This window comes from Siphateles boraxobius, unplaced genomic scaffold (genome assembly GCF_051911475.1).
Source record: "Siphateles boraxobius isolate OS27281-9 unplaced genomic scaffold, OSU_SipBor_1 86, whole genome shotgun sequence".
Taxonomy (NCBI): Eukaryota; Metazoa; Chordata; class Actinopteri; order Cypriniformes; family Leuciscidae; genus Siphateles; species Siphateles boraxobius.
The window spans coordinates 6,675,361-6,740,261 of NW_027509215.1; the positions used below are offsets into that span (position 1 = coordinate 6,675,361).

General features: G+C 38.9%; 4 protein-coding genes across 6 annotated transcripts; 1 reads left to right on the forward strand and 3 right to left on the reverse strand.

Annotated features, from left to right (window-relative positions):
- Positions 1-15,214: 15,214 nt before the first annotated feature.
- On the reverse strand, positions 15,215-18,792 carry xcr1b.3 (chemokine (C motif) receptor 1b, duplicate 3). Its single transcript, XM_077221782.1, has 2 exons — positions 18,705-18,792; positions 15,215-18,096 (listed from the first exon to the last, which is right to left on the reverse strand). Exon 2 carries the CDS (start codon positions 18,091-18,093, stop codon positions 17,056-17,058), a length of 1,038 nt encoding a protein of 345 aa, XP_077077897.1. The 5' UTR covers positions 18,094-18,096; positions 18,705-18,792; the 3' UTR covers positions 15,215-17,055.
- A 359-nt stretch (positions 18,793-19,151) lies between these two features.
- Positions 19,152-20,660, reverse strand: xcr1b.2 (chemokine (C motif) receptor 1b, duplicate 2). The gene is made up of 2 exons (XM_077222350.1): positions 20,544-20,660; positions 19,152-20,387 (listed from the first exon to the last, which is right to left on the reverse strand). Exon 2 carries the CDS (start codon positions 20,385-20,387, stop codon positions 19,299-19,301), a length of 1,089 nt encoding a protein of 362 aa, XP_077078465.1. The 5' UTR covers positions 20,544-20,660; the 3' UTR covers positions 19,152-19,298.
- A 1,865-nt stretch (positions 20,661-22,525) lies between these two features.
- On the reverse strand, positions 22,526-26,068 carry xcr1b.1 (chemokine (C motif) receptor 1b, duplicate 1). Of its 2 annotated transcripts, none has more exons than XM_077221774.1 (2): positions 25,939-26,068; positions 22,526-25,610 (listed from the first exon to the last, which is right to left on the reverse strand). In XM_077221774.1, the coding sequence occupies exon 2, from the start codon at positions 25,608-25,610 to the stop codon at positions 24,555-24,557; it is 1,056 nt and encodes a 351-aa protein (XP_077077889.1). In that variant the 5' UTR covers positions 25,939-26,068; the 3' UTR covers positions 22,526-24,554. The 2 variants fall into 2 exon arrangements, with proteins under 2 accessions (XP_077077889.1, XP_077077888.1); XM_077221773.1 differs by having other exon boundaries at positions 22,526-25,702.
- A 534-nt stretch (positions 26,069-26,602) lies between these two features.
- fyco1b (FYVE and coiled-coil domain autophagy adaptor 1b) lies at positions 26,603-59,852 on the forward strand. 2 transcript variants are annotated; one of them, XM_077221936.1, is made up of 18 exons: positions 26,603-26,754; positions 27,243-27,343; positions 28,643-28,749; positions 29,851-29,976; positions 33,873-33,979; positions 37,283-37,426; positions 42,626-42,701; positions 43,756-45,855; positions 45,926-46,018; positions 46,493-46,599; positions 46,713-46,880; positions 47,043-47,186; positions 47,524-47,717; positions 48,515-48,635; positions 48,982-49,077; positions 49,841-50,051; positions 56,477-56,586; positions 58,487-59,852. In XM_077221936.1, exons 2-18 carry the CDS (start codon positions 27,292-27,294, stop codon positions 58,563-58,565), a joined length of 4,035 nt encoding a protein of 1,344 aa, XP_077078051.1. In that variant the 5' UTR covers positions 26,603-26,754; positions 27,243-27,291; the 3' UTR covers positions 58,566-59,852. The 2 variants fall into 2 exon arrangements, with proteins under 2 accessions (XP_077078051.1, XP_077078052.1); XM_077221937.1 differs by lacking the exons at positions 26,603-26,754; positions 27,243-27,343; positions 28,643-28,749; positions 29,851-29,976 and adding an exon at positions 30,042-30,160.
- The last annotated feature ends 5,049 nt before the right edge of the window (positions 59,853-64,901 follow it).

Consider the following 64,901-nt stretch of genomic DNA (forward strand, 5'->3'; position numbering starts at 1 on the left):
CACGATCTCTTCATGAACCTATTGAAGCTTCAAAGTGGTAGTTGAGTAGCTGTCAATGAAGTGGCAGAATCTCTCAGATTTCATCAAAAAGATCTTCATTTGTGTTCTGAAGATGAACGAAAGTCTTACAAGTTTGGAATAACATGAGGGTAAGTAAATGATGACAAAAAAATTATTTTTGGGTGAATTAACCCTTCAATACTAGATGAGTTTACCAGGGGTGCGTTCCCTTTACAACAACGTAACAAGCTGCTTAACTACCATAGTATGATGCATCGTTGAAGAAATCAACTAGTTAGTCACGACCGTTTCCCGAAACCGTATTGTTGCAAATTGTTCGTTCAACAACATTGGTTAATGATGTCAAGCAGCTTGTGGAGTAATAAGTAGGTGCGATTGCACTTCAGCTTTTTTGCTTCGGAGCCGAGCACTTTGATGCTGTGTTCTCTACAACAGAGTGTTTTCAAGACGAGCAAGCTCTCAACGGGTCCTCTCCAGGCTGGTGCAAGCGATACAGCACGGCAGCATGATCGATCTCTCTCTCTCTGTCTCTCTCTCTCTCTCTTCCTTTTTGTTTTCTGTAAGAGCAAAAACAAAAAAGCTGTTTTTACAGCTAGTAAGGTGCGCCGTGAGAGTGCTTAAAGACTGTTTTCACGGCTGGTAAGATCACCAGCAAGAGAGACAGTGCACGACAGGTGCACATTCCTGTCTGTGTTCGCTGTGACAGTTCCCCTGCGTGTTTCAGTACCAAGGAGAGCAGACCCTAAAAGAGCTTACATGGGTAGAGCGTGTCTTTTTAAAGATGTCACTCTACCTGTGTTTCTGGATGCGGTCGTTACCTGGGATCACGGGATGGTCACGAGCGCTGTATCGCGTGTCTGGGCATTGAACATGCTGAGGCAGCGTTCTTGGATGAGTCATGAACCCATTTTGGGAAGATGACCATCTTGGAGCTACGGTCGAGACTCTCGTTCCTACAAAGGGCCGGAGTCCCTGCGCCTCCACCGCGATCTAACCCTCCTCCGAGGCAGTTGTGCGGGTGACCTGTGGATCACGGTGAGCGTGCTTCCTTCAGCGAACCAACCCTCATCCCTCCCACGCTCCGCAGCCAGTAGAGCCGCCAACGGAACATGCTGGTCCATCCACGAGGTGTGTACCAGTCGTTTCCTTCGGCGCTCCCCATGATGAACAGATGTCGATCGCTGCATCGGAGGGTTGGTCAGACTTCTCTGCGGATGACGATTGGCCGCGCTGCCCCCTTAGGGTGTGGCAGCGGTGCCCGAGTCGTTTGCCGCTTAAAAAGGCCGCTACAGGGCAGGGACGTGCTGGTCCGTACAGACAACACTGCGACCGATGCGTACATCAACCAACAAGGTGTTCTACGCTCCCGTCGTATGTCGCAACTCGCCCACCATCTCCTCCTCTGGAGGAGACCCCAGACCCTGTGCAAAGTCAGGTAGGATGAGGAGCAGGTCCTACTGGTGGCTCCCTATTGGCCCACCCGGACCTGGTTCCCAGAACTCATGCTCCTCGTGATAGTGCCTCCCTGGCCCATTCCTCTGAGGAAGGACCTTCTGATTCAGAGAGGGGCAACCATGTCCAGACCTCTGGAAACTCCATGTGTGGAGGTTCTAGGTGACTTAGGTTCTAGGTGGAGGTTCTAGGTGACTGACACGGAGGTTCTAGGTGACTTACCCCCAGAGGTACTCAACACCATCACTTCTGCACAGGCGCCGTCCACGAGATGTGCGTACGCCTTGAAGTGGAACCTGTTCATCGAGTGGTGTTCTTCTCGCCGAGAGGCCCCCGAAGATGTTCGATAGGGTCCATGCTTTCCTTCCTGCAGCAAGGGTTGGAGCAAAGGCTGTCTCCCTCTACCCCCAAAGTACATGTTGCCACTATTTCAGCATATCATGACCACATAGAATGGCAAAATAGTTGGAAAGCACGACCTGGTCATCAGGTTTTTTAGGGAGGCGAGACGGTTAAACCCTCCTCAACCCCCCTCCATACCCTCTTAAGACCTTTCCCTAGTGCTTCAAGCACTCCAGGATGCTCCCTTTGTGCCTTCACAATCAGCAGACTTAAAGCTTTCCATGAAGACTTTGAATGCAGTGGCTATCAAGAGGGTAGTTGACCTGCAGGTATTTTCGGTCAACAAATCATGCCTAGAGTTCGGGCTGGGTGACAACCATGTTGTACTGAGACCCCGGCCTGGCTATGTGCCCAAGGTTCCTATCACTCCCTTCAGGGTCCAGGTGGTGAAGGGGTATATTGAATATCAAAGGGGTATATTGAATGCCAACATTTAAATCAAAATTGGACATACATTTTGATATAAGCCAATAATCAATTCGAGATTGCCTTGATCCATTTTTGTTGGCCCAGGTAAACTCCAAATTGTTAGGGTATCTTTCTCTCCAAATGTCCACCAATTCAAACGTATTTATTAGTCCTAACAGTGCAAGGCTAAGACACACAGTCCCCTTTGGAGGATATCTATCCAAATAATTATTAATTGATACATTAAAGTCTCTTCCTGGTATGAAAAAAAGCATTAGGGAATTTATTCAACCAATGTGTAAGTTTCTAATCTAACTTGTCAAAGAAAATTTTAATATCCGGAGAAGTATTGTACCCATATACATTTCCCAGAATTATTGTTTGTTGGTTAAGTGAAATCACTAATAAATGAAAGTGGACCAAACTATCTGGATCTGACAATATATCCCCATCAAATGAATTCAAAGTGTTCAGTGCCAAGAGCTTTCCGTTTGACACTATCCCTGAGCCCTCTGGCATTAAAAGATATTAATGACAATGACATAAACAACTAACAATATAATGAAAGAAAAAAACTAAGTAACTGAATGAACCAAAAGAGTACACCTGTTCAACTCACTTTCCTCAAAAAGTGCAAGCAACCACAAAAAATGCCCACCCGGTGCTAAAGTGTTCATAAATAAGTTCAGAAAATAACAAAGTTTAAACTTAAATTTCTGTTTTCAAGTAGTAGTAACCATTTCAAAGCCGAAAGTAAAACAGATAAATAACAAATTAAACCAATATTTAATCAAAAGCCTTTCAATTAAATAATATTTATCTATTTTTATAAAGGGGAGGCTATAGCTATTGATATTGATATGAAATAGTCTTCTTAACACCATGAAGATGTTAATACATGTATTTTTTTAGGGCAAAAAGAAACCCCAATAGATTTGACTTTAAGCATCCATTCCCCTAAAAAAAAAAAAAATTGATATGTAACGCGGATCCTAAACAGATCGCACGCTAATCACTGAAAGAAACAGTTGCATATGAATAAACGTTACTACTAAGTAGGCCTGTTGGCTATGTCTTTAGCGGTCAGTCTTTTACCCTCAATGACAGCGAAGGGACCGTGAAAGCCAGCTCTGTTCCCTTCCCTCCTCGCCTTCTCTACTGTCGGCCACAGAAGAGTCCTTGCATCCTTGTCTTTCTGCGAGAGATCCTGTCTAAAGAGGTCGATGCTCGATGATCATCTGCTTCACGTTCTCTCCTGATTTCTCCGGAATACCAGCGACACGCAGATTCCACCTTCTCTTGTAAGCATCCAAATCATTAGGCCTACATCTATCACGAAGTTCGACGTTTTCTTTCTCCAGTTTTCCAATTTTCCTTTGCATTTCGTCAGATTTTTCAACGCTTCACCTGTTCACCGTGGAATTCGAGAGAGCTGATTATCTGTTTAATAGAGTTTGAGTTCTCAATGTCCGTCTTTTCAACTCCTTGAATTCGGCGCAGTTTCTTCGTGCATGGCCTCCATTCTCTGCATGAATCTCATTAGCATAGTATCACTCACCACTGGACTATCAGAACTTGGTTTGCTTTTTTTGGCGGGAATGGGTTTCAGGTGTATCGGTAAAGGCACGAAACCACCAGACTGTCCAGCAAATGTCTCCATAGCAGTGCTTAGAGTTCTCCTTGCATAACTGTGCATAGCAAGATGAGTTTCTACTTTTTCTTCCATATTCTCAAGTCAGCGCAGTCTATGGTAGCACATTGATAACTAGCTAGAAAAACAATTGCATCTGCAGAGCTTAACAAAAAATGTACAAAGAAAAAAAGGCTGTTAAAGTATGGCTATTCAAAATTATTTCTGAATATGAACAGTGATTTGAGCAAAAGTTTTTAAGAGCTACAGCAAAACAGTCTTCTCACACCACCATCTTGGCCTCTCACCTTGCCCTACAAAAATATGTCTTCCCTGCAGCACTCTATTACGTAGCGGAGGGCCCTTTCGGAACAAAAATATATAATAGGAATATACTGCAAAATATAATGCAATACATTACATAATACATTTCCATATATGGGAAACTAGTGCTTATATTTTTCAATAAACTGCAATATATGCATTGACCATGTATGGCTATATATTAATACATATAAAATATTTATAAATGAAGACAAAAATAGCTTTACATGTAATATTCACAAAGTTTTATCCTTTATTGTGTACATAGATTGTACATACATGTTCTCATATAAATGTGAATGTATGTTCACAAATATACACACACACACACACACACACACACACACACACACACACACACACACACACACACACACACACACACACACACACACACACACACACACACACACACACACACACACACACACACACACACACACATGCATCCTTTGCTTCTGACTGTTAAAGGAGAGCAAATGTTAAAATTAAGTGTTATTCAATGTGTTTTGCTCAATATTAATTTAGGGGGAGATCTGTTAGTGTTTGATGTTCCATTATTGTGGAATTTAAATGGTTTTCTGGTATGTGTGAGTTTTTGGGCTTACCATTGTGCTGAAGAGTAGAGCCTGTGGTTAGGTTGATGATTGGCTGAACTTCGCTTGGACTATTATTACTATATTTTAAAAGTAATGGTTATGCACAACTCAGCACAGTGATAGTCTATTGGCTAAATAGGACACGCATGTATACTTGTGCTTTTGTTAACTAGCTTGAAAATATGAAACATCTATGGTGTAAATAATTAAAAAATATATTACATTTTATATTTCTATATATGTGTGTTTATGGTGCATTAGTAAATATATAGTGAGTATTATTAGTGAATAATATTAGTGAATACTGGCACAAATTTCTCAATACATGAAAAGCGGCAATTCCTCATGTTTTATTGTAATATATTAACACAATATATTATTCTGTATATTTTCAAATATACTGTTAAACCATTTAATATATTGATCATTCATATATAGGGATATATATTGTCTTTTAATAAGGGGTGGAGGGCCGGAGCTATCAGACTCTGACGTTGAAAGACAAAATAACCTTATAAAATTCATACACTATTCGGTTGAGTAGGCTACATAGTGCATAAGTATATAGTGTATAAGTGCGTTATTTGGGGCATTGTGACATTTGATTTGAACTAACTCATAGTTTTCAATGTCTTCCTTCAATTACAGGCCTATATTGGCTTTTTTCACCTTCTATATGTCTGCCAGGAGAAAATCGTAAGTCCAAACATTTAGAACAGTAAAAACGTGTGATATATGTAATGTCCATATTACAAAAGGTGCAGGACGAGTTTGAAGTCCCGGAGCGTTAGGTGTTTGTTCAAATCCACCCTAAGTACGCCTCAGCAAGCGCTAATAAATTAGACGGTTCTGGTTATAATGAGGAAGAGATTAGTATAAAAATCCTTTAGAGAACAGATGTCTATCGGCTTCAATCAATGCCACACCTGGTTATTAAAATGCATCGTTTCATAAGCAAGACCTTTGAGTGAGCAGAGAATAATTCCTTTGATATTTAGAAGAGAAGAGTTTTGTTTTAGTAAGATGAGTCTCTAATTCTCTGTTCTGGCTGTTAAATTAAAATCATGTAAATAAAGAGTTGTTGCTGTTACGCAGAACATCATAGGTGTAAAAAAAAACATGAACAAATGAATAAAGTTTAATCCTATATTCCATAGCTCTCCTCTCTGACTCGGTAGAGTAGCTGTGCAGTGTGACTCATGTTTCTGGTTTGATCAAGGATGATTTGAACACTGTGTTTCACTCCAATCTGCTCTCAATTAACCCTGATGTCCTCCGAGGTTTGCCTGAGGCATATGCACCTCTTTCCCTCTCATTTACAACAAGGACTCCATATCTACAAATTTATATTTAAAATCAATTTCTAATCGACTTTATTTGTTTTTAGAATTATTATATTTAGTAAATATATAATAGTAAATAATATAATAATGTAATTTTTTGCATCTGTATCTATTTTTTGTATCTATATTTTTCTCCATATATACATATATATATATATATATATAATTTTATGCAGAATATGAGAATAAGATTTTTTATATTATATTATATTATATTATTTAGTAAATGTAAAATAACTAGTAGTACATACAATGTAATTTTTTGCATATATACAATATATATCGCATATTATACTATACAATATTATTCCTATATATATATATATATATATTCTCCTATAAATATATATGTATATAAATTATATTATTTATATAATACAATATAATTATATGTTATTCTTTTGCAGAATATGAGAATAATATATATTTTTAGATCATATAAGAAAGCTTGTCACACTTTTTACTCCAGTGAACATTTCATCAAACTTCATGGTGGAACATGTTGTCACACTGTATGGGGTAAGTTGTCACAATGGGACCCTGCCATTAAATTTCATGCAGTAGTATAGGTCATGAAACATGAAGAAACATAAACACAGCAAAAATAGGCCATCAAACCACTATTTTGTCCAACAGATATTACAATTAATCAATTTGATAAAATTACCAATTTAATGTGATACATGTGACATTTTACCCGGATCTAACATTTGCGAAAAATAATATCAAGGAAGGAAGACTGGTTATCTAAACTCCTGTCAGAAAACAAGGACATTAAAAGGCAGCAAACGAAACGAAAAATCAAACTACGTTAAATAAAGACAGGAGGAAAACAGGTAAGAAGAAGAAGGTCTAATGAGACTACTGAGCAGAAAACAACATCTGTTTGGCTCCTGGCTACAATCTGAGCACACATTTGCCAGAGAGGTATACAGTATGGTAAAGGACCGCATCTTTCAAGAACCTTGTAAACAGACGCAGTGAACAGGTTTGTCTTTTCTCAACTTTTCCGACGATGAGAAACTGTTTCCGTTCAAACTGTGAAGATTTCAAAGGTCTTTGAAGGAATTAACATTATTTTGCACGCTAGACAGGTGAATAGCAGGTGTTTCTTCATCTACTTGAAGCCCTGAAAACACTGAGGAACGTAAAATACTGTATAACTCATGCCATGTTATGAGCAAGACATCAATCACATGGTCTCTTCTGAAATGTTGTCCATGTTTGGTGAAACAGCACGATCAAGGACATTTAGCGAGGAATGTCAGTGATATAAACACTGTCATTTTAACACTGCTGAAATGTCAAAGCAGACGTGTTGTCAGACAGTGCTGGGCATGCAAATATCATCGCATGGAGAGATCAAAAATCTTATGCTCAGTCTGCTCACAAATTTTATTGATCAAAAATACAGTGAAAACATGATGCCATTTAAAATAACTGTTTTCTAATTAAATGTGTTTCCTAATTGAATATGTGGTAAAATGCTATTTATTCCAGTGATTTAAAGCTGAATTTTCAGCATCATTACTCCAATCTTCAGTCACATAAACCTTCAGAAATCATTCTAATATTCTGATTTGCTGCTCAAGAAACATTTATGATTATTATCAATGTTGAAAACAGTTGTGCTTCACATTTTCACATTGAATTCTTTGATAAAGAAAAAGTGTAAAAGAACAGCAATTATTTTAAATCTTTTGTAACAATATACATGGGTGAAACTCGAAAAATTAAAATATCGTCCAACAGTTCATGTATTTCAGTAATTCAAATTAAAAGGTGAAACTAATATATTTAGTATATATAACTATATACATATGCATGATTATGCTTTTCAGAGGGCCGACATTTCTGTATTTAAAATTCTTTTTTTTATTGATTCCATGTAATATTCTAATTTTCTGAGATTTTGAATCTGGGGTTTTCATAAGCTGTAAGCCATAATCATCAAAATGATAACTTTTGCACGATATTCAAATTTTTCGAGTTTCTGCTATAAATGTCTTTACTGTCACTTTTGTCCAATTTAATGTATCCTTGCTGAAGAAAATGATTAAAATCTTTCAGCTGACCCTCAACTTTTGAACAGTTTGTACAGAATATTATGGTTGAAGTTATGAGTGCCTGGTTTCACAGACAGGGCTTAGATTAAGCCAGGATTAAGCCTTAGTTCAATTAGAACATTTAAGTAGCTTTATAAACGTGCCTTACAAAAAAAAAAACATTACTGGTGTGCATCTTGAGACAAAACAATGACACTAATATTTTTTAAGATATATCAGTGCAAGTTGCTTTCAGTAAAACAGCTCAAACATGGATTTTAGTCTGGGACTATATTGGCCTTGCTGTGAAACCGGCCAATAATGTTCTGGTACAAAGACTTATGCATATTCAACTTGATTGAATTTGTGGTAAATCACTCCAGAACCGAGCTTAGTCTGTATCTTGTCTAGGAGAGCCGTCTGTTAGAGGATTGTGGTTTGGGAGTTTTATGGGATCAGATCAGGACAGAGACGGTGTGGGAATCTCAGTTGCACTGAATGAGATATATAAGGCTATTAGATAGATATCACACATAATCACGTTAGGTGTTATATTAAAGACACCTTGGAGTATATCTGTGATATTCAGAACGCACAGACGCATTCATATGAAATACTCCAATGAATAGCAAAGCAGAGAGCTGTCAATCATCCACTTGTCATCTGGGCTGGATGGTTTACTGGCAAATAATCTATACATTTATTCACTGTGAATTGACATTATTCCAAGGGTCCGCAGCAGGGGGGTCCCCCCTTTTTTTGTGAAAAAGATGAAAACATCCATTAAACAGAGATAAAATATTAACTTTGATAATTGTTATGTTATAAGCTAAAGTTCTGCTAAATTGTTAATGGCTTATTCCACAATAAAATGTAAAGAACTTGCTCAAGTTCATCCTCATGCATTCCAAAGCATGACTTCCTTTATTCTGTGGTACACAATGTCTAAGCTGCTCTTGGATACAATTAAAGGGAATGGCAACCATAGTAAGATTTTAAGGCAAGATTTTCAATGAATATCTTTTGGCCTATTTTTCATACAAACCCATATTTAGTGCACAAGTATTGGTCCTATTAATGGTGTTTTTATGTTGCTTTATGTCCGTGGTACTTTTACTTTAATATTTCTGCTAAATTAATTATGAAAAAAAGAAGTGAGTCCAAATGGTATTGGACAAAATAACTCTCTAATAAAAATGGCATTTGAAGAATCATGTAATTCAAAGTGCAAATTGTCTCACTTGTTGACCTCTATTGCCACCTACTGCATACTAACAGGAATGAACCATCCTGAACCTTAGTTTGCAACCCAGAGGGTTACTAAAAACTTCTCATAAAGCTTTCTCATTTCTTTCTTTCTTTTTCTTTTTTTCTTTTTTACTACACATTGGAAAATTAACCTTCTCAATATTCTGCCATACACTTGGTTTCCCATCTGCATTTTTCTGTCTCTGTTCCTCTTTCAGAAAATCTTTGACACTTTAGTCATGATAAGCACTTCTCCGAACACAAACTCAAGCATGCACATATTACTGTAATACATGCAGTTCAGTTCAATGACACTCTTTTCTCTTTTTCAGAGCTATTATGTTAAATTAAATAACACATGAAATTAATAAAGACAGCTACTTAAATACACATATGATAAACATGTTTTCATATACTTTGTGGGGCTTAAAGGCAAAAATGTGGAAGTTTGTATTTGTATATACAATAGGCTATTTTATGATAGCTTCTTTTAAAAATAAGCAGTAAAGCCTTTTTTTTTTAGAAAACCATAAAACAAAAAATTAAATCACAAAGCAGACCATGTAGACCCTCTTGGCTGTGTGCCAAGTATATTTATAGATATTTTGACCGTTTTATGACATTTAAGGTTAATTCAAACTGTTAAATGTCAACTTTTTTAATGTATAAATCAAAATGAATGCCATTTAGATTACATTTCTATTCTTTTTATAAATAGATTTATTAAGTTTTATTCATCTGTGACATCTAAGTAACACTTTCAAATACGATTCAATTTATTAACATAAGTCAACTACATTACATGATACATATAACATGAACTAACAATGAAAAATACTTCTAAGCATTTAATAGGCTAATTTAATGTTCATTTCAACATTTACTAATTACATTACTAATACATTTTTAAAATCTAAAATCTGTTAATATTATTTAATGGACTGTTTAATATCATTTAACACAAAACTAAAAGACAGTTGTATTTTAATTAAGTCAAGTCAAGTCACCTTCATTTATATAGCGCTTTTAACAATATAGATTGTTTCAAAGCAGCTTTACAGTGATAATAGGAAATTAAAGTAACAGAGATTGTTTTGGCTTTACAGCAGGTAAAGAATAAAGTAATTGTCCAGCTAAAATTAGTTTTGATTGATTCACTTCCGTTGCAAAGATCATTAGTTATTAACTTAGGGGGCGCTTACACGACACCGTTCTAACAGAAAACCCTTAACGCGATCCGGCCGCTCATTCGCACAACAACAGTGACTGGCGGCTCGAGAATGCAAACCTTGAAATAGGTTCCAAGTTGCAAGCGTTGAAAATTTTTGGAAAAAAAAGTTCTCTCTGCAAACTTCAGAAACGCAAACCTGTGAGAACGCTGACAGCGTGCACATGTGTATTACGTGTTTAGTCTATAGGTATGAGCGTTTGAATATATATGTGCACAGGCGTGTAGTCTTTCTTTACAAATTGACCTCAACAAATTACTTGTCTGGCCTTTTTAATTATTTATCGCTTAGCTTAGCCACGTGAACCGTAATTATTTTGACAGCGTTTTATCTGTACAGAGGTAAAGGGAAGGAGGCCTTCACAGAGGAGAGACTAGTTGACACTTCAGAACTGCGTTGTCGTCGTGTCTAGGCGCAGGTCCTTCATCAGATCTGGATCCGGTGGACTGCGGTAAACCTTGGGATAAACTGAGAGACTAATATTAGCGTAGTCATCCAGTTCTCTTACAAGAGGTTCTCTCGTACTGCGTAATATTTTACGCTATGGGGAAAACCTCTTTTCCGCAAGATATTGAAGCCAAAAATTATCCTTAATTTTGAAAATTAAAAAAATCGCCGAAATAGGCGTGGCCTTGACCTATAAATATAGCTTGACAGGCTGACACAAACTGATTTTCATCTCTTCAGCGAAGCTCTCGCATCGCTGGATCCAGAGTGAGAAGCCGCGCCGTTGAGATAACCCTTCTGCGGAACGAGCCTCTGAACCTGAAGCCGCTGGCCTTCACCTCGCCGCCTTCAGTTGCTGTACTTGCTACGGCATCTATATCCTTTACCTCTGCTGAGAGTGTTTGTTCGCCGTCGCAACTCACACTTCTCTATCCACTCTAAAAGAGCAAGGGTCTTTTTAAAGATGCCAAGTTTCTGCGGCTCGTGCCGAGCCACACTTAGCGATGGGGACCGCCATGTCATCTGCGTTTCCTGCCTGGGTGAGGATCATGCGGCTCTCACGCTCCAGGACGGCGGATGCCCTCACTGTGAGCTGATGCCTATAGTGACTCTGAGGACTCACCTGGCATCCTTCTCGGAGCCCGCACTTCTGCCCGCTGGAGCGCCGCACCGCAAGAAGCGCCGTGCTCAGCGCACCCCCGAGCCTTCTCCTGCCCGCCAAAGCTCACCGGTTCGCCGCCAGCTTCGCCGGGATCGCTCGAGTCGCTGACCGATGGACAACGGCCGTCGTCCGCCGCCGGTTCCGCCATTGAGATCGACGAAACAGCCGAGGCCTGTTCTATCCTGGCATCGGACAGTGAGGATTGGGCGAGCTCCGTGGACCTCCCCCCCACTGCCCGCGAGCCTTCTGGGAAACGGGCTGGCATCGAGTCAGTGCTGATGCGTCTGCTCTCTCAAGCAGTCGACAACCTTGCCCTCGAGTGGGAGGCGCCCGCACAACCTGCACGCAACCGACTGGACGGATGCTTCCTCAAGAAGGACCACGCCCCGTCACAGTCCAGACCCGCGCCTTTCCTTCCTGAGCTTCAGGAGGAAGTCGCGAAGTCTTGGAATGCCCCCTTCTCGGCTAGGATGCGTACCTCTGTCTCTGCAGCATTCTCCACTGTGGATGGTGTGAAAGATAGAGGGTACCTTTCTCTTCCTCCAGTGGAAGCAGCGGTCGCATCCCATCTCTGCCCGCCCTCTGCTGGACGACGTGCTCAGACGGTGCTACCCTCTAAAGCCTGCCGAATGACTTCCGCCATGCACGGTCACGCTTACACCGCCGCCGGGCAGGCGGTGTCAGCGTTACACACTATGGCCATATGTCTCAGAGCGAAAGGGGTGTATACAGCAGATATTTTCTGGTACCGATAAAAAGACGGGGGTCTCAGACCCATTCTAGATCTGCGACAGCTGAACAGAGTGCTTGTGAAGCGCCAGTTCAGAATGCTTACAACCAGGAAAATCCTCACGCAAGTTCACCAGGAGGACTGGTTATGTCAATAGATCTGAAAGACGCCTATTTCCAAATACAAATAGCGTCACGTCACAGGCGATTCTTGAGATTCGCCTTCGAGGGCCAGGCATATCAATACTATACATAAATACTATATCAATACTATACATACATAATTCACCAGGGCGGCATCAGGCCCCGAAACCTTTACGGGCTGACGGAACGCCTCCTGGTCTGGGCTCAGCACAACCTGCTTTCACTGAAAGCAGCACATGTGCCTGGTCACCTGAATCTGGGCCTGCAGTGTCCTTTGGATGTCAAAGCGCACTCCACGAGAGGCGTGGCCTCGTCATGGGCGTGGTCTTGCGGGATTACCTTGCAAGATATCTGTACGGCGGCAGGCTGGGCCTGGCCGTCTACATTTATAAGGTTTTATAACCTAGAGGTTCCCGCCTTACAGGCCAAGCTTCTGTCGGTCTAGAATTCAGCACTATCTGCCCTGCTGCGCCGGCGCAGAATGCTGAGTTTTGCTTGTGCATCGCTCACTGATCGATAGAACAGCTCCATGGGTATTAAAAACCTGTACTGCCACCCAGTTCAGGCTGAAAGCTTTCACCCTGGCTGCGTGGTGCACTATTAATATGGTTAGCTCCCGTGAAATGCTATTTATAGGGAATGACGCTTCTAGCCTCTCTTCCCTGACTCTCTGTGAGTCTATGGTGATTATGCACTATATGAGCCCCGGGCTTCTGCCCTTGGGACTTTGGTGTTGGATCCCAGTATGCACGGCGTGTTACACTGTGTTCCCCATAGCTTAAGATATTACGCAGTATGAGAGAACCTCTCGTAAGAGAACGTACTCGTTACTAACGTAACCTCGGTTCTCTCTAGAGAGGGAACGAGTACTGCGAATCTTGCCGTTCTTACAAGGCTCTGGATCGTTTCGGCGATGAAAACCAGTTTGTATCAGCCCATCGAGCTATATTTATAGGTCAAGGCCACGCCTACTTCAGCGGGACGTGACGTAATGGGCGCAAAGCGCCCCCATTGGATATAGCGTCATGCATGGCCTCTCTCGATAGGCTGCTGCTGGTGCCGCAGGTCAGCCAATAGGCACGCGAGACGTCTTGCCTATGCCTGCATGCTGCCGCAACGCGTTTTACATTGATTCAAAATTAAGGATAATTTTTGGCTTCAATATCTCGTGGAAAAGAGGTTTTCCCCATAGCGTAAAATATTACACAGTACTCGTTCCCTCTCTAGAGAGAACCGAGGTTACGTTAGTAACCGAGTACGTTTTTAATCAGCTTTTTATATATTAACTAACATTTGCAAAGATTAATAAATGGCTATTGCACCAAATGGACTGCTCATTGTTAGTTAATGTTTGTTAATGCATTAACTAATGGGATCTTATTGTAAAGTGTTACTGAAATTTCTCATCTGATTGTGATTGGTTGATCCTTGACTGCTGATTAATAAAAACTCTAGATCACATTTCCATAGGGGAGAATGCCTGGAAAAAGCTATCCATTATCTGTTTGTTATATACAATAAATTGAGAACTTTTTGAGCCAATCATCTGAGCAGTAAACGTCATGTGACTCACTTTGGAAAATAGATGATGTGTTTGACTTTTGAAATCGCATAGCCTACTTTCCTATCATATAGTTGGTGAAAACAGAATGTGACAAAAGTAGTAGCCTGTGTCCGAATTCACACTACTCTAGTCAAAAAGTACCCAGATGACCTACTTCTTAGGGCAAGATACTGAAGTTTGCACATGATGGATCCTATGAGGCCACAGAAGAAGATTTATGAATGACAGTGAAGTGAGCAACTGATGCTGACCGTGTAGGTCACATGAAAACGACAACATGAATAAGTAATTACTTAACGCCCACTAAAAAGGTACTTTACATATGAATAGTATGAATGTAATCCGCACATACTACATTCGCCATGTTGTCATTAGGGCTGGGCGATATGGACCAAAAGTCATATCCCGATATATTTTGGCTGAATATCGATATACGATATATATCCCGATATTTTTTTCGCAAAGTGAGAGCAAATGTTCAGTCAAAGTCAAAGCCAAATATAGTCTTCACTGTATAAATTATACATTGATTCGTATTAAAGCTACTATTAAAGTTCTCAGTCAAGAGCAGTGAGTGATTTCCTCTGTGTTTTTGTTGTTTTATTAACATTAAATAGATAGTTCTCCCAAAAATTTTAATTGTCATCATTTACCCCTTTTCCACCAAAAAAGAACGGGTTCGGAACTGGTGCTGGTTCAAAGTTGGTTCGGAGTTGGTTCAACTTGCGAACCTCCTCAGAACCTGTTTGTTTTTCCACTTCTAGAGCGCCCAGCGAACGACGTCGTTACGTCACTGTGTACGTCGCTTTACGTCTCAGCTAAAAACGCTTGCAAGTACAACATTACTTTGGGATTATCTCTAACTCGTGAACCAAGAAGGTTTTAAAAACAATTGAAATATGTAAGTCTTTTAATCTTTTCCTTTGACATGTAATCTTTTCTGATTAGTTATGTACACCTGTCTTGTCTTTTTTTTCTCTCCGTTTATTTGTTCTATTTTGTGACTGTTTTCTTCTTTGCTTACATAATGTTTTCAATAAAAAAAAAATAAAAAAAGCTAGAAACACTTGCGCCAACTTCAAGCATAACAATTACAATGGCGGACTACATCGTGTTTCTGCAAATGTTTCTCCTGGCTTTGCGGTCAGAAAAGATGTTTAGGACACATCTAAACCCGCCCCCAGCCCCCGACGTAAGCATTACGTGGTAAAAGAACGGTTCTCTGGTTCTAGTCCAGCAAAGAGTTGGTGCCGGTTTGGAACCAGTTTTCCTGGCCGAGAACCGGTTCTTTGGCTGTCGAAACACAAAGAACTGGTTCGCGCTCAGGCACCGGCTCCGAACCGGCTCTCAAACGCTTTGGTGGAAAAGGGGTTATTTACTCTCTCAAGTTGTTTTAAACCTGAATAAGTTTCTTTGTTCTGTTGAAGTTAATTGGAAGAATGTGGGTAACCAAACAGTTGATGTACCCCAGTGATTTCCATAGTATATTTTCCCTATGGAAGTCAATGGGGACCCACATTCTTCAAAATATCTTATTTTGTGTTCAGCACAAGAAATAAATTAATACAGGTTTGGAACAACATTACAGTGAATAAATAATGACAGAATTTTTATTTTTGGGCGAACTATACCTTTAAGGACAAGCAGCTGCATGTTTACTACTAGGGCTACTGTCTCTTTAAGACCTGTACGCGACGCTTCTATACACGCATTTGGCCTGTTCCTCTGTGTTAATATTTGATGTGAGTATTTGTCGCGTTGTACACTAATGCTGTTGTTGAGACGGAGGCGCCAGAACTGCTACTGATAGAATGCACAATATACTATATATTTCTACAAAAGCAGTCAGCAGCTTGCTTGGAGCAAGGATCATAGCGCAAATTTGAACTATATCGATATATGCGATATGGTCTAATTCCATATCACATTTAAAAATATATCGATATATTTTTTTATATCGATATATCGCCCAGCCCTAGTTGTCATTATCATGTGACCTACCAGTGTCAGTTACGTCGCTTCACTGTCATTCATAAATCCTCTCCTGTGGCCTCATGGGATACAATGAATCTCTCCAGAAGTAGGTCATCCGGGTACTTTTTGCCTACTCTTGAGTACTGTGAATTTGGACATACTTCTTTTGTCACATACTGTATTTCGCCTACAATTTAGAAGGGTAGGCCTATAATATATAGGCTAGTAAGATTTCGGATGGAGCCATAGATACTATATAGAATGTATTTTTTTTAGCGTACATAAAGTAATTACTTATTCAAAATGTGTACCTACTCAAGAGAATATGCGATTCACAGTCACAGTGGCTACCGGTGGATTTAAGGATTTGCTGCTTGCTGTCATGGAAAATGTTGAAAAGTTGAAAACGGAGCAATTAAATCTGACACTTTCTGATTCCCATAGTGACGCTCACACTGCGTTTGTTACATTATCACAGATTTAGTGGACTAGATGCAATATTTGTCAAAAGCACACACAAGTTTCAAATGTTTCCATGAAGCCACAGAAACACTTTTTATTCAGTTTATACTGCTTAATGCAGTGCCTATGAGAAGTGAGGTAGGCTATATATTTTTTATCAGTTTTATTTTGATAAACATGACACAGTATAGCATAAGATTACATGAAATGTGTTTTTTTACTGTTATATTGTTGATGGCATCGGCGCAGTCTCAAGTCGGACAAAATTTCGAACAGGCATGCACTGCTTAAAGTCAGACCATGATGGGTCTGCACAGCGCCACATGAAGTCAAACACACCTTATGGTATCATGACACTTGACCCTTGATATGATCAGAGATGAAACTGCCCTGAGTAGCTGCTCTGATTGCTGAAGGTCTGAGTGCTGATCCTCTGTGAGAGCCGACGAAAGCCTCCGGCCCGTGGCACGTATCTCCTGAACTTCTTCCCTCCAAAGATGTGGACGAGCGGGTTCAGACAGCAGTGGGAATACGCTAGAATATGAGTGATACTGTAGATAATTTCCCAAGCGTTTCCCATCTTGCTGAATACAGTGATGCCTAAAGACCTCAAGGAGACGAGGAAGAGGAAGATGTTATACGGCGCCCAGCAGATGAAGAATCCCACTGCGATGCTTAAGATGATACATAAAGCATGGTTTCTGTTTCTGATGTGGCTTTGATGGATGCTAAAACCCATCCGGGTGTAGCAGAACGCAATAACCAGGAATGGCAGCAGGAAAAAGAGAATTATCTGGGTGAAATATCCAAACGACTCCACAAACATTGAGTTGTAAATGGGAACGCAGAAGACGCCAGCATGACTTCCCACAGTTTCAGAGAAGATCATTTCAGGCAGGCTGAAGCCCACCGAGATCAACCACACCACCGCAGACGAGGCGTGTGTGTACAGTCTGCTTTTGCCGACAGATGAAGCGAACACCGGATGCACGACCGCCACATATCGATGGACAGTCATGATTGTGAGGAACATCATGTAACTGTAAAGGCCCAAGAAGATGCACCAGCTGAACAGCCTGCAGGCCAGTTTCCCGAAGATCCAGCCCCAGATGTGAGACGCGGTCCAGGGCACCAACGTGAAGGTGAAGATGAGGTCGGACACTGTGAGATGAAGGAGCAAGCAGTCCGCAGAGCTGCTCAAACCCACCTTCTTCAAGACCACCCAAAGCAAGAAGCTGTTTCCTGGTAGACTGATGCAGATGATGAGACTGTAGCAAAAGGCGCTGATCATCGCCAATGAAAAATTCTCTTCCTCTAATTTAATCAAAGGATAATCCACATTATCCGCATATGAGTAGTTCCAGTAATCATAGCTGAAATTATAGTCTTGGGGCAAAGCGTCTATATTCATCGTCTGTAAAAAAAGAGTACGTTTTACAAGAAAATACTACTAATACAGTCTTTTCTACTAAATTCTGTTTAATTAATACAATGCGTCACAATTTTGGAGTGAAAATTGTTTAAAAGCCATTTTTTTATTATAGAATGACAGCAACACAATTTGCAATATAAAAATATAAAAAAGTCTGGTCTGCCATTAATCTGATTATACTTATTTATTCTCTAATTTACTGTATGTCATGCTAATGCTGTTTTTTTTATTACATGAATCACAAAATTATACATTTATAATCTTTTTTTTACACAATTCTTTTCCATGCAATAACTATTTACAATGATCAAAAAGCACTATAAAGCTAACCTTTTACAGCTAATGTATATTACAAATCTTTTGAAGCCAGAAAACCCCCCCCACAGATTTTAGGAAAAAATACAAAATTAGTACTTATACAAAGTTATAGTTTGGAATGTGGCACATGAGTCATATGACCAATGCTATGGTACTATTTGAGAGACTAAATGACAGAATTTTTTATTTTTTGAATAAACATTCTCTTTAAAGCCACTAGTGAAGAATGCAAGTGAAGAGAGAAAGAAAGCAAGCTGTAAAACAAGAAATACCTTGATTGTTTGTGGTGATTGTTCCTTAAAATATTTGGCTTGTCTGTCATAGAGATACTGATGAAAACATACTTGTTCATGTTTCACCCTCCAGAACGTCCCGCCCACTCATTACCAACCAACTCATTAACAAACATCTTCTCTAACAGATACATTCATCTTAAAGTAAATCCCTGAACACAGTAGGGATAACACAAATAATGTCCACTATCACTCTTTACATTTCTAATACAGTGAAAGAGTGCAAAAATAAACATCTATACCAGGAGTTTTGCTCTTTCAAATATTATAAAATCTGAATAAAAAAAAATGTATAAAGAAACCTTTAAATAAACATCCATACGAGTTTTGCTCTAAAATGTATCTCCAGGAATAAATAAATTCATATATATATATATATATTACAGTTTACTTCATGATTATTCTAAATTCAGTTTTTTTTTAAATATTCTTTAAAAATATCAGTATATATTTTTTATATGTCTATGAAGTCATTTTCAGGGGAAAAAGCAAGATTTGTTTTAAATGAAACTAAATGTACTAAAATGTTTCTTTGGAAATAAATAAATTCATCATGTTTGCAAGTCTCCATTTTTATATTGTGTTCAGCTCTGTGGCGTTTGTTTGTCTCACGTCACAGTTTTCAACAGCTCCATTTGTGTACGGATGAATCCTGGAGTCGCTGGGATCCGTGGGTCCTCTGTAGGGCCCCGACTGCCTGAGCTCAGGAGAGCAGAACAAAAAGCTGGACAAGAGATTTCTGTACTTCCCTCTGAGAATATACAGCGCTGGGTTTACGCAGCAGTGAGAAAATGCCATAATTCTGCAGACGACAAACGCAATATGCAGCTGGTAATGTTTGCAGTGATCAAATTCATAGATGGACATCAACACGATGATGATATGATAGGGACCCCAGCATATAAAGAAAGCTATAACAATAAACAGCACCAATATCACAGTCCTGTATTTCTGCCTGGTCGACGTTGACATGAGAGTTATAATGATTTTGGTATAACAGAAAACAATGAGGGCAAATGGGACGAGGAACAGCAGAATGAGTTGTGAAAAATATCCCACACTATCATCAACCGTATTTGTGCTTCTACAAGCATAAGTGTTGAAATGGTCTTTTTCTGCCTTTGAGGCTATTGAATCTCTCAAGCAAGCAATCAAACTTATGATCCATGCACCAACACAGGCAACTTTTGCACATTTGAGCCTTCGACTCCGTGTCAGCCAAAAACTTCTCACCACCACGACAACAAAGCGGTCGAGGGTCATGGCTGTGAGAAGAATAAGACTTCCGTAGATTCCCACAAAATAGGCCCCAGTCATGATCTTGCAGGCGACGTCACCAAAAACCCAGTGATGAAGAAATTCCACACACCAGAAAGGCAACGTCAGTGTGAACAGAAGATCGAAAAGTGCCAAACAGAACATGAAAAGGTTGGTGACCCTTTTCAAGTCTTCGTAGCAAGTGAGTGCACACATGAGAAAGCCATTTCCAAGGATGCTAAGGCAGAAGACCGTGGCGTAGCAGATGGCTGTGGTCTTTTTATAGTCATCAACTTCACACATTTTGATTAACCCATTGTCAGTCCCGTTGTAGTCATAATAGTAATCAGAATCATAGCTGCTGGTTGAGTTGTTGCTGCTGCTGGTCGAGTTGGACGGATCCATCTAGCACGAATATAAATGAGTATTTTACAACACTGTGCAATTTTTCATTTCAATACATTTCAAATCAAACTATTACAGTCATGCACAATCAAAAAGCTATGCAACTGTTTCTTGCATCTTCAGTATATCAAGAATGAAAGAACACGAAATGCCTACCTCAAGGTTTGTATTTGACCGGGTTGAATAACTTCTAAAGGAAAAATGTCTAAGTGACAATAGAGATCACACTTTTGTGTAGTCATTTCCTTTTGCTAATGCGAGCAGTTTCACAATGAATAAGTGTGTGGCTTGGCATTGAAGCATGTGTTCTGGGAAGTTTAAAACACTCTTGGTTTACAGATAGATTGGTCTACAGATCCTAATACACTGTAAAACAAATTTTTTTCAAAGTTGTGAATAAAACAATTTTTGGAGTACAAGAAAATACTATTTCAGTCTTTCAAAATTTCACATTTAATTCAATGTGTTACATGCCATATCTTTGTTTTTGTTTATTACTAATAATTTCTGGGTGAAAATTGTTTTTACACCATTTTTTCGCCCCAGTGTATTTATGCTGACATTTTTGTGAATTGAAGCGATTCCAGTTTCTTAATCCTTTTCCTTGAAGCGTATAAATACTTGGGAGGGAAATGGAGTTGCATTGCCTTTTTTTATTGAGATAATTTCAATAATTTTTTAAACAGTTCTTGCGAAAGGTAGGACTTTTAGTGAGTTTTCACAATCTTTTTCATAAGCAGCATAATGCTTTCCAAATACTGGTTTTTAATTTTTTTTATAAATATTTTGGGAATGCAATTGCATTTTAAAAATGCTTTTACATTAAGATAATTTCTATAATATAACCAGGAATATAACTAATTAAATGTAACTTACATAATTACTAATTTCACTAATGATGTTTAAAAAATACTATTGACAAAATGCTGTACTGTACTAACTGTACACATATATTGTATCTTTAAGACATTGTCACTAGTCACTTATTTGTCGGTTTTGTTGGAATACATGTAGCCTGTTATCTTGCCATTATCAGTGCCATTCTCTATCAGATGAGATACAGCAACATGCTGTAGTTCAGGGCACATTTACACGACAACGATGTACAAAAAATGGAAACGTTTTTCTTTTGCGTTTTTTTGCATACAGACGACAATGTTGTCAAAACAATCCAAGCTCAAAAGGGTTCACGAAAACGACTAAACAACTATGTATTATGCATGCCAGGCCAGTAGATGGCGATGTCACATTGTAAAGAAACACTACGGCGCCTACAGACTGAACACGTGGCATGTGCATGACTTCACCGTTTTCACAAATTCACGTTTTATCATTTTCAAAAATTTATCGTATAAACGGCCATAGACCAGTAAGAGCTGTGTGTGTAAACTTCACTCCCCTGGCCTCAAAGCGCGAACTAGCGGCTGCGGTCTTTAACTTCCTTGTTTGCGTGCCCATCTCACACACCAGAGACCCTGGTTTGAATCCCGCTTGGAGCAGGTCGAGTAGAACCAATTAAAGTTGGCCCCGTGACCCAGATGAAGGTGAGTGTTACTGTCGTAGGCCAGTAAGAGCTGTCTGTGTAAACTTCACTCCCCTGGCCTCAAGAGGTGCTTTAGAGGCTGCGGCCTTTAGCAACCTTGTTAGCGTGCCTGACTCCCATACCAGAGACCCTGGTTTGAATCTCACTCAGAGTGAGTCGGACCAGTTACACTTAGTCACATTGCTTTGCTGCTTTGTCATCCCCGAAACAGCTACATCTGCTTTTTGACCAGTGGCAGACAGGGAAGCCATGGGGAAACTCGTATAAAAACCGTCATCATTTTGCGATTCTGTTTGAAGTTGCTAATGGCACAGACGTGACACACTACACACAAAAGACATTGGACTATTAGTCTGGACAACTCATTAACAACTCTGCATTGTATATCCATATTAGAGCACACACAATAAGGTAGAGTATATGCCCCCCAGGAAAGTTTACAATTGTCATTTGTTTTTTCCTGGACATATAACCAAAACTTATACCAAGGGATCACACTAAATCTGCTAACCACATATGACTGCTAGTGTCAAAGCTGTGGTGAACTGAAACATAGATCATATAACTGCTGAATGTAGTGAAAACAACAATGTTGTTAGGTCATATTTATTTTTATTCTTTTTTGACACAGCACATTATAGACAGAAAAGGCCCATGGACATTCTGCAGCGATATATGCACATGCTTTCAAAAAAATTTACCTTTAAAAGAACAGTATTAAACAATACACAATAATGTTAATCAAGTTAAGCATTATCTGTAGATGTATCAATTCATGAACTTAATTACAGAAGAATCTGATTCATTAATTTATTTCATTATTTTAATATAATCTTATTGGGAAAATATTTCATTTTTCAAAGTTACTTGCAGAAAACACGCAAAGAAACCCAAGTTTGAGACCACAGCTAACATGAAATCATTTTACATTGCATTAATTTAGTTACAAAACAGAACTCACGCTATATTTGCATAATTTTAAGACCATGTATAGGGTTAGGTTAGTCCACTGAAAATATTTTACCCAAGGTGGCAGAACATCCTGACAGGTGTTTCCTGACAAAATGTGCATAGGTTATACACCTGCCCAGGTTTTTTTCATGCTCAATGTATTCATGGGTTTTTAATTTACATATTTTTACTTCAAACAGTTGAAGCCAAAGCTTAGAAATGGTGATTTGGGACCCCTGACATAGATCATAGAACCACTGAGATACTGGCAGAGGATGTGGTTGGTTGTAGTTCATTTTTATTTTTTGTGGCTCATAAATGCCATTTGTGACAGAAGTGCAGGAAAATATTTATTGCACATGTTTTCAAAAACATTAATAAATCAGAACATTGAAGGATAAATTATAAAATTCACTTAATTTGAGTTTGTAGAAATTGTAAAAGTGGACAAATTGCATAGGTTATGCAATTAATTTTTTTAAATCACTTATTATTTTTGTTAGTAAAGCTATTTAATGTTAATAAATCTAGGAAAATGTGAATTATGTGAAACATTTAAGGCTGGAAACTTACGCTGCTATTTTGAAACAATAATCAGACAATAAAACAACAATAAAAAGGCAGTTGAAGGATGACGTGTATAATTCAAATATTTATCTGACTCCAATATAATTAATCTGACTCCATTAAAGTTGTTGTTACTGTGCAGACAAGCCAGTAAAAACCTTTCTTATATAGTATGAGGTTATGCACCGGTGTGCTGGAGTGGCACGGTTGAAGCCTTTCTCCTCAACAGTTACCTTTTCTTCTTAGCCTGAGCAAAGCATTGTTAAACATGAGTGTAATACCAACACTGAAACCGAGCGACAGGAAACCAAAAGATGAGACAAATGGGTGGTGATCAAGAGGGGGAGAAGAACATTATTCTCCTCAATTCATGTTTAACCAATAGTACCTAGATTGTACATTAGGATACTTTAATATCTCTATTATGTTCACCAGCATTAATTTCAGTTTATAAGCTGTTAGATGAGACCAAACATGGCATAGTTACATATTAGAACACACTAGTAAATAAATAGTATGTAGTTGAAAGCATATGTCCTGTGAAGCAAATGGTACAGACGTATCATTGAGGAACAAATGACTCTTTCTCTCTCGACAGAATCATCCTGTGTCTGGAGTGTCCAAACAGTCCTCGATCAGCATATTGATGAAATCCCTTGCACTAGGCATTGGCATATTGAAGGCCATTGTGCCACGTTTAATTCACATGCCTTTAAAAGGCTTTTTGAAGTACTAGGGCATTAACGAGTTCTGCCCATATTTGCTCAGCCCAAAAAACACATGCATAATGACAAATGCATTTGTGATCACAGCTAACATGTTTACTATGTACACCCCATATTAGTTCATCATTTGTTGCATCAAGTATGAATGTATAAAAAAAAGAATATATACAATGCAAATGAATTTAACAGAGTAAATGTATATAAATATACTCTTGTAAAATTGCATCCGATTTTGATAGCTTTTTTACATGCAGTTTTAGTAATATAATTAGTTTAAAGGTTTGTTCAATTGCAGTACATTATACTTTACATTGCATTCATTTTGTTGCTGAAAATGAGTTGTAAACTCATCGTTTTGGAGTTATTCTTAAGCATAAATTGCTAATACATTGATATTTCTTCACCGTTGGAGTAAATAAGCCTGCTGTGTCGATTCTGAGGCTCACTGCTCTTCTTACGGAAAGTCCATAACATTTTCTTCAAGTGGTTTCTGAATTTTATGCCCATAAAAACATAAAACACAGGATTTAGGCAGCAGTGTGAGAAAGCCACCATGCGAGAAATGTACATCCAATAGTCGACAGTTTTACTGACCTCACACTCATTAAAAGGAGAGATTCCCCACGCAATCAGAGAGTCCAGAAATATGGCCACGTTGTACGGCCCCCATCCTAAGAAAAAAAACACCACTATGAAGAGGATGAGCTGAACGGTCTTCTTACGAGTGTGAGATGTTGGTCGAAGCAGCCGTGTAAGGATCACAGTGTAGCAAAAAGCAATGATCACAAATGCGACAACAAAAAAGAAATTTTGCAAGTATACAGTTTGAAGCTTCCAGTTAATTTCACCCACAAAATCACAAAGCTGCACTGTTATTGTTTCAGTAGAGCTGTCCACAACGGAGTTGAACATGGCTTGTGGGATGGCAGCACAAAAACTGATGATCCAGATGACAATTGAGGTGGCGTAGCAGTGCAGGCTCTTCCGAGACATGACCACCGACATGGGGTGAACCACGGCCATGTAACGATGGACAGTCAAAACTGTCAGGAAGATGATGCTGCTGTAATATCCTGTGTAGAACACGTAGTTAATTGCTTTGCAAGCAGGATCTCCAAGAGTCCAGCCATACATGTAGTAGTAGGCCCAGAACGGCAGGCCAATGGTAAAAATCAGATCAGAGAGAGCTAGATTCAACAGGAATGTGTTGGTGAGGGATTTCAGGTTTTCATACTTCACAAGGACGTAGAGGACCAATGTGTTTCCCACACAGCTGAACAGAACAATGATGATAAAAAAGATTGGTGTGACGGCTCTTCCAAATTGGTCAACTTTTGTCTTGTTACAGATTTCGTCTCCGGTGACATTATCAGGATAATAGTAGTCATCATCGTCATACATTTCAGGCTGACTTTTATTTATTGATTGGGCTGCCATCTTGATGCACAGTGTAAAAAAAAGAAGGTGATATTTAGGTTAATACAAAAATAAGGTGATGATAGACCCTCTGAAAGGAGTAAAACATGGACCTGAAGAATAAAGAAATCGTTTGTTTTTCTTGTCTGTTTAACTGAAATTTGTGTAGATAAAGATTGACCACTAATGTAAAATTTAAAAGGTTTAAATATAGCCTAGTGTAACTGATCACAATGAGTCAAATATAATTAGCTATTTTGAGAAATTATTAATGATTGCATTGATAATTATTGCAAATGTTCATTAACATGCACTTCAGAAATATGGAAAGATGAGTTATATCACTTACCTTTATGAAATTCTACAGAGAAAACTTTAATGGAACAGGTGATGGCAGGCTGAGCGAGTGTGGTTCGTAAAGTGTGGAGTTACCTAAAAACTATGAAACTCTCTGAATACTTATTTGTTCCTATTAGAGTATCAGTAAAAAGTACAACCCACCTAATAAATGATGCTCAGATCCCCTATCCTCAACCCCAATAGGCACATGCCCTATTTTCTGTTCCTATTCATTTGCAAGATCCAGAGAGGCCTTGCCATTTGACAAAAATGGACTTGAATCCAGAAAAATTAATCAAAATAAATCACATTGAGTTGACCAATAGGCCTATATATTAAATATAGATTATGTTGAACACAGACTTGGCAACGAATTAACTTACTTTTGCTATCATCTCTTTTTATGAAGCACCTGCTAATAAAGGACTCTAAAAAAGCAATCGATAAAACTAACAGTTAATGGTTGGTTTTGATCTTTCAATCCGTGTTAAATGTATCTGGTCAAACAGTAACACTCATATTGTAACATATTTGTTAACACCTGAGTTTGTGTTTTTGATGATGCGTTCATTACTGACAGTGCTTGAAGTGGGAAAATAAAGGTGCCGGCACTCTCTTGCATTGGCAAATCATGACATTTGAGATTTCATCATCACATGACTACTTGTTTAACTGCGCTTTCTTTTATTATCGTGCAACCAAACTTGGTGCGTTTTCGCCTCTGATTGGATCAGCGTACTGTCAGTCAATCTAAGGAACCGTTCCCTTGCAGCAGGGTTGTATCTACTGTAAACACTCGATGAGGAGGATCATCTTTCTTTATGAAGTATGTCTTTATTTACGTCTATATATCATTATTTACATCGGTTTATCTTATATACATATTTATCCTGACGATTAAAAGTTAACTGTTCTGGTAGAAAAGTGACTTAAACGACATATACGCTGTTCAGAAGTTGTAAAGTTCAGCAGGTGCGTTAGTCTCCACAGTTTCAATTAAAGATTAAAAATAATTTTAGCTTTTTAATCATGGTTGTCATAATATATTATCTAAGGGTTTGTGAATTATGGAACTTATCCACGTTTAAAAATAAATGTAAAACTGTCTAATCCACATGCATAACTCACGAATAGGCTAACGTTAACGTTACATTAATTATTCTATTGCTCTTATGTTATAGGCCGAAAGTAAAAGTATAATAACATATGATGTTTTTTATGACATCGTATACTATCATAAACAGTTTGAGATTTACTGTTTTATGGTTGTCTTTATTCTTTAAGTAAAACCCTGTTTTTTCTTTTGTTTTACAGGCATAATGTTGACTTTATGAACCATCCACACTAACATATTCAGCCCACCATGAGTACAGTGGGAGAAAACCAGCTGCAGAGAATAATCAGAGATCTGCATGGTAAAATCTATGTCTCTCCCTCATACCCTCAGTGTGATTTATTGCATGTGAGCACAGTCATGTGAACTGAGATCATCTTGACACTGTGATTGGCCGAGAAATGACAAAGCTTATACTAGAGACACCACATTATTTCCCCACATAATTCGTATTCTCATAGGTATTCAGCAAGCACGTTATCTGTGCAGTGTTGAAATTATCATCTGTGAAATTCGCTTCATTGGTGTTTATTTATTAATATAATGTTTCTCATTACTGTGAGGTGCAATTAATTGTTCAAGGTCTCACCATAATGGAAAGCCTAAAATATCAAGAAAATATAAATAATATGTGGTAATTCATGGAAATCCTAATGTTACTGAAATTTAGAACTAGTTACTTAACTCAAACATCATGCATTCTCTTATAAAATGGAACAATAGGCTATATAACAATCAGGGCTTGACATTAACTTTTTTGCTCACCAGCTACTGTGGCAAGTGGTTTTTCAAAGTTATAGCCACTCAGCATTTTCATTAGTCACATTTTTGACGTCGATACCATGTGGAAAAAATTCCTTATAGATATTTTTTATATTATCTCATAATTGGGCAGCAGGTATATTAGGCTATCACGTTAATACCTGACACACTGATCCATTATACTGTTACACACGCATTTTCTTTCTCTACTGTTTAAGTTCACTTTAACCATAACTGACAGTTTACGTTAATACTCACCAAGACCAGCATTTTGAGATTAATTTGTGTGTATTTGACTGTTTAAGCGCAATTAAAAAAAGAACTCGGTTTAGTACTGAGAGGCGGCTTTATGTGTGCGCACTTTGGGTGTGAGCACATAATCTGCAGGAATGAGTCAAATTATGTGCAATATGCGTTATCCCACGTCAAAGTTCAAACGCTTAACATCAACAATATTCATCCGCAGCGAATGAAACGAGTGAGTGAGGAGAGGCGGGTTGTGTGTCACTCGCTGTCGGAGAGATGATGAGAGAGAGAGAGAAAGAGCAGCTGGTATCGTCTATCGATTCAGCGGAAAATTAGTGTTGGAGGCGTTTCAGATATTTCAGTATCGATATATTATGTATTGAAAGATCTATATTTTTGACAAAAATGTTTGTATTATCATTTTCAACCCGCCAAGGTGGCTAGTAAAAGTGACTGTGTTACACGCAACATCTGAAATTAATGTCAACATTAATTTATGTCAACATTAACAATGTCAAATTAATACATAACAATATATATAACTCTTTATGTAACTTCATGTGTTTGAATGTAAATTGCACTACACCTGCAGATGCAGTTTCTGAGTTGAGCAAAGAACATTGTGATACTGGAGAGCCCATCACTGATGACAGTTCCAGTCTTCACAAGTTCTGCTATAAACTGGAGTACCTACTGCAAGTATGGCACAGTTTTTAAAGTTGTTTTACATTTAATGCTTGAGAGATTTCTTTATTCATCATGAACTCTGTCTTGAAGTTAAAACGTAAGGCCGCATGGAATCTGCACCTACAGAATTCATCAGAAATTTCAACAGAATTCAACTGGTTGTAATTCACAAAGTTCTACACATCTCTGAACCATCTATGTATTGTTCATGTATTGGATTTAAATATTATCTACCAATAATAGTGGAGGACCTTCAGCTCTGTTTAACTTAATTTTTTTTTTTTTTACTATTTTCAAATAAGGGTCTGATCATTTCATCCATACTCATTTCTCCCTATAATGAGTCAGAGGACATAATTAAATTGATTAATTTTATAGCATTTAAAAAAAAATTAGTTACATTAATACAATTGGAATTAATGTTCTGAATTTAAATTCTCAATAATTCTCAATTATATATACTATTATAGTATTTAATGTTTTGAATTCTTTTATTATTTATATTTTTTATTTTAGTTAAAGTTTTTGTAATTTTCTTATGCGCTATGTCGTTTTTATTATGTTCTTTCCCCCCTGTATAGCCCCCCCCCCCCCCCCCCCCACAGTTTTAGTAATTATAGTACTTCAACTTCAACTTATTTTATTTCAGTTATTTGCCAAAGCAGCATTTCTCATTTTTGTTTATGTTTTTATTGTAATATTTATATTTTATTTCAGCTTTATTTCAATTACCGAAATCATATTTGAATAGTTACAGTTTTAGGTTTAGTTAAGAAGAACAAAACTGATTTGACAACCTAGTCAATAATTTTTAGCCTAATAATCTTTTTTTAAAATCCGGCAATAATTTATATCCATTCCACAGATTTTCGCCCACAATCAGTGCAGGAAGTGTGGAACAAGTTTGCAGATTCTGGTGATACTAGTTGTAACTTGAGCAAAAGTGGAATGTCATGTAGAATGTAGTTGTTACACCTAAACAAGATTATTGTAGGTCTTAACATGACGTTCTATGGTGACCTGAAAGATTGGTGATCTCTGCATTCATATTCAACCAAAAAGTCATGTTTAGAGTTATTGCTTTGAGATTAACCTGTTGACCGTTTTGTCCAGTTTGACCAGAAAGAGAGGACCACATTTCTGGGCAGCAGGAAAGACTACTGGGACTATTTCTGTGACTGCTTGTCCAAGATTAAAGGAGCTAATGACGGGATTCGCTTTGTCAAATCAATCCCCGAGGTAATCCACTGCACAAGCCCACGGCTCTGCAGGAAAACACATCTCTTCAGCCAGTGCGTGTTTGGCTCTCATTTCTCTTTCACAGTTTCATGTCACTGTTTTTCTGACATTTTATATATACATCTTTTTTTATCTCCACCTCTCCGGAGGGTTTCAAGAAGGAAGTAGTGACACTCAGCCTCAGGTTGGTCATGTGCTCTAGGTGTTCAACTAGCAGCAGTGGCTCTTGCAAATATTATTGTTTTGTTCATTTACATTGTACATTATACACATAGGTAGGTGAATTTTAGTGCTGTTTTTTAAGGCATGCATAACTATTACTATTACTTTGGGTTAGAACGAAACCACTAAGCTTAAGAATTAAACTTTGGCACACAACTCAACTCATACCTTAAATCACGCAGCTTGCAGTGGAGAGGTTAGCTATTACTTTTTTTAAGGGATCAGACTTAATTTATCAGCTGGTTGGACAAAAATTAGGTGGAAAAATCATTGAAGGAGGGACCTGAGCCTTATCTTGGGACCAGAATATTATTACTATTTTGACCAATTTTGGATCTAAGCAGCAATTACCCTGGCTCCAGTATGCAACCACTAGTACACCCTAGAAACCAGTTAGCAACATCCTAGCAATCTCCCACAACATACACTGAAACTTCAGGCGTATATGTATTGTATTCTCGCACTCATTCCTGTACATTTTTTTCAGTAGTAGGCTTTAGTGAGTTGTTATCATTCTCTTTGTGTACAGTTCCCAACATAATCATTTCAAGACACTAACCTGTTTTACTCACAGTTTGAAATTTAAAAGATTATTTGGACATTTTCCTTTTTTTTCTCCTTTGAAGATCAACTTTCACTAATACATACAATTCCTTTGCCACTGATATGCAGGTTTATGTGAGTCTTGAATCCAGAACCAATCCAGAAATCCAGCATCAACTGTAGTAGTGTAACGTTTCCATCTGGTGTCCTTATGCTCTTTGGTCACCCACTGTAATCCTCCATCTGTTCTCCTGACCATACTGTACCAGAGACAGACACTGTTTGTTTAGAATGGCATATTACCATACTATTCATACAATAATTTCAGTTTGGAGTGTGTGTACTACACACATTTTCTGTATACATGGAATACCCAGAGGTCCTATTACTACTTTTGCCAAATTGTGCAGAATACAACCAGAGCACACTGCACACATAGTGTATCCTACTATGCAGTGCACTCAGCTTGACCTTTCATCTCTAGTGTGCCAGACCAGCAGAAAGCAATATGGAACATGATTGGACTGCCAAAAGTTTTGTTTTATTTGTAAATGCTAAAAAGGAATAAGAAATGCAAAATAATAAATTTTAAATTTTAAAGTGCCCCTATTATGCCACTTTAAAGGTTCCTAATGTTGTTTTGGACTATATATATATATTGCATCATACTACACATATATATATATATATATATATATGTATATATGTGTAGTATGATCCCATTTTATAATATGTAGGCTATTATGCACAACATTAAAAATACAAACCATGCCGTTTTTATTTTACCACATGTAAATAAGAGGCTGCATTAATTATTTCTGCTAATTTACATATTTTTTAAATTAAGTTACATGCTTTTGAGATAAAATGCAAGAATATAAGAACCATTTTGAATATGGCATACGCACGTCTAGCTTCCTATTTTATAAATGATAATTAAATAATAAATAGAACATTATTTTATTAAATTAAATATGAATTTATTTTTATTATTCCATAATATGACATTTTGTTTACAGCAAACAATCATGCGACTGACCACGTGAGCAGCGCGTTCGTAGAATTACAAAACTCACTCCTACACCATCGAAAAATCGCCATCTGAATGCATGAGTTTTATCATCGAGGTGATATGCAAATTAATTTTTTTCAGACTTTTACATGAGAAACAATTACAGTCCGAATAGGGCTTGTATATTGTGTTCAATTAACATAAAACATCTGTGATAATCTGTTGCCCAAATATTTTATTTAATGTAGCCTAATGTTGAATTGCATTGCGTGTTAAATTAATATAAACCCATGAGGCAAGAAAAAGCATATTCATAAATCTTAAAGGTGCTTTGTGTAATATTTAGGATCTGTTGACAGAAATGCAATATCACACATAACTATGTTTTTTAGTGGGGTATAAAGACCTTACATAATGAACCGCTATGTTTTATTACCTTAGAATGAGACATTTCTATCTACATACACCGCGACATGTCTCTACAGTGGCTCTAAACGGACAAGCGCGTTTCGTCAATGTTGTTCTTTGTGCAAAGAAGCTAGCTTAAGTCAGCGAATAAAACACTGACACATTAATGAAATAGTAACAATAATATTCGCAGTAACATATCCTTTTATTGAATAACTAAGTAAACCTAATTTCTTAATTTATCTTTGTAAAGAAAACTCATTGCTTAACTGGCTACTCTCTGCTGTCTCAGACGACGACTTATTTTCCTGTCAGCCACCGTAACTTTTGTTGAGTGCAATTCACAACCTCACCACTAGATGCCGCTAAAAAAATACACAGTGCACCTTTAAAACTTCTGCTTACATGAGAGCCTAAAGGCAGGCATACACTGTGTGATTTCAGCAAGGTACCTACTCACACTGAACGAGTAGATCGCATGCGATGTAAAGCTAAAGCTCAGGATTTATGTGCTCACACTATACGGTCCGAACGTCAAGCTGCGAAGTGACTGCTCACACTATACGTGTGAAATATGTGCGATAAACCCCCGTGCCGGGTTGCGCCTAAAGATGATATCCAGATATTGTCAAAACAAGCATTAGCTATCAATATTAAGATAATTTAGCATTTCCAATTTATGTATTACATTATTATTAGTATTATTGTATCATTAGTATTATTAGTATTAGTTTATGTATTTAATCTCACTTTAGTAGCCGATATCTTTGCTGCTGACCTTCGATGATCCAATTCAACCATACCAATAAGCCAAAACGACTTTAGATAAACAGCACATTTGTGTTTAATTTTTTTAATTTTTATTGCTGAAGTAAGAGTGTTGAACTTTCTTTTCCTGCATCCTATTCTTCTTCCTGCAATCCAGAATAGCAGCACAGCTGAAAGGTTTGTTTGAGCTGCGCCCTCTTCTGTACAGCCGTGAATCTGCATTTCCTTCAGCCTGAGACTTATTCATTTCACTTTTGGTGCGAAAGGGCCTTTACATATGCCAAAAAATATAACTTTTTTGTTATTCTAAAACAAACAAGCAAGCCCAGCCCAGCCCAGAAAAAGTAACGCAACACAATACTTTCCATAAAAAGTTACAAGTTCATATAGTTACTTTTTTAGAGAGCATTCCCCAACACTGATGAAGTTTCGGCAGGTCAGAATCCATTCTTTCTTTTAGGAGACAACTCACTTTATTTTCATGCACTTTAATCTTTAAAACTTTGAAGACCTTTTAGCTATTTCACATTGATTGAAAGGTAATATTCGAAAAAGCATAATAGGAGCACTTTAAAAATGATCTATAATGTAGTGATCTTTGTTTTTTAAGCAGATAATCTGTACACTGACCTTTGAACTAAGTAATATTGTTTCTTTTCAAATGTTTGTCAGGTGTTGTTACACTGTAAAAAAATATTTTTCAAAGTTAAATAAAATAGTTTATTGGAGTTTTTTTTTATAAGAACATACAATTTCAGTCTTTTTACTTCAATGTTTCACATTTAATGCAGAGTAATCTTTGTAATAGTTTATTATATTTCTAAGTGTTTCTACACCAAATTTGTTTTCAGTATAAAAATTCAGTATAAAATCTGTGATTTTAAAACATGTATATCTATTTTTGTCAAATGCAATCTCTTTGTATTTTTTTGTGTGAATTTAGCTGAAGACGTCATTGGGGAAAGGGCGGGCTTTCATCCGCTACTGTCTGGTGCACCAAAGGCTGGCAGACACTCTTCAGCAATGTCTTATGAACTACAAAATCACATGGTAATGTGTTCACCAATAATTTGACCATCTTATTGGGAACTTCTCTTAAAGGGGGGATGAAACACTCAGTTTCAGTCAATATCATGTTAATCTTGAGTACCTATAGAGTAGTATTGCATCCTTTATATCTCCAAAAAGTCTTTAGTTTTATTATATTTATAAAAGAAAGAAAGGCTGTACCGAGTCTTTCCGGAAAAAAACGAGCGGGTGTGGGCGGAGCTAAATAATCACGAGCGCGCAAAGCTTTTGCGTTGAAAGCGTCTGGAAGCTGTGACATCCCAAAACAAACCATGGCTAACAATCAGATTCAGCCATACATTTTTGATCCCGAATTAGATCCCGTGAGATGGGCAGTGAAATGGGGGGAAAACACATGGTCTCGAGAGTTTTTTTAAAAGTAGAAATGATTTGAACTTGAGCGCATTGTTTTTATAACACCATGTCATGCGCGAGTTTACAACATTTGTGTGTTTACTCGTGGTTTATGAGGACATGATTTGGTTTTACAATAAACAAACAGACACCTACAGTGGCCAGCTAAACAAATTTATTTAAACACACACACAATACATTGCATGCTCCATAGATACATTAACTATATGTGATCATGTTGTTTACTTGCTGTGCTTACACGCCGATAGTTAACAACACACAGACATTTGAAGCAGTTTTACCGCCTGCGGTTCCAACGCACGACCGTGAACCTTTATCGTTGGGACTGCTCCATCCTTAAGTAGGCCTGACCCCTAACCCCTAAAATCCACTGGATCCGTCTACGGCGCGGAACGTCAGCGCCACGTTTTTGATGGGTCCCTAGCTCAGCGTCAAAGTCCACTGGAAGCGTCTCAGACGCGTTTCAGCAGCGGAGCGTTGGTCTCCACAGGGTGTTTTATTTTGAAAATCGACCAGATCCTCTATGCCGTTCTGTGTCTGACTTCCTTCCCGGTACGATGTGCTCTGTGCTGCTTGACCAAGGGGGTAATCCATCAGCTGGAAGTTGAAGCCTCGAAGGGGAGAAGCCCATAGATAATGAGTCCATAAAAGCAACGGGACAAAATATTTCAACAACGTTTTTGGGGAATTAGAAATAATTCGGTATGTGGCAAGTGAATACATATGAAGTGATTAACGTTGGCAATTTTCACGCACAGCTACTAGAAGATTTACGTCTGTCAGACAGGTTGCTCACGTCATCAAGCTTAGTTTGAGTCGGTTTGAGTCTGCGCGTCAGGAACGGAAGTGCTCAAAAATCGCTAAAAATGGGGTTCAACTGTCTCAACTGAGTTCCAATGAGATGGCTCTGTCCACTTCTTATACTGTCTATGTGATTGACGCGGCAAGCGGCGAAAATAGACCTGCTACCGATTCTCTGCGGAGCGTAGCGGAGCTGGTGCGTCCGCAGCTGGTGGACTTAAGAGCATTGACTATAATGGCCGCGATTACCTCCGGCATCCGGAGGTATGCTGGCGTTCCGCGCCGTAGACGGATCCAGTGGATTTTAGGGGTTAGACGATCTGCAAAAGCCGAGCACAGCACTTTGATGGGCATACTGCTTTCGCTCTCTCGCTCTAGGCTACAGGTGCGCGCGCGCCCTTCCGGGAGAAGTGCCCTTAGGATCCGTATAAGGAAATTCCGGCGCATCTGACGTCACACACGCCCATACTCTTGTGACAAACCGGAATGAGTATTTGTGGCACAGAAATACTCCATCAAACATACAACATAATTTTTTTAACTTTGTCCATGTTTAGCATGGGAATCCAACTCTTTAACAGTGTAAAAAACTCACTATGCATGAAATAGCATTTCACCCCCCCCTTTAAAGGAACACTCCACCGTTTTTTGAAATTGGGGTTATTCACCGTCTCCCCTACATGTAGTCTACTTTTAAACAAAACAATTAAAAACTAAAAGAAATTGGCTACTCTCTGCTTATGTAGGCTAATTCGTATGAAGTGTGCATTTCTCTCTATAGGCTCTATAGACGCGTTCACTACTGCGTCAACTTTATCTTTGCAGCCGATACTGACATAGAAAACGTTAGTTTATTAATAAACAATTCAAATGTTTCATGCATAATCATTACTTTTGCCGGTTCTTTGTGGCAAGCTTTATTTCAGGTGTTGCGTGATATCTCTGTGCCCAAGTAGCAGTGCTTCGCCTATGCTTCCGCCCCATATAGTCCCAAGTCAATATCTGCCTAGGAAATCGCCTAGTCTTACTCTGCATTGCTATTGGTACTCGTTGTGAATAAGCAGGCCACAAGAAGTTTTTTTTTTTTTTTTGGATCTCTTTTACTCACGACATGCTATCTGGCAACAAAGGATTCCATTCATTATGCTAAGCTAAGTTAGCGGCGGCGCTGCCAGACTAAGACTGAGACAAAAATGACATGCACTGAGACAAATGCACTGAGACATGCACTGTGAGTACATGGTCTGAGTGCATGCTCTAAGACAAAAATGCGTTTGCCCACCTATCTAAATGTAGGGGAGACGGTGAATAACCCCAATTTCTAAAGGTTATGAATCATAGCTCAAAATCCATAGTTTTGCTATCTCAAGTGCAAAGTATCATTTGTATTTCCAGTAGACATCCAGTAAAATGTTTATGATATGGCATTAACTAAAAATTAACATGAGAAAAAGAAGTAATGAAGATAGAATGTAGCAGTATGACATTCAAGTCTTGATAATATCAGTATAATGCCAGAGACTTAAGTCTAACTTGTAAACAACCCTTTCTGTGCAAAGCATAACCACACCTGACTTTTTAAAGTGTGGTTAAGAATTCACACGAACATAATGTGTATGCATGAAACCAGAAATTAGCTCTGCTAACCAACTTTAAAAGGTTTAGGCTTCAGCAAATTAGTCTACAATAAATGACACGTAATATTTATTATGCGTATAACACAACATGGTCGTGTGAATAAAGAATGTTGATGCATTAGTGAAAATTTTAATGCATTCATTCAAAAATTAAGTTGTCACCAGGATCACAGTTTTTGCAAAGCTGTTTTTTACATAACAGAAGTGTTGACGCTTCCACACATTAATTTCTCTTCCTCCAACCACTTTCGCTTCTCTTTTAAAACTTCTTTTCTCAAACTAGCATACTTCCATGTAATGTCAGCGATTTTTATTGTACTGACAACACAGGATATGCTGCCCAAAGGCCTGTGTTTGTGTTATAAAAGAAAAACTAAATTCACTGAAATACAGTGAATAACATTCTTAGAAACAAACATTCTGAGAACTTCAGTTTTGTTTATGATTGGTCATTGATTTTTGTTTATCACAGTGAGTGGTATTATGAACGCAGTCCCTTCCTGAAGTCCCATCTGAACATCGATATCATCAACCACCTGTATGAACTCAATGAGGTCCAGTTTGATGTAGCATCCCAAGGTCATGATCTTGACTCTGACTGGCCTACATTTGCTAGGTAATTCATAAAGTTTGATTTGATTTTATTTGATTTATTTTATTTTCACAACAAAAACATTAAAACAGTGTTATGTGTTTCACAAAAACATGTGATGGACAATTGCCGAAAAACCCTCAAGGGGTTTAATTAGTGGCAATCTCCAAAGAAAAAATTATATTTAACAAATTAAAAACATTTATAAAACAATTTAAAATTGGATTTAAAGCAAAAACCCATATGGAAAATTCAGACAGATTAGTAGCAACAATTTTACTCTCTGTTTAAACTGTTCTTTAGAAACCTCAATAAATGATGTGGGAAGACCGTTCCATACCTTTGCCCCTCTGTACAATACACTAAACTGAGTTTGAGTTGTACGAGAGTAGGGAGGCCTAATAAGACAACTACTACGAGTTGGATACTGGTGAAATTCATTATTAAAAATAAAAACATTACAAAAGTGCTGGGGAAATAACTTTTTATAGAGCTATAAACGAATAAAGCAATTTGAAGTTGATTCACTTGGTAAACACTAAGAATACTTGCCTGAGCAAACAGTGATTGTGAGGGGTGTCTACGATTTACACAAAACATTACTCTTAAAGCTCGCTTCTGAAGTCGAAAAATGGATTCCAGGGCCGGGTTTCCCGATAACGATCTATCTTAGCTCTTAAGAGCGCTCTCTACGTGCAAGGTTACGAACGCTCGCCGCAATTCCACGCGCGTTTCCCAAAAATGCACTTAACATGAACGCGCGAGAACGCGCTCTACGTGCTACTTAAGCATCGCTGTCCATTCGCGAAGTGCTGAAATATAACCTTATATGGAACCATATTCTGAACGTTTAACCTAAAAATCGCCATTTGTTGTGGATTAGAAATCAAGACAAGTCTAAAGCATCTATACAGGCGGAGGCACTGACACAATGGCTGAAAAAAATAAAAAAAGAGAAGATACCTTTCAAAAAGGTAAAATTAATGTCCTTTTAGAGGAGATAGAGCGAAACAAAGACTTTATTTTTAACAGATTTAAAGGACACCATACAAATAAGGAAAAACAAAACATCAGGGAGGACATTGCAAACTAACTGCAACCAGCGGCGTTCAAAGATCAGGGAAGGAGGTCCGCAAAATACATGGCTGGTTTTCGTGCACGTCAGCAAGTCATTGACAGATTTTTTTTAATTCATCCCTATTTTTTCCATTTTTAAAACATGATTCCCACATTACTTAATTTATGATTTTTTTCATTCATTTAATTTAGATGTGTATTTCTATTTTTTTCTTCCCTTTTTTACTATTTCATTTATAAATTCATTTAAACAAAACACGGGTACAATAAAAAAGTGTACAATAAAGTACAATCAAAACCTTATACTCACGTTGCACTGTAATCTGTTAAATCTAGATAAAAGTGTAATCTGCCGGTTGTCCTGCAGGTGACCTCATAACTCTGTCTTCTTACGATGCACTTGGAGATTTACGATTACTCCAGAGCACTCGTTGGTCTACGAAGATTTTCAAGTGCTACTTAAGTTACGATGCTTTTGGGAACCAGACCATAATATTAAGATCAGTCGTACGATCGTTTTTACGATCAATTTAGGCTTAAGATGCTTTTGGGAAACGCAGCCCAGTTTAGTTGGGTGGGTGCTAGCCCAAGCAACATTACAGTAATTGATATATGGGTACAACATTGAGTAATACAACATAACTGCAACTTTTTTATTAATCAAGTGCCGGATTTTTCCTAGTATACCGACCACTTTGGCTATTTTTGTACTTATGGTACTAATGTGAGGTTTCCAGGATAAAGAGTCATCTAGTATAACGCCGAGGAAACGAGCAGATCTAACATTGTTAATGGAGATATTATCAATTTGAATTTTCATTGAAGATTTAAATGTATCAGACTTAATACCGAAAAATATATAACTTGTTATAACAAGTATATAACAAGTACCATGTAAGTGGAGTGTAGTTTCCTGAAACCGTACTGGTGTGCATATAAAATATTATTTTTGTCCAGATGTTGAATTAATCTTGTATAAACAAGTTTTTCGAGAACTTTGGACAGGGCTGGTAACACAGAAATTGGTCTATAATTGTTAAAAATAGCAGCGTCATTTTCTTTAAAAACCGGTGTAATTTTTGCAATTTTCAACCCTACAGGCACCACTCCTTGGTCTAGGGAAAGATTAAAAATATAAAGTAGTGGTTTAATAATATCAGGGTAAATTGCTTTTAATATTTTACTATCAATCATATCATGTCCTGGTGAACAGTCTTTTAAATTGATAATTATATCTCTGATCTCATCCTCAGTAATAGATGTAAGGTTAACATTCTCAGACACTGGAATATTCATGTATTCCAGTGGTCCAAGATGACTAGATGGAATTTTAGAAGCTAAAGTTGGTCCTACATCAGAAAAAAAGGCATTCAATCTTTTGGCAATTTGTTGCGGATCTGAGACAATAGAATCGTCAATCTTAAATTCATTTGGTAACTGTTTTTTAGAATGTTTTTCTTTAAGAATACAATTGATGGTTCTCCACAAGGAAGATGCATTGTTTTTATGTTCGACTAATTTCTTATTGTAATAGGGAGTTTTTCCTCCTATTATGACATGATTTAGTCTATTTCTGTATTTTTTAAATTGCAACAGATTAAATGGGGTAGGACAAAGAAGGTATTTTTTATATAATCTATTATTGTTTTTCATTGACTTTATGATAACAGGAGTTATCCACGGTTTAGACAATTTACGTTTCAAAGGCACTGATTGGAGAGGAAAACAGGAGTTGTAAACCTGAGTAAATTTTTTTTTATAAACAATGAAAAGGCCTTCTGAGTATCTACTGTTTGATAGATTTCGCTCCATGATAATTGCCTTACAGTGTGTCTGAAATTTATCAAATTTCCTTCACTGAAAGTTCGTCTATATTTAATGTTCTGTAAACGAGGGCAATTTTCACTCTCATTAACAGTGATCAAAAATATGGGACAGTGATCAGCCACATCAATGCACAGGACACCGGATTTCATAGTCTTGTTATACACATTAGTAAAAAATATTATCTATATGAGTTGCTGAGGTATTAGTCACTCTGGTGGGGACTGAAATCATAGGGTTAAAGCTATAGGAATACATAGTGTCAGTAAATTCCTTGATTAACATATTTCCCTGGCTATTTCCAATATTAATTTAAAGTCACCCATTATGTAACAGTTTTTCCGTTCATTAGAAATGATATCCAGAGCATTTGAGATGTCAGTGATAAATGCAGAGAGGTCACAGTTAGGTGGTCTGTAGATACATAAAATTATTGCTAAATTAGTTTCTACTGCTACTACTTCTGAAGAAGAATCAAAAAGCTTTTCAAAGTCACATCTTTCTTTATAATGTAGACTGGAATTGATAAACAGAGAAACCCCTCCACCCACCCTTCCCTCTCTACATCTAAAAATATGTTTGTAATCTTCTAAGTGAAAATTCCCAGCTGTATTATCAGTGAGCCATGTTTCAGTTAGCCCTATCACATTAAAGGTATAATTTAGATTTTCAAGGCAAGTGGATAAACCCTCAAAGTTTTTGGACAAACTACGAACATTAATATGAAGGAAAGAAAGATAATTTCCAGTACTAAGAGAATTTATCAAAGTTTTAAAAGTACTTTCACAATAGTATTCAGAGGAGCCACAATAATTCTGTTGAAGTTGGAGAATACTGTTTTGGTCTGGATCAGGAGAAATCATCATGTATGTGGACTGGATCAGAAGAAATCGTCATGCATGTACAATAAGAGGAATTATTTAAACTTCACTGGTAGTTGCCATCTGATGTTATTGACGGGGTTTAACTATGAGACGATCATAGCTAATAACAGCAAAGTTTCCCCTCTCTCTGGCCTCCTTCATAGCTGGAAGCAGTTCGGGCCTCTTCTTCCTAATGCAATCTGAAAAATCTTCATTAACATAGACACCAGTGTTTTTGAGATGAGCTTTCGCCTTTGTGAGAATAAATTCTTTGTCCTTGTAGCGTAGAACTTTTACAACAATTGGTCTTGGTTTTGTTGCTATTTGCTGTTTCAAGTTTCCAATACGATGAGCTCTTTCAATTTCAATAGATTTCGGATCAATTTTAAGTTTGTCATTAAAAAATTCCCTCACCTTCTTCTCAGTCTGGCCAAGATTCAAATGCATTATCCTGGGTTATGCCATCAATTATCAGATTATTTCTGCGACTCTGATTATTGAGGGAATCAATTTTTGAGGGAAGATCATTCACTTCAGAGTTAGTGTACAATGAGGACAGCTGCTGCAGTTGAAATTCAAATGAATCCACCTTCTTCTCCATTGTCCTAAGATCGTCAATTTGAGCTTGGGAGAACTGAAGGCTGGTCTTCACCTCCTGCACATCTTTAATGATCCCATCAATTCTAGTGTTAACAGAATCCAGCATTGTTTTTGTGAAAGACAGGAAGCTTGATTCTTGTCTATCGAGCATATCAGTGTAAAACTTCCTTTGTTCTTCCAACATATCTTTCAAAATACCCATAGTGACATAGTCTTCTTCATTGTGAAGTGCTTTCTTACTGCTACTTCGTGACATGATTACCTGTTTTTGTGGATTATTGTGGATTTTAAAGAGGCCAGGGGCCTGGCCAGGTGATCCACTCAGGCAAAATCACTCAACAGGAGGAAGGCTAAGGATGTTGAAGATCCGTCAAATATCAGCTCTTTCAAAAACCATCCAATCCTTTGAGTTCAGTAATCCTTTTAGTTAAAATTTAAGAAAACTTGTTGTAAAAATATCCTGCTTGATGTCAAACAAACTTTGGGTTTTGACCAGAGCTACGAGTTTCAATCTATGTATATCACAATAGTAATGTACAAGTATTGACTTTAACACATTTAACCAGTTGTATTTTTTAGATTTTTCTATTAATTGAACAATCTATTTTGAATAGCATCATTAGAGTATATATAAGCAAATTCGCTTGCACATACAAAAAAAATACTGTATAATCCAAATACTTTTTTTCAGTATTTGCATATGAATTAGGGATCAGGAAAGTAGTACACAAAAGGGCATTGCCTACAATCACTTTGTAACTTTATCTAAGCTCTACATAAATATGTACTTTTTTAGCCTATGTAATTCAAATGACCAATACAAATTGCATGCTTATTATGTTTTTTTTTACACATACAGAAGGACTTTGGGATCTGCTGTCTCATCAGCCCATGTGTGGAAACCACCCAGTCGCTGCTCTAGTGTCAACAGTCTGGTCAGCAGTTACTCACATTTGCTAACACATTAGAAACAGCATTAAAATGATCAGTTCTGTTCATATCCTCACAATCTTTGGATACATGTTGTCAGATGTATATTCATTAATTTATTCATTTCATGTTGGGGAGCTGTTCTTTTAAAAGTAATGTGCTGTAATATTGAGTTGAGTTGAAACAAACGAAAAACAAAACTTTTATTTATATATTTTCAATATATTTATTGATAACTATTTACAATAACTTTTATTTTTATATTTTCAATATATTTATTGGCATTTATTTACAATAAATCATTTTACAAAAATTAGTTAATGAGCAAAACTTTTGTTACAGCTGTTCATTGTTCATTGTTACGTCATGTTGGCTCAGGTCTGTTAAATAATATTTACGGATACAAGTTGTTTTTAATAATGTAATAGTAAATTTTGAAATTAACATAAACTAAGATTAGCCTACTAAATGCTTTAAAAGTATTTTTAATTGATTTTATGTTAACTAATGTTGTTAACTAGTGTTAACAAATGGAACTTTATTTTATTTCAGCTTTATTTTAATTAATCTTTTTATTTTTTTATTTTATTTATTATTTTACAATTTTTTAAGTTTTAGTTAACAATAATAACATTGCATATGTAGTCACATCATAGGCATACATGGCTACAATATGGAAAAGGGAGAGGTTTTCAAGCGATTCTCTCAGTAATTTATTTAACAAATAGAAAAGAAAGCTGGTACTTGTTCTAAAAAGTATCTTGGCTATTATGCAATCAGCACTCAGTTCTTCGAGAAAGTAATCTTATTATGTAAAACACATTACATGAATCATGCCACGATTGAACGCTGTTCAGTTTTAAATTTGATGTGTCTGTTTTCTTGTATTTGTACCACCAATTTAATTTTGGATTCAATACCACAATACCAGTAATTTAGTGTTTTCCATTATCAACAATGGACTAGTTTGAATGGTTGCATTTTATTTATTTTTCACTGTTGTCGTTAGTCACTGTTGATTTAATTAAATTTTATTCATTTTTTTTTTCCCTCATGCAGCAAGCTCAGGAGTTTCTTCCAGGCCAAGAATTTGGCTCCAGTATTCTAGGTGATCTGGGTGATTTGGGTGAGGTGTCTTGTAGCCCTTCTGAGGACCTGCGCATTGAGCTTGACCAATCAGAGTTGAGAAAACAAGAGCTCCAGGAGAAGGTCCTGCAGCTCACCAGTGAGGCAGTTGATCTTAGAGCCGTGCTCAGTGACCTACAAGAACAACTCTTGGCTAAAGGACCTAATCAAGAGAAAGAAGGGGAACAATCGTCAGGGGAGGCTCTCCACACCACCACACAGGAGCTGGAGTCGCTACAGACATCAGAACGCAAGCTAGAAGCCAAGCTGAGCGTTGCGGAGAACAGGAACATGGAGTTGCTGTCAAAGCTTGATGGAGCTCTGAGCGAAAAAGGACAGCAGGCCGCCAACTACTGCGACTCAGCCTGGAAGATCCAAGAGCTTCTGACCAAGCTAAAGGAGGCTGAAGAAGAGAGGATTGAGTCTAAACGAGAGAGCGAAGACCGAGCTAGACTAGCTGAGCGACTTGCCCAGGATCTGACACTTCAGGAGGAGAAAGTAAAGGAGATGGAAGGCAAACTGGACACATGTAGAGTTTCTGCCGACAAAGAACGAACAACTGCAAAGCAACAGGCTGATGAGCTGCTGGTGACCATTAACCACCTTCAGGGAGCACTATCTCTGAAGGAGCGGGAAACTGGGAACCTCCAGACACAGCTTCAGGACCTGCAAAGGGCATTGGAGGCCCAGGAGAGTCAACTGGAGGAGCACAAGAAAAGGATGCAAGATGAGTTGCAACATAAAAGTGTTCTTGAAGAAAAACTAAATACAAAAATGAATGAGTTTTCCACCAGTGCCCAGAAGATTCGGCAACTGGAGAATCACAACCAGCGGTTAACTGCAGAGAATCAGAGCTTTCAAGGGCAAGCCAAGAAACTGGAAGAGTACAAGACCCAGTGCACAAGTTTAATGGAGATCAATGCCAAGCTGATCCAGACTGTGAAAAGAAACGAGGACAGCAGCAAAGAGCTGGCACAAACCAAGACCGCTCTAGAGAGAGAACTGATCACTGCACAGGCCTCCGAGACGCAACTGATAAGCAGACTGGAGTCAGCTGGACTGACTGTAGAGAACCAAAATCTGGAGAAGTGCATACAGAACGGTCAGATAAACAATGAGGAAACCGAAATTGAACAACTTGGGGAGAAGAGTATATCAAAGCTGAAGGAATTAGATGACAGTGCTGCAGTCCCACAGGCGAACAAGAGAACATCTTGTAGACAACTACAGGAGGCCGTTGAATCCCCAAGAACTGAAAATGGAGAATCCACTTCCAGGTTGGCTCTGGCTGAGGCCCAACTTGAACTCAACATGAAGGAGGTTTCCAGACTTCAGGAGGAGGTCATGGAGCTCCGGGCACAGCTATTGGTAAGCTCAGAGGAGAGGATGAAGATCCAGGCTCTGCAGGAAGTGACAGAAGCCTCCAGAGAAGACCTCCGTGCTCAGACGGAGCAACTAAAGTCCCAGGTGGAAGAGCTAAACCGTAGGCATGTGGATGAACTGTTACGCTGCCATGAAAGAGAAGACGCTCTGGTAAAAGAGAGGGATATGGAGGCCAAGGTACGGTCAGAAATCCAAACGAACATTACTGCCATGAGGGAAGAGCTTCACTTGTTGAAAAAGCAGAACAGCACACTTGTATTTGATAATGGAGAGGCTTGTGAGGCCTTGCATAGGGCCAACACTGAGACAGCAGAGCTCGGGGTTCATGTTTGCATGCTGACGGGCCAGAATGAGGAGGCTCGGTTGCGATGGGAAGAGCTTTCTACCAAACTGCAGGAGCTACAGATGGAGGCACAAGAGGAGGTGGAAACTCTAGGTGAGTCGATGGAGGCCATGAGTAGCGATAATGCAAGACTACAAGGGCAGCTAAAGCAGACAGAGGGACTCCCAGAAGCCATGCAGAAGTTGCAGGAGAGACTTGAACAGGTGGAGGAAGAAGCCAAAAGCCTCCAAGAGATCCGGCAGAGGGAAGTGGACAGACTGAGGTCTCAGTTGAGCGATGAGGCAGCACACCACCAAAGTCAAGTACAGGTACTGTAACTGAAGTAAACAATGCTTATGGGTTTTGGATTTGTCATATTTAACAACTGTCTTTCTGAAGGGTCTGAATGAGGATCTGGATGCACTAAGGAAGAGGTTGGAAAACGAAGTTGAGAAAGTCTCAAGTCTTGAGTCCAAAGTGTTGGAGCTTGAGGTATTATGATCTCATTAGATTGCTTTTGAGGCAATTTCCCATTACTTGGCGTTTCACTGCATAGAGTAATTGACAAACCTGTCAGTGTGAATGAATCAAGTGAATCCTATATTAATGCACTGGATAGTTTGTCGTAGTCTTGGACACTGTTAAACAGCCGACTCTTAGGACAGAACATACTTTAGCTGTCCACTGAGCTGAATTGAGCAAAAGTTTGAGCATTTAAAGCTGCAGATGACATAACTTCAGTTTATGCTTATAAAAAAAAAAACATTATTATGCTTTAATATGCTTCAAGTGGATGCTAATATAATTATCATTATAGTTATCTTTATAGTTATTTTTGGTGTGAATGGCCCTTTAGGCTATCATAATGCTATTGAAATGATTTCATATAAATTATTTAGCATGTGACTGAATTATTATAATGAATTATTACTCATTTGTTTGAATTATTACATATTTGTTTGAAAGTCTGTCAACAGTCAGATGATTGAAAAGAAAAATGACCTTGTTGATTCTGAAACCATAATTCATCAGAAAGAGGAACAGATAAAAAACCTCAGACTGGCCTTATCAAGGTAAGAGATTTCTGTACTGCTTTTCAGGTAGACCATATATTAAAAATGTAAGCATATAACACAACAAACAAAAAACAAGAGTTGATAAAGGCCTGATTCTTTTTTTTTTTCAGAGCTGAGAAGGAACTGGCACTTGCGCAGGAGTCCTGTCATGAACTGGGTGTAAACTTAAGCAGAAGTGCAATGGAGAAGCAAGACATTGAACTGAAGATGTCTTCTGAGATAGATGACCTTTATCGTACCAAAAAGAACCTGGAGGAGAGACTTATTGAGCTCATAAGGTGACTTAGACAGTTAACCACTAATGGTTTTCTGCTCAAATTTATCTAACACATCAGGAGATATGTTACCTACGACCCAAAAACTGTACTTAAAAAATTCCTTTATTGTATCTGCTAAATTGTTGCAAGCTGTTCTTCATAGAACTTTGGCACCCCCTGTAGGGAGAAAGATGCTTTATGGCAGAAGTCAGATGCACTGGAGTTTGAACAGAAACTGAGAGCTGAGGAACAGACAGACAGAGACGTCACATACTGCCTGAGCTGCCGCAATAACTTCGGCTGGATGCTGCACAGACACAACTGCAGGTCAGGGGTGAAACTTTTAAGGGGAAACAAGCTTTTTGTTATCTGTTATAAATGTCATGTTCTTGCATTCAAATCAGCTAGATGCAATGGAATAAAGATCCAATGGAGTGTCTGAATGTTAAGTCGTGACATAATGAATAGAAACTTCAAAATAACAGCATTTATTTGAAATAGAGTCTTTTTTATCATTATAAATGTATTCACTTTTGTCAATTTCGAGAAATGTAATGCATCCTTGCTGTAATAAAAGTATTAATTTCTTTTTTTTTTTTAAATCTTACTGACCTCAAAGTTTTGAAATGTGGTGTATGTTTGATTTTTCTATATTTTTTGGCAGGGTATGTGGGCGCCCATTCTGTTACTACTGCTGCAATTATGCTGTGAGTGTCGAAGGCGGTGGTAAGGAGCGCTGTTGCAAGGACTGCTTCACTCAGCACAGTGCTGGACAAGAGCGCCACCCAAAGGAAAACTTGGGTAGTCTTTTACGCTCAATGTCAAGCCCAGCCCGAACCAGCACACCTAGAGTCCCTGGTGAGATGTTATAGAGCTCAAAACTGGCATTCTGTTGTGATGTCATATATTCCAAGTGTTCTGGGGGTATACAATAGGGTCTGGTAAAAAAAAAAAATTTGTGTAATATTTAAAGAAAATCCTGACCGTTGTTCTTTTGTGCACTGCTATGGTACGTGCGTGTTTGTAAGACTCTATTTGGTGCCACAGTTCACTCAGACTCACCTAGAAAAAGCACACTAGTTCTAGAAATCAAGACTAAGAAAAACACAACAATTTACCTATTATGGTGAACTATCCCTTTAAAGGGGCAGCACGGTGGCTCAATGGGTAGCGCTGTCACCTCACTGTCGAGCCCCGGCTGAACCAGGATTCCCTTCTGTGTGGAGTTTGCATGTTCTCCCTGTGTCAGCGTGGGTTTTCTTCCGGGTGCTCCTTGTCGTGACGTAAAACACAGTCCAAAGACATTTTCACCAAAGCTCCCTCTATTTTACTGTAGTTCATTACTCTGGCTCACAAGTCTATCTGTAATCAGCTTTGTGAGGTTCCTTGATGCACAGATGCTCCCTGCAGAGTCATTGCCTGATAGAGCAGCGAAGCAACAAGTCAGTGACCTACGTTTTCAGATGCAGCCATAGTTTCTGACAGAGTGGGAAGAGAAGTGCTGTAACAATGTAAAATATGTGAAAAAGAATGTGTTTTTGAACATTCAACAATGAAAACCTATTCTAGTACACCCCAAAAACAAAATCACGACTTTCTAAAAGGGCATAATAGGTCCCCTTTAATTCTGCTTGTAATGTGACTTGTCCTCACAGGGGCACTGAAGTCCCCTCGGCCAGATGACGCAGCTTATGACATCATCACAGAAGAGGAGGTGAACTGTATCCATGACAGCGACTCCTACTACACTGCACTGTCACCAGAGACACAACAGCTGTGAGACACACACACACACACACACACACACACCTGTCTTGTTCGCACAGATTCTCTGCACTAAACACAACACTCTGAATTTGTGCTGAAGTAACAAACAAAATTAAATTTGCTCCTGCTGAGCTGAACTCGGTGTCATTATTGGACTTATTTATCAGAGCAAATTTGACATGAACACATGGCGCCTGCCAGTGTATCTCAATGTACTGCTAAGTAAACTACATGATATTGAAACTTTCTGGCTTTCTTTTAATTTCATTTGTATCGTATGATATGTGCCTTTTTTATGCTGTGATTAAATAAATGTATGACAGTAAATTAAATGTAAGTTCATATATGTTTTCAGTAGCAGCAGTGACATCGCCAGCACAGAAGATTCAGACGAGCTGATTGGCTCTGTTCAGGATTCTGAGATCTGCCTGCTGAAATCTGGAGAGATTACGTGAGTGAGACACACAATGCTTGTGATGGATCCTGATGCCTTTTACGATATTTGCTAAATTATTGTTATTAATATCATTGATATTATTATTATTATTATTATTATTATTACACTTACAAAAAATAAATCTAGTATTGCAATGTTTATTTATCCCCATGACCGGCGATGTTGATCACATATTTTTCCCTTTTAAATTCTTGACCTATTACTTTAATGGAAAAAGTAATTACTTCTTATGTATAGTTAGTAAGGTAGTTGTTAAGTTTAGGTATTGGGTTGGGTTAAGGGATGTAGAATATGGTCATGCAGAATTAGGCATTAATATGTGCTTCATAAGTACTAATAAACTGCCAAAATCCTACTTATATGCATGCTAATATGCAACTAGTTAATATTGAGAATTGGACCCTAAACTGAAGTGTTACCAACATTTGTGGAAAAAAACTATATACTGTATTATTTACAGTAAGTTGTAATGTATTTATTGAACTACCTTTAATTTATGCTGATTTTAAATCAATTAAAAATATATTATGCATTTTTAATTTATGTATAATCATTATGCATTTTGTATTACAGTAATAAGAATCTAATAAAAAAACTTAAAAGAAAAACTTTCAGATGCATTACGTTAATGAGAATTTAATGGAGAAATTTGTATATTTGTCATGAAAATAAATAATGTCAAATTGAATCTAGTATTGTAAAATGTATTAATTTCCATGACCAGCAACGGTGACATCAGTGATGTTGTTTTCCACAGGCTGTCTGTGCCGTTCAGTGTAAAGGACGTGAATCAGTTTGGCGATATGTCCAGAGAACTCTTCATCAAGTCCAGCTGTTACAGTGTCATTCTCATAACCGCTGCACATCCGGGTCCTACGATCAGCTGGGTCTTCTCCTCTGAACCCAAGAGCATCGCCTTCAGCGTGGTGTACAGAGAGAACACAGATATGCCTCTGGAAGAGGCCAAGGTAATGTACTGATTATTAGAAATGTGGCTTGTTGATGTTTTAACTATGTTTATTTATACCAATTAATTTATTTTATAGTATATATACCACATGTCTTTTTGTTTTTTGGTTTCAGTTAGATTACAGTTAGCATTCCACTTCAGTTACTGTACATAATCATATCAAACCTTCCTAGAATGGAGTGATTTTAGAGTTAAATATGGTAAAACCAGACTTTATATTTTTCCATGTTTTTTATATGCATTTGTCAAAAGGTATGCGTTTATTATTATTATTTTAAACATCACCTTAGAAAGACAACCAACAAACCTTACAGCTTGATTTACTCAATGTGATATCCAAAAACAACTACAAAAATATGAAGCTGCACAACTGTTTTCAACATTGATAATTATAAGAAATGTTTCTTGAGCAGCAAATCAGCATATTAGAATGATTGCTGAAGGATCATGTGACACTGAAGACTGGTGCTGAAAATTCAGTTTTGCATCTTAAAATATTTTATTTTAAATTGCAATAATATTTCACATTATAACTGTAGTTTTGATCAAATAAATGCAGCCTTGGTGAGCACAAAGTACTTCTTTCAAAACGATATAAAATCTAACAGAGCCCAAACTTTTGAACAGTTTTTATATTATTGTATAGTATACTTTACTACTATATTAGATGTAAGAGATATTTCTGATTACAGACAGATACCTTGAGGTCCAAAGGTGATTTGGATTCAGCAGAAAAGTGAAAGTCCCATGATAATGCTATATGTGAACAAAGCTGTAACTTATAACAGTTCCACTGCTCTAATATAAGATGTTGTCATAGAGTTTGAGCTAGACAAGTTCTGTAGGAGCTGATGCAATTACTCTACATAATTTAGAATTTTAACAAAGTAGTATTATATACAAGTTCCCTTTCAAGGGAACTCGAGCTGCGTCAAGCTGTGGGAACGCCTCTGCGTGTGTGCGTCATGAAGCACGTATGGAATCAGTCCAATGGAGAGACGGAACGTCATAGCCGGGTGACGTCATCGACCAGGAAACTATAAAGCACCCCCAAAACACAAGCGCGACAGCTTCTTTGCCTTCAGTAAGCGCTATATGTGGATCTGTGTCAAGTGTTTTTGTCTGTCACTAAGCAGGAGTTTCACTATTTCAAAAAACTATATATATATATATATATATATATATATATATATATATATATTATATTGAGAGACAATGGCGAGCGAACAACAATTTAAGAAGTGTGTTCCTCCCTGCTCGCGCTATTTAACGAGCGGGGATACACACAGCTTATTTGTTGTTTGTATGGGAGTGCAGCATGCCCAGTCAGCTCTCGAGGGGGCTGATTGTGAGCATTGCGAGCGTTTGCCTCTTAGAACGCTCCGCTCCCGCCGATCACTCTTTGAGGAGAGTGGTTCGGTTCGCGATCCCCGCGGATCGGGTCCCGCTTATGCAGAGGGTGAGCGGCGACGTCATTCGCGGGGATCGCAGATGGATCTAACAGCGGGGCTTGAGACGGGCTCTGCCCTATCTCAGCCCTTACCTGTTAGATCCAGTGCCTCAGTCTCGGGTTCGGAAGCACGCTCTGCGGTTTCTTCCCCCCGAACTGAGGCCCCAGTACTGCAACTATCCAGTTCTGAGGATCTGGATGTTGTTAGTCTGGATGCGGGAGATGTCGATGATTCGCCATCTCGCTCTCCCGAAAGTGAGGAGCTTATGGAGGTGCTGTTTCTAAATTAAGCATCGAGTGGCCAGCTGTTAGGCAGGAGTCTAGAGAAAAATCTAAATTAGATGAAAGATTTTTGCCTTCCCGTTCTCAACCTCCACGCCGGTGCTTGCCCTTCTTCCCTGATCTCCACACAGAGGTTTCGAGATCGCGGAAAAAGCCGGTCTTTTATCGTGTTTTTAGCCCTCAAACTTCCACTTATTCAAACATTGTGGGGGCTAAATCTCATGGTTATGGGGCGATGCCCAAAGCAGAAGAGGCGCTTGCTAGTCATCTTTCTGCTGAAGCTGCATCTTCTTTTAAAGCACCACTTTTACCCTCTAAGCCTCTTAGAAGTACGTCAGCTTTAGTGGGTAAGGCGTATTCGGCGGCCGGTCAAGCCTCGGCGTGCCTGCACACGATGTCCATCTTGCAGGTATACCAGGCTGATTGATTAAAGGATGTGAGTGACACTCAAGAGGTCAGCACTAACGTAGTTCGCGAACTGCGTCAGGCTGCAGATTTATCTCTGCGCGCCACCAAGGAGTCGGCCAAGCTAATGGGCCGTACTATGGCAGCCCTGGTGGCCGCAGAGTGGCATCTATGGTTAAATCTCTCTGGTATGAAAGAAAAAGACAAAGCTTTTCTTTTGGACGCTCCGCTCTCTCCTCATGGTCTTTTTGGTGATTCTGTAAATACTGTCATAGATAGATTTCAGGAAGAGAAGAAACAGTCGGCAGCGTTTCAGAAATTTATGCCTCTTAAAATTCATGTCCCCGGTACTGCTGGGCGGGAGCAGTCCAGGCCGTCAGTCAGCTCCTCACATAGGCCGCAACAGAAGCAGAGTGTCGCGTCTCGCGCTCCCCCTTCCAAACAGTGGGACCAGACGCGGCACTCTCAGCCGAAGTCTTCTGGCAAAACTGATCTGAGGACAGTTATTATGGCTAAGAAGGCTTCGGCAAAGAGGAAGTCCTGACGCCACTGGCGTCAGGATGCTGAGGGTGGTCCCTGCCGTGGGAGAGAGGTGTTCACCGCATTACAAGGTGCCCGCTCTTCTTCGGTGCCCTCAGGGGCCCGTTCTCCCAACCCCGCCTTCATGCCGGGGCACAGACGGTCCCAGCGAGCGCTTTCCCGAGGGACGCTCGCCCCCTCTGAGGAGGGTCTCAGAGCATTTAAGCCAGTCGTTCCCTGCCGGTGCGCCGTTACAGGGCGCTGTGTTTGCTGCTCAAGTTACATCAGAGGCCAGTCTCGAGAGACTGGTACCCCTAGTAGTATTTCTGGCAGAGTGGAAAAGCCTTCCAAAAATATCTCAGTGGGTTCTGCACACAGTAAAAAAGGGTTATACTATCCAATTCAGGTGTCGACCATCGTTCAGGTTCTGCCCACAGTGGTGGGCCCCGAGCAGGCTCTGGTAATGGAACAAGAGGTGAAAGCGCTCCTTCAAAAGGGGACTATAGAACGGGTTCCTCCTCCCAGGTTGGAGTCAGGTTTTTACAGCCGATATTTCATCGTTCCAAAGAAGGATGGGGGGTTGCGTCCAATTTTAGATCTGCGGCTGTTGAATCGCTCGGTAGGGAAGCTAAAATTTAAGATGCTCACTATCAAGCAGATCGTGTCACAAATCAGATCCAAGGACTGGTTTGTCACGATAGATCTGAAGGACGCGTACTTCCATATTTCCATCCTTCCACAACACAGGAAGTTCCTGAGGTTCGCCTTCGGGGGCGAGGCGTACCAGTACAAGGTTCTTCCATTTGGCCTAGCTTTATCTCCCCGCACTTTCACGAAATGCATGGATGCAGCTTTAGCGCCCCTGAGGTTTCAGGGCATTCGTATCCTCAATTACATCGACGATTGGTTGATTTTAGCTCAGACAGAGCAGATGGCGGTTCAGCATCGAGATGTTGTTCTCGCTCATATGAGAAAGTTGGGGTAGAGGCTGAACGCAAAGAAAAGTGTATTATCTTCTTCTCAGAAGACCACTTTTCTGGGTGTCTCGATGCGCGCGCGACTTTCTCCGACCCGCATCGCTTCGATTCTTTCAGCTATGAAACAAGTAAAGCTAGGCCAGGTACTCACTGTAAAACAGTTTCAGAGACTGTTGGGTCTGATGGCAGCAGCGTCCAACGTTATAACTTGCGGCCTGTTGTACATGAGACCACTGCAGTGGTGGCTCCGGACCAAGGGATTCTCCCCGAGGGGAAATCCCCTCCGCACGATCAAAGTCACACGGAGCTGCCTTCGTGCTCTGTTCATGTGGAAAGAAACCTGGTTCCTATCCAAAGGGCCTGTGTTGGGGGCTCTTTGTCGTTGCGTAACGCTAACGACGGATGCTTCCCTCACAGGGTGGGGGGCGGTCATGAGTGGTCGTCCAGCCCAAGGTCTGTGGCAGAACCATCATCTATCATGGCATATAAATTGTCTAGAGATGTTGGCGGTGTTCCAAGCTTTGAAACACTTCCTAGCAGACCTCAGAGGTCAACATGTGTTAGTTCAGTCAGACAACATGTCGGTGGTCTCGTATATAAATCATCAGGGGGGCCTGCGGTCGCGTCCACTTTACAAGTTGGCCCGTCAGATCCTCCTGTGGTCCCAGGGTAAGTTACGGTCTCTGAGAGCTATGTATCTTCCTGGTTATTTGAATGTGGTAGCAGACTCCCTGTCGAGGAAGGGGCCGAGGCCGGGGGAATGGAGGCTCCACCCCGAGGTGGTGGAGCTCCTTTGGTTGAGTTTCGGTCGCGCCGAGGTGGACCTATTCGCTTCCAAGGAGACAACGCACTGTCATCTGTGGTTCTCCATCAGTCAGCCAGCCCCTCTGGGGTTGTACGCTCTGGTACAGCCGTGGCCGAGGTCACGTCTGTATGCTTTTCCCCCGGTTGCTCTGCTACCAGGAGTTCTGGAGAGGGTTCGCCGGGACGGGGTCAGCCTACTTCTAGTAGCCCCGTTCTGGCCGGCCCGAGTATGGTTCGCGGACCTAATATCTCTTCTGGACGGCTCTCCCTTGGAGATTCCGATCAGGAGGGATCTACTCTCTCAGGAGGGCGGTACGATATTTCACCCCCGCCCAGAGTTGTGGAAACTGTGGGCTTGGCCTCTGAGGGGGCCCAGCTCATAGAATCTGGTCTCTCAGCTGAGGTTGTTGAGACCATCCTTCACTCCAGAGCTCCGTCCATGAGGAAGTTATATGCCCTGAAGTGGAAACTTTTCACTTCTTGGTGTGCAGAACACCGGCAGGTCCCAGTTAACGGCCCAGTGGGTGCAGTGCTGGAGTTTCTGCATGAGCGTTTCTCTACAGGGTTATCCCCCTCCACACTAAAGGTGTATGTGGCGGCACTAGCTGCTTACCATGTCCCTTTCAGTTGAGTTTCTCTGGAGACACCCACTTATAACTCGCTTCCTTCGTGGCACTTTGAGGCTGAGGCCTGCAGTTCGTACGAGGGTGCCGACTTGGGATTTGGCCATTGTACTAGAGGGCCTTTCTTTGGCCCCCTTTGAACCTATTGAGGAAGTTTCTGAGAAATTTCTCACGTATAAAACTCTTTTTCTGCTTGCAATCTCCTCACTTAAGAGAATCGGAGATTTTCAGGCCCTGTCGGTTGCACCCTCGTGCCTGGAGTTTTCGCCTGGTATGGTTAAGGCTTTTCTATACCCTAGACCAGGTTATGTCCCTAAGGTCCCTACTAATGCTGTCAGACCTACAGTGCTGCAGGCTTTCTATCCTCCTCCGTTTGTGTCATCAGATCAGGAGAAACTTAACCTTCTCTGCCCGGTTAGGGCGTTAGACGCTTACGTCCACAGAGCTGCCCTGTGGAGGATATCAGAACAGTTATTTGTGTGCTTTGGACCACCCAGGAAAGGGTGTCCCGCGTCTAAACAGAGAATGAGCAAGTGGGTGGTTGAGGCCATCTCACTTGCTTATGAGTCGGCTGGTCAGCCTTCACCTTTGGCTGTACGAGCCCACTCTACTAGGAGTATGGCTGCTTCTAAAGCATTGTTGTCAGGAGTATCGCTAAGTGATGTTTGTGATGCGGCTGGGTGGTCCTCACGGCATACATTTGTTAAGTTCTATGAATTGGACTTAAGTTCCACTCCTGGGGCGCAGGTGCTCTCGTCCTCTGTGCGCTAGTTCCCACATGACGGTCATTTGCTCCTATGGCGACGTGGGTATTGGCGTTCCCACAGCTTGACGCAGCTCGAGTTCCCTTGAAAGAGAACGTCTCGGTTACGTATGTAACCCTAGTTCCCTGATAGGGAACGAGACGCTGCTTCGTTTTGCCATACTCCCAGCATGCCCGTTAGCGCTTCCTTCAGGCCTATCAGAAGCTATCGCGCTTGTGTTTTGGGGGTGCTTTATAGTTTCCTGGTCGATGACGTTCCGTCTCTCCATTGGACTGATTCCATACGTGCTTCATGACGCACACACGCAGAGGCGTTCCCACAGCTTGACGCAGCCTCTCGTTCCCTATCAGGGAACTAGGGTTACATACGTAACCGAGACGTTTTCCAGCAGAACACATTAACAATAATCTCTGGACAGTAACAGCAGACTTTAACAATATTTTAAAATGAACATGGTTACATCTGTCAAACACACATTGCAGTGAGTGTTGACATAAAGAGACCACAGCACTTCTCTCCTGTGGCGATGACATCTGGACAGCTTTAGAAATCTGAGTGTAATAATGAATGGATCCTAAAACCTGGTTCTTCTTTTTCAGGTTCTGATCCCTCTGACAAGATGTAACTCTCATAAGGAAACAATTCAGGGTCAGTTGAAGGTCAGGAACACTGGAGAATACACCCTTATCTTCGACAACTCCTTCTCCAGGTTCGTACTGAGATCGGTTAACTTTAGTTCTCTCTTAGTGCGTTTTCACATCTGTCTCGTTTCGGAACCTGGTGCGTTTTCTCTCTTAGTTCGGTTTGTTTAGGCATACACGGCAATCACGCTTAGATCTGCTCCAAAACAATCGCTCCGATATTGGCTGAACGAGCTGTTCTTAGCCTGGTTAAAAATGAGGCGGTATCATAAATTCATAACAGGAAATGTGTTATATCAACAGCAGCAGTGTCTGGCTCTGTGAGTGAGCATATTAGTTATCACAGTTGAACACCAAAGAGTGTCTCTTCATCTTAAAATGTTGTGTATTTGCCCTTCTCTGTGCATTGCAAGAATGCTGTCCTGAGGAATCCTTGATTCCTGCTCTAACTGCATTATAATTTATAAACTGATATAAATACGTGTATATATACAAGAGTTGGACAATGACAATGAAACACTGGCCAATATAGTGTTGGAGGTTTCATGCTTATATATGCATGGCCTGGTGGCCAATGTTCATTAATTTTACATTCCATCAGTAAGAGCCGAGTGTGATGGTTGAATTTGCAGAGGATTAGCACAGGTATAGATAAAATATGCAATACACACAACATAATGGGAGACATAAAAGATCTCAAAAGAGGACAGAATGTTGGTGCGCTTCTCACTACAGGAAGTCTTTTTGGTGTATCGAGAGCCACGGTATCCAGGTTAATGTTGCCATACCACCACGCAGGAAGCACCACATCCAACAGGAGTAACTGTCTACACATGAGGAAGCTGTCATGAAAGGGATATCCAGGTATCTAATCCAGGTATTACTAACCTGGATTGTATATAAAAAAAAAGGAAAACCACAGCTGCAGCCTCACTGCAGAATAAAATACGCACCTCGACTCTCCTGTTTCCACCAGAAATGTTCATCAGGAGCTCCACATAGTCAATATTCATGGTCGGGCTGCTATAGCCAAACCCATGGTCACCCATGCCAATGCCACATGTCAGTTTCATTGGTGCCAACACTGCAAATCTTGGGCTGTGGACAATGTGAAACTTTCTCAGATGAGTACACCTTCACAGTCTTTGCCACATCCGTGGGAGTTACGAGCTCCAAAGAGAGTCAACACCACTGTTGCGTGCCTGCAGAAAAGCACAGGAGTGGATCATTGATGGTTTGGGCTGCAATATAATGGCATTCCCTACTGTGCTTGATGGACACGTCACTGCCAAGAACTACCGAACCATTCTGGAGGACCATGTGCACCTAATGGTTCAAGCATTGTAACCTGAAGAGGGTGCCGTGTATCAGCATGATAATGCACCTATACACACATCAAGACTTGACCGAATGGATTGATGAACATGAAAGTGATGTTAAACATCTCTCAAGACCTGCACAGTCACCAGATATAAAAAGTTTTGAACCACTGTGGGGTATTTTGGAGGAGCAAGTCAGAAAACGTCTCATAGTGACCCGGCCACTGTTCTACAAGAAGAATGGCTCAGAATCCCTCTGGCCACTGTGAAGGACTTGTATCTGTCATTCCCAACACAAATTGATGCTGTATTGGCCCGCAAAAGGAGGCCCTACCCCATACTAATAGATATATGTAATTTATCAGTTAAAGCGGGAATGACAGCAGCATTTGTATAAGTGTTTGCTTGTGTCACGACAGCAACACATAAGGATGCAAATCAAACTTTTCAATACATTTTAAGGGATGACGCAGAGGAACGTAAACGGGTGAATGCTGACCAATAAGAGAACAGTTTTACTCACATGTGACTTGCATAAACACATTTTGGTATGCTTCGAAATGTTGCCTTGTGAAAGCGTACCAAACCAAGAAAAAATACAATATTGTAACAAATTAAGCCCCTGTTTTGTTGTTCTTCCTGTTTGCAGGTTCGTCTCAAAGAAAGTCCTGTACAAACTGAGTATAGAGAAGCCAGAGGAAGCCAATGGAAGTGATTGTTCTTCATAAGAAAACAAATCACGCACACTATTCCGTCTGTGCCAGGTCAAGGGACTGCTTGTCGAGGATTATGTCATTTCATCAAGCCAAACATGGTGCATGATGCTGCTTTCACAATCACATGAAGGAAATAAGAAAATGGACTTCACAAGGAAATGAAGAACATATTAGGATCTTTTAATTACCCCTTAAATTCTTGTCCTATTTATAATGGAAAAATCTATTTTCTAAAAATCTAATCCCTCTTATGAATTATTTTAACATACTTGTGGCAAACTCTAATAGCCAGAATGGCACAATATCTCTGACATGGTTATCAATAAATCTAAAGGTAATGGATGGCAAAAAAACAACAAACAAACATTCTGAAATGCAGTGAAATATAGAGAGCTGTGTGGTCAGTAGTAAAATATATGAAGGTTGAATGATAGGAGATTATGCACTACAGAAGAGCTTTATTATAGTTTTGTAATTAAATTAGTGAATGTAGATATGCTGAAAATGCTTATACGACATCAGGTTTCTCACATACGCCTGTCTTGTTTCTTTAACATTCTGTGTTAACTCTTTACAATAAGTTGTCATTTATTAACAATAATTAAATGCATTAACTGACATGAACTAACATTGATTTTTACTGCATTATTACCCTTTGTTAATGTCAGTTAGCAGAGTTCACATTGCATTAACTAATGCTAAAATTTTGATTTTAAAAATTTATTTGTAAATGTTTAGATTAACATTAACTAAGAATAATAAATGCTGTAGAAGTAGTTCATTGATAGTTCATGTTATCTTATGTAGTTAACTAATGTTGACCAATGAAGCCTTAATGTAAAGTTTTACCCATTCTTTTATACCATGTGTCTAATATCAATATAAGTCTAACACAGATGCTAAATATGGAGGAATTTGTGTCTATAGATTGGAGACTAATATATTCTCTTGTGAGATAAGTATATCTCACATTCTGGCTTTCATGGGCTTTTTTAAGCTTTATGAGTCGACTAAGACTTCTATGCAGACATCAAATCTGTATTCTGAAAGGATGCGTACACTAATAAGAGGCAACTCCAGTTCCTGGCAGTCTTGTTTATTATCAACCAAAAAATGCATTTTCATTCAGCTGACGCCAGGCAGAAATATATAAGCAATAACTCAGTGACTGTTTTTTTTTTATTTTATTTGCATAAATACGATTTTTTGGCAGCCACACAGTGCAATAACTCAAGATGGTGAATATTGTAAATGGCACTTTTTGTTATATCTAAATTTTAATAAAAAGCATCAACACTGTTTTGAATGTGCACTTTTTGAATGTGTTGTAGCGGCTGATGACGGTGCTTGATCAGAGGACTGTAAGCATATCAGAGTGACTAGCAGTCACTTTTTACTGTAAAGAGCTGTGATACAACAAGTTTATTATAAAAGTTTATATATTAAAAACATGGTGCCATAGTTTCCACAAATGGATGGATTGACGGACAGACAGATAGATAGATAGACAGACAGTAGTGAAATAGAGCTTTTGAAATAAAACTACCTGATGGCATGACTCCTTTTTTTAACCTCGCAATTGCTAGAAATAGACTTGCAATTCTGACTTTTTTTTCTTAGTTTATCTCACAATTCTGACTATATAACTCGCAATTGCTACTTTATATCACGCAATTCTGAGAAGAAAAGTCAAAATTGTTAGATGTAAACTTGCGCGAGAAAAAAAGTCAGAATTGTGAATTCCATGAGCTTCCATATGTTTCCGCCACAGAATAAAAAAAGTAATTGCGACTTTTTCTGATTTTCGCGAGTTAAAATTTTGCAATTTCGAAAAAAAATTCTCAATTGCGTGATATAAACTCGCAATTGCAAGTTATAAAGTCAGAATTGTGAGAGATAAACTCAGTCTTTCTTTTTCATAAAAATGTTACTTTATAACTCGGAATTGCGAGTTTATATCACAATTCTGAGAAAAGAAGTCAGTATTACGAGATAAACGCAAACAAGTTGTAGTTGTGAGTTATAAAGTCAGAACTACGAGTGTGTATCTTGCAATTCTGACTTTTTGACTCGCAATTGCGAGTTTATATCATGCAATTCTGAAAAAATAAAGTCAGAATTGTGAAATAAAAAGTCTTTGATTATCTTTTAAATAGTTTTATTCTGTGGCGGAAACGAGGTTCCATAAATTAGTCTTAATCAATTAATTCAGCTCTATTTCATTTTTTTTTAAATAGCTTTGATTTAAGTTAACAATTACAAAACTGCGTATGACAGTGTGTAATTCTTGTTGTATAGATTAAAACACATAAGCCTTTTTAAATAACGTGTGAATAATGCACTCTCATGGCATTGCCATCTGCTCCAGCAGCATTTGTATGTTCTTCACTGTGATAAGCTCAGTCTCTATGCATGTGTCCATAAGGATATTGATTATTCCCTGCCAAGGCTACATCCAGTCTTGCTCAGATGCCGGTTGCCCGTGGTTACGGCAGCGCTGCAGAGGGCGAGTGCCGTGATCTCACCGTGAAGTCCATCTGAACACAGCGTGTTTGTGTTGCAGAGTCCAGACCATTTCCCAAGGTTAATGAACCCATTGTAAATCAGATCACATCCTGTGACCAGCCTGCAATGATCAGAGATTTACACACATACAGGCAGAGAGAGAGGAAGAGCTGGGGGAGGGTGTGTAGAAAAATGTGAGTTGAATATCAATGTGTATCTCACACACACATACATACACAAAAGAAACTACATATTCAGGATTTGGGGAAACAGATGTGATCATTTAAGAGTCGACCTTTAAAAAAACATACTGTTTTTTTAACTAGTAATCTGAATTGCTGGCTGTGATCAGAATAGATTTCGACCATACTTCTGCAGTATTTAGTAATATATAACATTTATTCACAAGTGAATAACTGTAGAATTGTTACAATTTTGCAAAGCGATTCAGTGTCAATATCACGTCATTGTTTTGATGTCTTTTCGTACAGATCTTGTTAAAATTTCAGCTTTGATTTAGTAAGTATTTTGTTAAACATTTTACAGTCAGCAAATTTAGCATTAAGCTTTATTTAGTCGTTTTAACAAAAATTTAAATGTTGTGTCATGGATCTCTAGGTATAGTAGGTCCTTATCTCAATGTGCTTGCAGTCCCATCATTTTCTATAGGACACAGCTGATTGGTTGCTGTATCAGTAGCCAATGAGCTCGCTGCTTAACCTTCAAGTACTGGTCAGCATTGTCTATAGCAGTGCAGTGTGCTTTCAGAATCCCTCCATCTTCCCCAGCTCCACCTGTATAGATCTGAACAGATAATTCATGGATGCTTTTTTGTACAGCAGCAGAATGTCTTTCTTGCTCACAGCAGTGTGTCATGTATTGGCAGTAGCAAGTCGCGTACTTCACACCAAGACCAACATATTAACATCATCATAATATTAATTACCATGCCAATAACTCAAAGAGTTGTCATGACAGAACTACATTTCAGTGTTGAAGGTCGGTCACATGTATATTTTCATAGAATTTTGCATAGAGTAGCAGTGTGCTCTGTACCCTTAAAAGCAACTTATTCCTAAATGAATACTATAGTGTGCATTCAACTTCACACTTGTAGTTCGGTTCGCTTGGTTCGTTTGGTCTAGACCCCCCAAAAAAGCGCTCACAATGGCATTTTAACACTGAACCTAAAGATACCGAACCTAAAAGTATAAGGATATGTTGTTGTTCACAACCTGATTGATTAGCTTTTATGACGTATCTTTCAAATATATTCTAAAACGAGGCTGTGTGCTGGGCTAAATGCAGTCTCTGTATGTGCGTAGCTACATATGATGGTATTTTGACCAGCTAAGAACCCGTGAAGAGCTTTTTAAAATGTGTAAAACAGTCCAAACAGCGGCAGGAATCCTCTCCGTCACACACACAAGGAAGATCTGCTGCTAGGATATCTTCGATGGGTAACATCGATCGCGACTGTGACGAGAAAAAAAAAAGGAATGCTTGAGCATTTTGTGACATCAGGTCCCATTTTGGGTTAGTTTATATTTCTTTGGTCCATGTTGTGTTCATATTTCATTCGAACCTCACCAGAGTTCACTTGGAAGCAGATCAAGACCCATATTTTCAGCGGTCTCAGTCTGCTTGTTTGGTTCAGATGGCAGTGTTCACACTTAATGAACCGCAGTAACAGAGCAATCACACCAGAGTTCGTTTTAATCGAACCAAGCATGCCAGGTTTGGACACACCCATAGTTTTGGGCACATTTTGCATTACAGGCAGCGCACTTTCAGTCCGATCCATCTGTGTTTCCTGGCTTGGAATGGAATACTAGCGTACTACACAATACACTACTGTATTTGCATACTTTTTTTTTATGGAATGCTATACATTGACAAATGTTTCAGTAGTATTCTATGTTGTAATATGATTCCACTGTGCTGCATTAATTACAGAGACAATAAAAGGACTTTGGTTAATTAGGTCTTATGTGAGTGATGGCCAGGATTTTGAAAATAAATATAGCAGATGTGCATTTTTTTAAATTAATTTTATTTTATTTTGAGTGATATATCTTTTGACAGTCGAATCAAATAATGAGTCAAGAAAGATTTACGCCAGAAATAGAAGGCAGAGCACAATTCATTACGGGATATAGTAGTTTATGCAGTGTTCTCTCGTTGTAAACAGCAGAAATCATATACGTAGGCTACTACTACAGTTTATGTACAGTACTATGCTATTCTGTGTTAGCTAATTTTTTTCCAGTCATATCTATCCTATATTCAGTGTAACAGAAAACAGCCTATTTTTGAGCCCTCGTTGGCTAATTAAAGTGTCCATTTCATATCAGGCTCTGTTAAAGGGATAGTTCACCCAAAAATTAATATTCTGTCAGTAATTACTCACCCTCATGTTGTTCCAACCCAGTAAGACCTTCGTTCATCTTTGGAACACGAATTAAGATATTTTTGATGAAATCTGATAGCTGGATCACTCCTCCATAGGCTTCTTCAGGGAATTTGCCGGCCTCGAAAAGTTATTAAGACATCGTTAAAATAGTCCAAGTGGCTCAATCTTAAGTTTATCAAGCGACGAGAATACTTTTTGTGCGCAAAAACAAACAAAAATAATGACTTTATTTCAACTATTCATTTCCTTCTCTATGGGCCTCTAGTCAGTTAAGTGTAATAGCGTAGAGCTAAGTCACACGTAGGCTCAATATTGGCCGACGCTGGTCATGTGTGTGATGCGTGTGACTTACAACTGAACTGAAACTAATGAACTGACTCGAGACCCACAGAGAAGGAAATGAATAGTTGAAATAAAGTCGTTATTTTTGTTTGTTTTTGCGCACAAAAAGTATTCTCGTCGTTTGATAAACTTAAGATTGTGACACTGTAGTCACTTTGACTATTTTAACGATGTCTTTAATAACTTTTCGGGGCCGGCAAGTTCAATCCCTGAAGAAGCATATGGAGTGATCCAGCTCTCAGATTTCATCAAAAATATCATAATTTGTGTTCTGAAGATGAACGAAGGTCTTACGGGGTTGGAACAACATGAGGGTGAGTAATTACTGACAGAATTTTCATTTTTGGGTGAACTATCCCTTTAAGGGTGCCATAAATCTTTGCTCGTTCTCCTCTCGTGTCCAGTACAGGGATGGAAAGAAAATGTGGCGAAATGATCATGACTCTGATATGTAATTAAGGCCCACTGAGGTGCATTGAAACACTCAGCATTATCCATTTCTTGAAAATTTATTCATTTACAATTCCTTTTTTCATGTCTAAACCGAAACATTTGATTAGTCAGGATGTGTTTGGTGTGCTGTATGTGGTGCTGAGCACTAGGTGGCAGCCTGACACATTACAATCATTACTGCTAATGCAACAAATCACACCATGAACGGCACTGATTTGATTTATTATATCAGATTTTTGAAACTGCATTCATAAAATCTGAAATGTATGCGAAACATGACTTGAAAGGGAATACATTTATGTCTAAAGGCTGGCTGTAAGAAAACACCCTGAAAATATACAGAATAATTATTTTGGAATATTACTGTATTTTCGTATTACTGTATCTCTTTATCGGGTAATAATTATATTTAACCTGTTGTTTTGGACAATTAAATTACCCATCAGATTTATCCTCAGCTTTACGGTATGTATAGTGTTGCACTTGCAAGGTGGACTAATTGAAATGTCATGTAAACAGCACTAATTTTCTTCAGAAAATATAGAATATTGTTAAAGCTCTAGTGTCATGCATCATGATTTCCTCATGCATAACAAACAATGTTTTTAATAACCTCTTCAACAGGACGGGGGATG

Excerpts from the sequence above, each read along its gene's own strand:
- xcr1b.3 (XM_077221782.1), bottom strand. The coding sequence starts at position 18,093 with ATGAATATAGACGCTTTGCCCCAAGACTATAATTTCAGCTATGATTAC.
- xcr1b.1 (XM_077221774.1), bottom strand. The coding sequence starts at position 25,610 with ATGGCAGCCCAATCAATAAATAAAAGTCAGCCTGAAATGTATGACGAT.
- xcr1b.2 (XM_077222350.1), bottom strand. The coding sequence starts at position 20,387 with ATGGATCCGTCCAACTCGACCAGCAGCAGCAACAACTCAACCAGCAGC.
- fyco1b (XM_077221936.1), top strand. The coding sequence starts at position 27,292 with ATGAGTACAGTGGGAGAAAACCAGCTGCAGAGAATAATCAGAGATCTG. Across the intron at positions 46,019-46,492 it reads CCAAAGTGTTGGAGCTTGAG|TCTGTCAACAGTCAGATGAT; the intron begins GTATTATGATCT and ends TTTGTTTGAAAG. Across the intron at positions 50,052-56,476 it reads TGCCTCTGGAAGAGGCCAAG|GTTCTGATCCCTCTGACAAG; the intron begins GTAATGTACTGA and ends CTTCTTTTTCAG.